The 72089-nt window shown below is 35.5% G+C and overlaps 1 long non-coding RNA gene across 1 annotated transcript; it reads right to left on the reverse strand.

Moving 5' to 3' along the window:
- Positions 1 to 8039: 8039 nt before the first annotated feature.
- On the reverse strand, positions 8040 to 58842 carry LOC129057595 (uncharacterized). The gene is made up of 7 exons (XR_008522234.1): positions 58646 to 58842; positions 57950 to 58012; positions 55796 to 55862; positions 51072 to 51128; positions 36407 to 36490; positions 8760 to 8851; positions 8040 to 8159 (listed from the first exon to the last, which is right to left on the reverse strand). It is a non-coding gene; the product is annotated as an uncharacterized LOC129057595 (long non-coding RNA).
- Positions 58843 to 72089: the final 13247 nt, after the last annotated feature.

A 72089-nucleotide genomic window follows, 5' to 3' on the forward strand; every position in this document is an offset into this window, starting at 1 on the left:
TACTAGTAGGTTAAGGTGGGGAGGTACAAGGGGAGGATGTGAAGGAGGCTTTGAACTGCGAGAAAAGGTGGCAATGAGGTGTGGCTGTAGCCCAGGAATAGTCAGGGAAGCAGATAATTTAGTTAAAGTGTCTCAGCCTAATAAGGGAACTGGGCAGGTGGGGATAACTAAAAAGGAGTACTTAAAAGAGTATTGTCTAAGTTGGCACCAGAGTTGGGAGTTTTAAGAGGTTTAGAAGGCTGGCTGTCCATACCCACAATAGTTTTGGAGGCAAGGAAAACAGGCCCTTGAAAAGAAGGTAATGTGGAGTGGTTAGCCTCCATACTGATTAAGAAGGGGACGGACTTACCTTCCACTGTGAGAGTTACCTGAAGCTTGGTGTCCGTGATGGTTTAGGGGGCTTCTGAGGCGATCGGGCAGCGTCAGTCTTCAGCCACTAAGCCGAGAAGATCTGGGGAGGAGTCAGAGAGCCTTGGGCCAGAGTTCCAGGGGCTCTGGGAGTGGCTGCCAGGTGAGTTGAAGCATCTGATTTTCAGTGGGGTCCTGTACAGATGGGACGCGGCTTAGGAGGAATCCTGGGCTGTGGGCATTCCTTGACCTGGTGGCCAGATTTCCAGCACTTGTAGCAAGCTCCTCGGGGAGGAGGTTCTGGAGGAATGCCTGGCCGCTGTGGTTCAGGTGTTTGGAAGTTCTTGTGTGCTGGAGATGTGGCTGGGGTTTGTCTCACAGTGGAGACAAGGAATTGCAACTTTTTTCTATTATACACCTCGAAGGTGATGTTAATTAAGTCCTGTTGTGGGGTTTGAGGGCCGGAATTTAATTTTTGGAGCTTTATTTAAAGTCGGGAGTGGATTGGGTAATGTATATTAAGAATAAGATGGCCTTTTGACATTTTAGGGTCTAGGGCTGTAAAGTGTCTCAGGGTTGCTGCCAAATGAGCCATGAACTGTGCTGGGTTTTTCATATTTGATGAAAAAAACCTAAACGCTAACTGATTTGGGAGAGTTCGGATAAAGAAAAAGGAGCATTAACCTTGCCTATGCCTTTAGCTCCAGCCACCTTTTCAAGACGAAATTGCTGGGCAGGTGAGGGAGGGCTAGTCACAGAAGGAAACTATAAGCCAGACCGGGTGTGAGGAGGGGAGGTGATTAAAAGATTATAGAGTGGAGGAGCAGAGGCTGAGGAAGAATTGGGACCTGGCTCTGCCTGGCGAGGAGCAGCCTGGGGAGAAGGGGAGAGGTCAGATGGGTCTGCAGAAAAGGAAGATTAGAAAGACTCAGCGACACTTGGGGTTGGGACTGAGGGGACAGGCGAGAGGGAAAGAAGGAGGATTTGGGACGAGTCACATTGGGAACAGAGCCTAGGGAGGGACCGATGTGTAAAAGAATGCCTGGACATCAGGCACCTCAGACTGTTTGCCTATTTTATGACAAGAATTATTTAGATCTTGTAGGATGGAAAATCGGAAGTGCCATTTGCTGACTATTTGGAACTGCTGTCAAGTTTGTACTGGGGTCAAGCAGCATTGCAGAAGAAAATAAGGCGTTTAGGTTTAGGTCAGGTGTGAGTTGAAGAGGTTTTAAGTTTTTGAGAACAGAGGCTAAGAGAGAAGAGGGAGAAATGGAGGGTGGAATGTTGCCCATAGTGAAGGAGGCAAGCCCAGAAAAAAGAGAGTAGAGACATGGAGAGAAGGGGTTGGGGGGTTCTTCCCCTCCAGAAAAGCAGAGAAGGGGTAGAGTAATGGAGAGAAGGTGCTGGGGGGTTATCTTATCACCCCCCAGAAAAGTGGTACTTGCCACTAAGGGTGAAGGACCAAGGCAGGTGTCCCTGCGTGGTCAAACACCTCTAAAACGTAGGTGAATAATTAGGCAGGTGTCCCTACATGATTAAACACCAAGGGAAGACTGTCTTCCCGAGTCTGTGACCAGCGTCGGAGTTTTGGGTCCACGGATAAAACGCGTCTCCTTCATCTCTACCAGAAAAGGTAAGGAATTGAAATTAAGAGAAGGGAGAGATTGAAGTGTGGCACCAAGATTGAAAGAAGAAAGAAGTTGAGGGATAGTGAGAGAGGTTGAAGAACAGAATAAAAAGAGGCCGCTTACCGGATTTAAAATTGGTGAGATGTTCCTTGGGCTGCTTGGTCTGAGGACCTGAGGTCGTAGGTGGATCTTTCTCATGGAACAAAGAGCAGAAGGACAGGGGATTGATCTTCTAAGGGAGGTTCCCCGATCCGAGTCATGGCACCAAATTTCACTCACGTCTGTGTGAAGAGACCACCAAACAGGCTTTGTGTGAGCAATAAAGCTTTTTAATCGCCTGGGTGCAGGCGGGCTGAGTCCCAAAAGAGAGTCAGCAAAGGGAGATAAGGATAGAGCTGTTTTATAAGATTTGGGTAGGTAAAGCAAAATTACAGTCAAAGGGGGGTTGTTCTTTTGGGGGCAGGAGCATGGGTCACAAGGTGCTCAGTAGGGGAGCTTTTAAGCCAGGGGATGAGCCAGGAGAAGGAATTTCACAAGATAATGTCATCACTTAAGGCAAGGAATGGCCATTTTCACTTCTTTTGTGGTGGAATGTCATCAGTTAAGGAACAGGCCATCTGGATGTATAGGAGCAGGTCACAGGGGATATAATGGCTTAGCTTGGGCTCAGAGGCCTGACAATTGCCATTTGGGGTTGTTGTTTTAAATTCAATCTCCACTAAAGTAGCTTACATGAATGCATTAGCCAAGGTTCTTCAGAGTAGGATATATACATATAGATTTAAATATTAATATAGATATATATGTATTTATTTATAAATAAGAATATTTTTATAAGGCATTGGCTCATGTGATTATGGAGGCCAAGAAGGAACAAGATCTGCAGTTGGCCAACTGCAAACCCAGGAGAGTTAATTGTATAATTCTCGTCTGCTTCCAAAGTCCTAAGAACGTGAAGAGCTGATGGTGTAAATTCTAGTCCATGTGTAAAAGACCAATGTCCCAGATCATTTGGTCAGGCAGACAAAGTTCCCTCTTAGTCAGCCTTTTTGTTCTATTCAGTTCTACAGTTGATTGGATGAGGGCTACACACATAGGGAAGACAATCTCTTTTACTGCTTTCATGGGTCCATCAATTCAAATGCTAATCTTATCCAAAAACACTCTCACAGAAACACCCAGAATAATGTTTGACCAAATATCTGGCCACTCCCTGGGTGGCCCAGTCAAGTTGACACATAAAATTAACTATTATAGAAGGCAAAATATTTCCAGAGGAACTAAAGTATATAAAGAAAGAAAAAAGTAATCTGAACTGTATTATCTTGAAAGCTTGGGGGTAATAATGTCACTATCAAAGGTATTTTTTATTTTGTTCTTGTTAAAGAAACTAGCAACTATTTAAAAAAATTTTCCAAGCATTTATTGTGTAAAGGGATAGTTACAGTAGAAACATGAATATAACACAGCTCTAGCTTTCAGGGAACTCAAAACCTAATATATGTGGTAAAATGTGGCCCTTGGGGCCATCTATGTCAAAGTTCCTGAAATCTGGTGAAAATGCAGATTTCTGGGTGTCAGTACAGGCCTATTGAACCAGAAAGTAGGAGATGTGCATCTGAAAGGAAAATGAGTACTTCATTTTCAGGAATCATCAGTTTTGTAGGGGTCCCATATAGATCAATGACCACCATACCACGTGATGAAATTTGTGAGGTGGCAACATAGAAGTGCAGGTAACTAGCTTTGCTTAAACTGGCAAATTATACAAAATGTGTGCAGAAACAGAAAGACATCTAATATCTAATTCATTGATGATCTCACCATGATTAAATCAATCATCAAGGCCTAAATGCCCCCTAGAGTATGTGGTCACAGAGTCATAAACAGTCAAAAAGAATCTCTCTTGTCTTTATCCATGTCAGTCCTGTTTTACTGTAATATCTGAACAGTTTCATTTTTTCATTTAAATCTCAAACCCATTTGGACTTGAAGTTTATTATTGCATATTGAATGGGGAAATAATATTTTTCTGCAGTACTATTTGTAATTACATAATATAACTACTTCCTAAATGTTCAAACTGGAAGATTTGTTGCATAAACTATAGTACATAGACACAATAAAGTAATAGGCAGCTATAAAAACTGAACCATCTATAAACTGATATGGAACAGTATCTAAAAGATACTGAGCAAAAAAACTAAGTTATATATATGTGTATATTTATATGTATACACAAACCACACATTTATGTATATACATGAATGAAATTCAGAATCAGAATGTTTGAACTTAGTGGTAAAATACAAGCATATGTTTCACCATTGAAGTAGCTGAGACTCAGCTCAAGTCAGAAAAATATCTGAAAAATATCTGTACAGAAAAAGATCTGTACAGATCAAGTCAGAAAAAATATCTCCCACAACCCAGTATTAAAGGAATGAACATAAAGAATGCTAGCATGTGTTGCCGGGCGCGGTGGCTCATGCCTGTAATCCCAGCACTTTGGGAGGCCGAGGCAGGTGGATCACGAGGTCAGGAGATTGAGACCATCTTGGCTAACATGGTGAAACCCCGTCTCTACTAAAAATACAAAAAATTAGCTGGGCGTGGTGGCAGTCGCCTGTAGTCCCAGCTACTCGGGAGGCTGAGGCAGGAGAATGGCATGAGCCCAGGAGGCAGAGCTTGCAGTGAGCTGAGATTGTGCCACTGCGCTCCAGCCTGGGCGACAGAGTGAGACTGTCTCCAAAAAAAAAAAAAAAAAAAGCTTCCATGTGTCCTACCGGAATGAATATTAACTACAGTGTTTTTATTGTGCTGAAACTCCAGAAGAAGGTGCTCTGTCATACAGTCCCCATTGCCTTTGCAATAAACTGACTTACTCCATAAGTTATCTCCTCCTTCCGCTGGTTTCAGAGAACAAACCAGGGAAGTGATTCTGAAAGGCAGGTGGGAACGAGTCCCACAGTCTTCCTCACCTGAAAACTATGAGAAGCAGGATCACCATCACAAAAAACATTCTTCTCTAGTAAGTCATTTATTATTCTACATGTTAGGTCCAGTTATAAGATTTTGCACCTTACTTGAATTTAGAGATAAAATTGGAAATCAGAGAACTGTTGGAGTTACTGAGCCCAGCTCTCAATTGTAAAGGAAGTTGTATTGATTACTCCCTTGGATACACACAGAAAATTATTTAGAGTACATCATAAATTAGTTTCTTAAAACTCTCAGAAACACTCAGTGTAATGAAATTCACAAAAGAAAGGTAGAATTTGTCTCATTTTTAGTATGTAGTAAAGGGAAGAAGAATAAATGAAGCCACACAAAACATTAAGAGATAATATTAATTCATTTGCCATAGGTGTGATTATAGTAATTTATTAGAACTTCATTCATCCCAGCATGTTAAAAATGCCTTTCTTATTGACTCTATAGTTCCAAATCCAGAATTAGTTTTCTATTAAGATATCCAGGTGGATAAAACATATTAAATGTATAGAAGATGAAGTTGAATTGTGAAGTCAATAACCATTACAATTGTGTGTGTGTGTATGAGAGAGAGAGAAACATGTTATCCATGTTATTTCCTCCATTTTTCCTCAGATAATTTCAAATGTAGTGATGAATGATGGATAATTAAAGCATTTGTTTCTCCATCAGTCCGCATACTTCCATAAGCAAACAGTTTCATTACTGGGATTCTAGCTCCTTCCCTACCCAACTAAGTTTATAGAATCCCTTTCTCCAGTCTCCAGAGCAGAGCCTTTTTCACAATTTCCCTTTCCTAATTCATGGTAGGTTACATGGTTTCTGCTCTCCTGCCCTGCAGGTTGTTCTCTTACCATCAACTGAAGATTTTGTAGCCTTTATACAAACCTACTCAAATGGTCTGATCTCCAAGTGAGTCCATTTATCATAGGATAAATAGAGGCAGTCTTTGCTTTTCAGTAAGATAGTGCAATACTATAAAAATGACTATAAAAACAAAACCTATGCCAAATGATCTCAACAATCAATGAGAAAAATTACAAATTTCCTGTTACCCTTGAAAACGTTTTCTTAATACATTAAAAACTCTCTTACTGTTGGATTATAAATCTATAGAGAAATGAAGAAAATAGAAAAATTAATATTTATTTAGCACACAGTACTTTTAGACAATAGAAACATTGAGAATTTAAGGATGTTCTTTTTTATTGTTTTTTAAGAGGATAAAACTAATCATTTATTTGTACTTACATACTACAGTATTTTTCTGTAAAATATGTACAGAAGAAACATTTGAAACTTTATAATAAGTTTAAAGACATTTTCGGTTACACTAGTGCTTTTGGTATATATTATCTTCTGTGCTTTAGTTTTCTTTCAGAAACTGTATACTACACACCAAAATACTGACAACCATGAATTAGATGTACAATAAATTATAATCAGAATGAATTTTTTGATGAGGGAGGTTACACAAATCTGCATGTAATAAAATTGTATAGAATTACACACACACACACACACACACACACAGGAGATGTGAGCATGTAAAACTGGTAAAATCTGAATAAGTTCTATGGATGTCACAGTTTACCAATGTCAGTTTCCTTGTTTGGACAGAGTACTATGGTTATATAAGGATATTCTTTTTAAAAATAAACTATCAAGGATAGTTTGAACAGTGTTTGCCTTCTTATAAAAACTACAAAACTAAACACACATCTTTTCTATGAAATAGTAAATTGCCTTGCTTCTTTCTAAGTTGGGATCAGCTTCTAACATTTTATTCATTGTGTATTCAACGTGATGAAGTATCTCTGAGAGTTCTTTTACTGCAAAGATTTCAGTTGCTGTTACTTCCTTTGGGATATCTACATTCTTATCACAACAATGTTTCTTACTTGTGTAGATAAGTCTACATTCACTAATTTCCTCTGGCTATATCTAGAACAATGGCAGTATTATTTCTATAGATAGCCTTTTTTTCTCTAAATTGGTTTATATTCTATGTAGATTTCACTTTCAGCATTACTTTTTATTTATTTGTTGCACTTTTATCTTTGTTGACCAATGCCCTCTTTTGCCCATTTTTGTAAAATGTCACGTGGGTTTATCACTGGGAGACAAGGAGACAACACAACTACACATTTTGCTGTCTGCGAGCAAACTGAGTTATAAAAATGTGCAATAAACAATAGCTGATAGGCTTTGAAAGAAGTGAATCCCTGGTCATGATGTGCTTCTGTCACTCACATGATGTCTGATGGACTAAAGAGCTAATAGAGATGTTTGCACTTCCTGTAACTACTAATAGTTAATATATGATGGTAAGTGAAATTTGGACCATATTGTTGAGAGACTGGTGTTATTTCACTATAACTGTGATAACTGATATACATGCCTATCAAAATGTGCACAGCAAGAACTGCCTGTATAGATTTATATATGAATATGTATGTATTTATGCATGAAAGATTTCTTTATATAAGACAAAACTAGTTCAAAAATAATTTAAGGCAGATGGTCCCAAAAATTAGTTTTGATCTTTAAGATTCCTTTTTCATTTCTCCTGAAAATTGCCATAACAGGCATGGTTCCAATTTGAAGTTCCAGGCAATCTGGAACTTCAGAGCATATGACAGGAACTGCCTTTGCTGGCCAACTGCTCCTTGGCCACCATTAGCATCAAATAAAGTTGTTTTGTGTAAACTAAGGTTAGGGCATCTCTTTTCTCCTGTAAATAATAGATGTCAGTGCCCCTTAAATGTGCAAAATTCCATTTGGCCTGTTAAATGTATTTAATCCGAAAATGGAGTTAGTGACTATCAATACACATTACACAGTTGTCCTTAAAATAATAAAATGCAATTATATGGCATTGAACTGTATGTTCTTATGACAGCAATCCAACATACAATGGCATAACACAACATACAACAGCAAAATACAACATAATAATTATAAATAATCATCATAATAATGATTACTTGCTTTTCAGTAGTGCTTTCATAACTCTTTGTAATGAATTGGAGCAGCTACAGAATATTGGAGAAAACTCCAAGATAGGCTGCCAAAAAGGTGAGAGGGCTCTGAGTTCATGAATACATAATTTTTAATAGTCCTGAAAGTGCTGCTGTTTGTTCATTTCATTTTTGTCCTCTTCGTTTTGACATCTCTGAAGCACATCTGGCACAAAGCAATTATCTGTTAGCTGAGTGTCAACAATATATTCCAATGAGCAGATCATCTGTGTCAGACAGTGGTAATATGGGCCACTCTGGGAAAGGTAAATCCAAGCCAGGAGTTTGGCAGTAAGTGAACTGTTGGAAATAAATCTAAGAGCTACCGAAATTCTGCTAAGGAATTGGCATTAGAGAGAATGATAGAATATTGCTGCCACAGGCCCAAGTCATACAAACATGTTATCCATGTTATTTCCTCCTTACTGTTGGATTATAAATGTATAGAGAAATGAAGAAGATAGAAAAATTAATATTTATTTAGCACATAGTACTTTTAGACAATAGAAACATTGAGAATTTAAGGATGTTCTTTTAAAAAATAAACTATCAAGGATAGTTTGAGGCTGAAAATATTAAGTGAAGAGCTTCTAACATCAACAAAAGTGGTCTAATGGAGAAGGCAAATGCAGGTTTTAAGAACAAGTTAATTGTGTGTGTGTGTGTGTTTAATCAATAGTGGATTAAAAATGGGAGATGACTAGCTCCAGTAATATCTAGCAATAGGATTCAGAGACAAACTCCCAAAAATGTAATTCAAAACTACCTAAGATCTTCAGTTGCCAGCCCCTCTTGGAGGTTTGGAGTAACACTTTTGGTCTTCATTTCTTCTGGAAATTGAAAGTGATATGGCATACCCTTAAAAAAACACAAAAGCTATCTTTGAAATGGACAGAAAAACAAAGTCACCTTACAACGGACACGAAAGTAGGTTTTACCTGAGAACAACTGACATGTAGTTTCCCATTCCCTAAAGTTGTGGATCCATCTTAGCTTTGAAGGCGGAAAGACACCTGCTAAAGAAAATAAGCTACATCTGGGGTGGGCATTATGAGAAAATGGTAATAGCTGTGTAGTTTGCCATAATAAAAATTGTGAGGCTGCACTCCACTTCAGTGAGAAATTGAACTGTTATAGATTCTGAAAGAAATTGCACTCTGATTGATTTGGAATATCCATCATAGGCATGACAAGCATGAGTTGTAGCACATGTAGAGTGTACTTCTCAATCCATGGCTAACCCTGTAGTGGGGGTTAGAAAGAAAGCCTATCTCCAAATGAGCTCATTTGGAGAGCTGGACGGGCAGAAGACAGACAGGCTTTCATAATTAATCTTGCTCAGGGGATCTCACCCTCTGCCTTTTGTTGCTTAGGTCCTTTCTCTTTTATTGTCTAGTGGAGCATTACAAGTACCTTAGCCATAAGTAGAGAACTTCAGAAATGCTTATGTCTGGGGTGAGTTAGAACCTTTTCATAGGCTATGCCAAGATTATAGAAAAATCAGCATTTAGGTATAATACGATCCCATTTTCTTTTCTCTGTAGATGTAGAAAAACAGGGTTCCATTGCCCTGGGTATATTTAATTATTTATACGAGTGTTATTAGCATATGGTTAGTGACTCCTTGTTGAAAATTATAGATGCCAGCAACCTGCAGTGAAACTATGTAAGTGTTTCTGCTAAATTATTAAGATATAAAATGAATAATGAAGTTTCCATCTTAGTGGAAACTTACCAAAAACAATTAGCTATTTAAGGTAGGGAAAGAAAAGTAAGAGAGTCGAGGTAATGAGTCATTCTGTTCCTTAAGGGAAAGCAAAACCATCTTTCTCATAAATTAGTGTATGATGGATATATATCCATAGCAGATGACATAAAAGGCAGTAATATTTAGACTTAATGTATCCTGAATTTTTTAAAATGGCATTGTGGAGAGCACTGATACTCTTCTTCAGAGTACTCCAGTGTGTTATTGAACTATAGTGTAATTTTGCCTGTCTTCTCTACTCATAAACCTTACCTCCATTCAGATGTATCTACTGATTTAGCCTTATCCTGTCCACAAAAAAGAAAAAATATAGGCAGTTCTTGCCACAAATATAAGGACAGGCCATTTTCTATTATTTTTTTGGACCTACTATACCAACCCTGTAACCTATATCACTATCTTCTTATTATGTCTATGGTACATGTATGATTTATTTTTTACTAGTTTTTTTATGTTATTGATATAGCATAGTTATACATATGTTGGGGACACACATGATATTTCGATACACGTATACTATGTGTAATGGTCAAATCAGGGTAATTGTTATATCTGTTACCTCAAAAATTGATATTTTCTTTGTGTTCAGAATATTACAATTCTTTTTTCTGGCTGTTTTGAAATATACAATTATTCTTAACCATAATTTTCCTATAGTACTATTGAATATTAGAACTTACTATTTTTATCTAACTGTATATTTTTACCCATTAACCAACTCCTCTTCACCTCTCACTGCCTTCCTATTCCAGCCTCTTCTAACCATAATTCTACTCTCTATTTCCATTAGATTCATTTTTTTAGCTTCCACATATGAGTAAGACATACAATATTTGCCTTTCTCTACCTGGCTTATTTCACTTAACATAATGTCAGTTCCATCCATGTTGCTGCAAAAGACAGGATTTCGTTCCTTTTTAATGGCTGAATAGTATTCCATTGTGTATATATACATTTTCTTTATTCATCCACGGGTGGATTCATATCTTGGCTATTTCATTCTTTTCATTCATTTCATATCTTGGCTATTTCAAACAGTACTGCAGTAAGCATCGTTGTGCAGATACCTTTTTGAAATATTAATTTCCTTTGGTTATATCTCCAGTAGTGAATATCTGGATCTTATGGTACTTTTATTATGAGTTTTTTGAGGAATCTTCATATTGTTTTTCATAATGGCTGCAGTGTTTTACATTCCCACTACCAGGGTATGTGAATTTTAACTTTTAAGTTACCTTTCCCTGCCTGTGTTTCTGATTTATGCTATTCCATTCCTATTGTATTTGTTCCTTATTCTTGCTATAGTAAATTACCACAAACTAAGCATGGTAAAGCAACATAAATTTGTGATCTTGCTGTTGTAAAGATCACACATTTAAAATAGTTTGGATATGGCTATGTTGCTTCTGGAAGTGCTAGGGAAAAAATTGTTTTCTTGTCTCTTCCGGTTTCTAGAGGCTTCTCATATTCCTCAACTGTGGCCCTGCATCATTGGGACCCCTGCTTCTGCCTTCATATATCCTTCTGTCTCTCTTCTTCCATAGTCACATCACTTTCTCTGACTCTGACGTGTATTCCTCTTTTTTATACGGACCCTAGTGGTTACATTGAACTCATCCAGATAAACCAGGATAATCTCCCCATCTCTTGAAATTTGATTTAGTCACATCTTTGAAGACCCATTGGCCATGTAAGGTAACATATTGACAGATTCTGGGTATTAGGACACAAACATTTTGCAGGGTCATTGTTCAACCTACTACACCTATATGAACCTATCTGTTTGATCTTGTCATTTAACATATTTTAGTCTGTGTCTTGGACCTTGTTACTTGAAGTGGCTCTTACACCTGAATTTCTTGGCTCTGTAATTTGATACCTCATGTTGCCCTCACTTGAGTTTGGTTTACCAGTTTGGATTCTCTCCACCTCCATTGTTTCACTTGGGATTCTTAAATCCAACCATTCTGTTGAAAACTGACATTTCCTTCTTTCTTGCATTAAAATTTGAGCCCTTGGATTCAGCCAGTCTAGTGGCTTGGTAGGAAAATCAAGCATCCTTCAAACAGTGAAATGTAGAAATTCTTCATCAACTTGGAGCTTCTAAGTCCATGTCCTCCCCCAACCTCCTCATTTACAGCCCTCCACATTCCTATGGAAAGAATATATTTTTGCCGCATAATCATTAACTTAGTCCAAGCCTAGTACCCCTGGGTCCAGCATTTGCAGTAATGACCTGTCCTAGGGCTGAAAGCCTGTCTGTGACACTTTGTGTTGGCATCTTAGACAAGCTGAATTTCTCAGATGCTTTTGTTGTCATGTAAACCAGACAACCAGGAAAAAGGAAAGGGGAAAAAAAACCCCCCCAAAAAAACAAGCAAAACTCTTCCTTGCTTGAGTTTATTGTTTATATGGCTTGGCTTTGTCCCCACCCAAATCTCAACTTGAATTATATCTCCCAGAATTCCCATGTGTTTTGGGAAGGACCCAGGGAGAGGTAATTGAATCATGAGAGCTGGTCTTTCCCATGCTATTCTCATGTTGGTGAATAAGTCTCACGAGATCTGATGTGTTTATCAGGGGTTTCTGCTTTTGCTTCTTCCTCATTTTCTCTTGCTGCCACCATGTAAGAAGTGCCTTTCACCTCCACCATGATTCTGAGACCTCCCCAGCCATGTGGAACTGTAAGTCCAATTAAACCTCTTTTTCTTCCCAGTTTCGGGTATTTCTTTATCAGTAGCCTGAAAATGGACTGATACAATTGTTTTGTTGAGTTTTTCCTCACATTTTAACCCTTACCTATTCCTTTTGCACCTGCAATGCAGCAGAGTCACAGGAACTACAGTGAGTTCTTAGTCAATAAAGTTCCTGGCCCATAAATTATTGTTTGCTATTTGTCCCTATAGATTTAATAGGATTCATACAGGCTTGTGATTACTAATCTATTTGGTTACAGATATGGCTTCGGTTTGCACAATTTAAAGAAATCCCCCTACAGATGTAATGTTTTCATTTACATTTGGATTTCCATCTCAAATATTTGTCCCATATTTTCACAAGGGGATTTCTAAACTGCAATGCAGGGACCTGAATATAGAAAAATAATTCTTTGTTCAATTGCTTGTAAAATTTGGTAAAGTGCTTGTCTAGTAGAGGAAAGCATCATGAATAACAAATCAAATGAGGAAAAATTTGAAGGAGGGTTTAGGTAATTAGAAAAAACCTATTCAATATAAAACTTTGTTTTACAGTATAATTTGTTTTGTTTAAACCACACAAAATGTACCTTGAAATTTTAAATAACACTAAAGAAAGTCTTATGATTTTTAAGGGCACATGATTTTTTTTGAGATGGGGTCTTGCTGTCACCTAGGCTGGAGTACAGTGGAACGACCTCAGCTCACCGCAGCCTCCACCTCCTGGCTTCAAGTGGTTCTCAGCCTCCTGAGTAGCTAGGACTACAGGCACCTCCCACCATGCCTGGCTAGTTTTTGTATTTTTAGTAGAAGACGGGTTTCACCATGTTGGTCAGGCTGGTCTTGAACTCCTAACCTCAAGCAATCCACCTGCCTCAGCCTCCCAAAGTGCTGGGATTACAGGCGAGAGGCACCGCGCCCGGCCTGGGCCCATGAATTAAAGAGGCTGAGACATACTGTTCTTTCTAAAATTTTGTATCTCTTCACATAAACTTAAATGCAATTTTTCCTTTTTTTGGTAAATGGATTTTTAAATTATTTTGTTTATCTGTATTGTCTCAGTCTTTCATGGTTTCCATGTTAGGGGATGTGGGCAGAGATAGAAAGCCATATAAAGGAAGATAGTAAAAATAATATTGTAGAAGACATATGGAAACAAAGTGAAAACTTGGGACTGAGAGATTTGAGAAAGATGTAACAGCCATTGGAAGGAAGAAGTAGATTTGGGAAATCTCAAAATAGAGAATAGCATACTTAGAGGGAAGATTTGTTCTTTTACATTTAAATGTAGAGACTTTCCCTATTTTAAAAGTGAGTAGTTCCCTGGGTGCTGAATCAAATATACCTTAAATTCTCACATTTCTGTTGTCCTCTGCTGCCAGACTTTCTGTACTTTGTATGATTCAAAATCATCGGGTAGCAATTAGGCAATAAAAGCATTAGCAAATATTGTTTACCTAAAATACATTCAAGGTGAAAACTCAATAATTTAATTTTGTTCTTTTTTAAAAGCGCTATATTCAAATTAGTTGGATTAATGACAAGAAAAATTTAGGGAAAGAAAATTGATTTACTGGTGTTTTATTTTATTCTATTTTCCTTTTGACCTAGATGTACAAAAATTTATATCTCTGGGGCTAATTCACTTTTCAGGAGTCTAGGTGTTGAGTATTATTTAGATAGGTAATGTTATTAAATAACAATTACAATTTTCATTTAAAAACATATTTCTGGCTGGGCACGGTGACTCACGCCTGTAATCCCAGCAATCTGGGAGGCCAAGTCAGGCAGATCGCTTGAGCTCAGGAGTTTGAGACCAGCCTGGCCAACATGGTGAAACCCTGTCTCTACTAAAAAGATACAAAAATTAGCTGGACGTGGTGACACAGCCTGTAATCTCAGCTACTTGGGAGGCTGAGGAAGGAGAATTGCATGAATTCATGAGGCAGAGGTTGCAGCAAGCCCAGGTCATACCACTGAATTCCAGCCTTGGCAACATAGCGAGACTCCATCTCAAAAAGAAAAAGAAAATTCCACGAGTACTCATTTCATTTCTGAATGGTCTCATATAGAATATTAAATGGAAAATCATGAAGAATGGCTATTTTGTCTAGAATTTTCATCAGATATATTAGAGATGAAATTGTTATGGTTTAGTCTATCTCAGCAACGAGGTTTCTCATCATTCTCTAGAACAGGCAGTCATCTAGAGCCAAATCATTTTCTCCATGGAAACCAACACTTTCCCGCTCACCCAGAGATCTTTTCAATTCTTTTCTGAAAGTTTCACAACTGACAAGAGGTTGCAGAGCTGTGACTTTACAGAGGAGCCATTTGAAATAATTAGCCTTTCCCTTAGATAAGCCCTCTTAGAAATTTTCCACAGATGGTACAGAAAGCACAGGCCGGGTGCGGTGGCTCATGCCTATAATCCCAGCACTTTGGGAGGCTGAGGCGGGCGGATCACCTGAGGTCAGGAGTTCGAGACCAGCTTGACCAACACGGAGAAACCCTGTCTCTATTAAAAATGCAAAAAATTAGCCGGGTGTGGTAGTGCATGCCTGTAATCCCAGCTACTCAGGAGGCTGAGGCAGGAGAATCACTTGAGCCCAGGAGGCAGAGGTTGCAGTGAGCCAAGATCGCGCCATTGCATGCCAGCCTGGGCAACAAGAGCAAAACTCCATCTCAAAAAATAGAAAAATAAAAAAAAGAAAGCACAGGCATTTTAGATTACTTCTCCATTGGCATTTGCCTCTTTTATCACTAAAATTAATTATCCAAATGTTGGTAGAATCTGATCTCTCATTAGTCAGAGACTGTCACTGCATATATAGTTCATATTTAAATATTTGCTGATTAAATTGCTTTCTACAATTAAGAAGAATCTTTGGTCATTTTTTAAAAAAGACACAATGAAACCACAATTGAAGATTATTCTGATGGGTTTGGTTTACTAAAGTATATTGAAAAAGCATAAGAATCCCATTAAGAAAGCTTCATTTACTATAACTGATCTTAGGCATCAACAAATACACATAGTGACTACTTTTAGTTCTAGCATATAATGTTCCTTTTCATTCTATTTTTGCTGTTGTCAATGTTGTCTGTTATCTTCATGCTTTAAAATGTATAAGCCTTTATTCAAACTTAGGTATTATCTCTAATCAATTCCCAATCTAATGAATACCATAGAAAAGACCAATTGTAATGATTCCAGTGTCTATGGAATTTATAATGATTGAGTTATTGCAGCATCAAGAGTAGTGCTATCACCTTGAAACAGAGTCAAAGCCACTATTTTGTAAAACAGTGAGCCTTAGATAATGACATCTCCCCGTCTAAGTTGACTTGAGTAGTCATACTGTATTCTTTCATTTGTTGATTAGCAAATATATAACAATTGCCAGACATGTGCCAGATATATTATACTCTGGGAGGTGTGTCTATGGAGGATTAGGATGAATTTGAGAATCTCCTTTCCAACCCATGAATCATTAATTTGGAATATGGAATTTAATTTGTACCAAACATCATTAATGAGTTAGTTACTTAAACCTACTTCTTCAAATTTAATAAAGTAAGGGGCTATATATTGTAATAGGTAAGAAAATGAGCTCTAAAAGGCTGTAGCTGAGATTCAAACACCATCCCTACCCTTTACTAATTGGGTGGCCTTAGCAAGTTATTCTATGCTTCAGTTTTCTCACTGATAAAATATTTTAAAATTCTGTTGTTATGAAAGAAGATAACATTTAAAAAGCATTGAGCACAACTCCTGGCATATGGCCAGGTTTTATATATGTAAAAAGAAAGATTATGATAAAAGAAGACAAATTTTTGGCTGAGGTATTTATTGACATAATTGTTTAATTGGTTTCTTCAAACAGATGATAAGCTTTTAGTGATCCTGCCTTTATATCTCAGAACTTACTGTTTATGCCTTCAGAAGTTTATGACTTTTGAAATTAGAATTTTTATAATAAAGTGCACATGCTGTAGATAGGGATCTATACGCTCACTTGGTTTGGAAAATCTTAGGGTACCAAAGTTTACTTAGCCCATGACTTGAAAGAGATCAGAACAATCTTCCCACAAGAATAAATACAGTATTGCATTTATGTAATTGAAATAAGATTATGTCTCTTCAACATAATGGATTCAATGTACCCCAGTCATCCATCATAGAGATTTTAGCATGAGAGGATATTAAGAAAATACATGTAATTCTGATTAAACATATATGGAATTAATGTCTTTCCATGAGAGTGTGTGCCTGTGTGTGTGTGTGCATGTGTGTGTGTGTGTATAATTCCAATATTAATAAAAATGTTATCTTCCTTGAAACCATCAGTGCTTTCTCTATCCAGCCTCTCTCCACAAAGTTTAAAATGTGGAAAATGTAAGTATAATGGTACGGAATTGACTCTTGCTCATATGTTGCACACCTAGATGCTATTTCTATTATGGAGAACTAGAATTATATAATTTAGTTTAATTGTGCCCCCTTTTCCCCAAAGTTCATGTGTATTTATGCCATCTGTTTGGCCTTGTTTATTTTGTTATCACAGATAAAATAGAAGTTAAAATCTGAATTAACGTGCTGATATGTTTCATGGTGATAAAATATAATTGCTTATATACATATGCAGGTATTTAGTCTATAGCGTGTGTGTGTGTGTGTATGTGTGCGTGATAACTTAAACTTATGACCCTGTGCACATTGTTCTGTGGTTATTTTTTGGAATATATAATTGAGTTGGACAGAGATACAGGCTCACAACTTATGATTCACTTAGCCCTTACATGTATTGTTCTTAGACATTAACAATTTTTTTAGTGATATGTCAATTTTTCTGTAAGTTCACACTCAACCTTCTTACCAGTGATGCTTTCCTTATGGCTCCTCATAAGCTTAATGTGCCCCTGAGTACATTTCTTTTTCCAGATGATGTATTGTGGAGTAAATAAGCAAAAAAAAGTGAAAAAGTTGTTTATGTCCATTGTGTTTGAGCTAGAGTGGATATTGATAGAAGTCATTTTCCCCTGGCCTAAAACAAGTTTATGTCTTCTTGAGGAGAAACAAATTTATGTTACCTCTAAATGTGATTTCCCCATGCTTTATTTAATTGAATGCAATATCAATATAGTCTTTCAAATGGCCAAAATAATGCCAAAATAGAAATCACTGTTTTCTATCCAACTATCATTTTCTTACTTTTTTTATGCTACTTTGATTTACCTATTTTTGGCTTGATATTTTAACATGCATCCATGAACATCAGAAAATTTGTAGGTAGCCACAATCATCAATATGAGATTGGACAGCCTAGAAATTAAATACAAATAGATGTTGAGATTTGATGAAGTCTACTGTAAAAGCATTGCTGAAGCTTCCCTTCATTAAATGACCTTCATTCTAGATGGCTTATATTATTTTCCATATAGTAGACAGGCGATCATCTCTATTCTAGTTTCATTTCCTTCAAGAGACGTTTTCTCCACCATTGTTCCTTCTTGGCTTTCCTCACCTTGTATCGATAGGGTAGTATATTTCCATTACCCTCACTGTCTTTTTTCATTCCCCTTAAAATTGAGTTAAACATAGTCTGTTGTTCCAGACATGAAGTATTGACCCAACTGAGTTATTTAAGCTAAAACGAAGTACAAGATTGTTATTATTCCAATTGAAGCTTTATATGTTACAAGTTTGTCAAAGATGGAAAGTTCTTAAAAAGGAAATAATATTCTTGTGACTTTGGAAAATGCACATAGTGGAACTGATAACCATTCTTACCCCTGGCCCCTGTATTTTCAGATCATCTTGCAGCTATTAATCAATTGATTTTGATATCAACTGTATAAGAAATTTAACATATATATTTTCTCTTGTCCTAACCTTGCATTAAATGTTTTCTGCAATTGTACATGTTGGAATTATTCAAAAAAACAGTATTAAAATTTTGATGATAACATAGGCAATTTTAGCACAGAAAGGATGGTTTTTACCTCTACACGTTACCAACGTGATTCTCCACTTCAACTTTGGCAGCCGAATTGGTTAGTAGTTTATAATTTGGTTGTAAGTGAGTTGTAACATTCTTATTAGGTTTACCTTTGCTCTCTAGGAAATTGAGAGCCAATTGGATCAGTGTTGATTGAAACTTTGATTTTCATTCTCTTTAAACTCACTAAAGCTGGGATAGAAGGAGGTGTATATTTGCCAAAAAAGGGATAAAGAAGTGACTATTAACATGTGATAAGCAATTTGGCCACAATATTACATAGTACTTATTTTAGAAGTTTCAGAACTTAAAAAAATAAATTATAATAAAATACTATCTGCAAAGTGAATCCTGTAAGTTCAAATTTCTGTGACCTTTGACTTACTGGCGTATTAGAAGACAGAACCAGCAATTGTCATTCTAGAAGTTAGAAAAAAATTGCTGTTAGATTTTATAGATATTAACTAAATTTCATTTATTTTTATGTAATTGTAAACATAAAGTTTATTTTTAGTATAGTTTTAATATGTATCCATAATTCTAAAAATATAAAATACTTAAAATTAGAATAAAAAGAGAATTGAAAGTTTGACAATTCTCAGATAAAAGGTACCTAAATGTTTAATTTATTTAATACTAACGCCCTTTTAATGCGTATTTTTGCTTAATTACAACAAACTTACACATTAAAGATGTTTCTGATTCCTGAATGCTTTACTTATCATAGCAAAAGCATTTCTTATGGCATAAACTTAGAGAAAACTTTATATTATTGGCTGCATTAGTGCCTGGTCATTGCCTAGCTATAGTATTATTTGCTTCCTGATTTTTTATTATGTTTGCCACCATAACACTAATTTGAAGATCACTTGTGTAAACCTATTTCTTATAATATACTCCAGGTATTTTCCTTAGGAAAGGCTCCAAAAGCGAAATTACTCTTTCAGTCGTTAGGGCCAGATCTTGTAACTCCTAATTATTCTGAGTTTAAAGTGTATTAATTTGCAGACAATATATTATAAAATATTTCATTACATTTATTTATTGTTAAAAGAAACTTCAGGTCACTTTAACAATATAATATTTTCCATTATAAACTGGCTATTTGTTATCTATGGTACTTAGTCTAAGGTAATCATTGAGGATTACAAATCAAAATGCTAGAACCTGTCTAATTGAGTGTTCATGAGTGAGTGAAATAAAAATTGAGTACAGGTGTTCCTAAGTGAACAGTATACCTAAAGACCAGATACTTGGACATTTAGCCTATTTTAGTCTGTGTTTGCATATCTTCCCTTCCTCTGCCCCACACACCTAAAAATGTCCAAATTCTTTAGTACAGAATTCATGCCTTACAACTTTGGTGCTTCGTCAAATTCTCTCTATAGATAGATAGACACACACATATGTGTATATGTGTATACATTACATATGTGTATGCATTACCTGTGTGTATGCATTACATATATACATATATGGAATGTATACATATGTGTATACATTCTGTGTGTGTATATATATATGCACACACGTGTATATGTATGTGTATATTTTTTCTTTTCATAAATTTGCAATCAGATTTGTAAATTAACAAAATTATGTTAGTGAATTAATATAATATGCACAAATGAACTTTACAGATTCCAGAGGGCGTTTGTAAAACTAATAATAATCATAACTCAGAAAGGACTACTGCCTCTCACCAAAAAGAAATTCTAAATGGTATTTAGAATAGCTATTTCCATAAGCTGCACAACGTAAAAGAAAAAAATAATAGAAAGAAGATGCTCGGAGCACCTCTTAGAAAAGTGATGGTAGCTTTCTATCCTCCTAATGAGGCTATATGCAACTCATTTCCTAATTCCCCTGTTGAAGAAGTAGGCAACGTATTATCTCCTAGAGATTGTAATCCCTGTGTGTGTTCTTAACTTTATTCCCCTGGGAACTTAGCTGTGTCCTGAGCTATTTAAATGAATGTCTCCTGAGAATGCATAATTCAGTACATGTTTTTCAAGAAATTATGTAATTGTAAATATCTAGCTATTCAGAGAATTAAAGACTAACTATCCTTCAAAAATATTATTATTTTTAGGGTTAGGTCTCATTTTATAAGAAAAATTGGAAATAGGTAACAGTAGAAATGGGAAGGGTATAATAAAAAGTAATCACCTCTCCCAAGAAAGATAAAATAGAAGTATTTTCTGTGTGTTTCTTGCAATTATATCTTTACTTAATGAATATTTGTTTAACAGTTTACTGGACTCAATAATAAATGCTAGGGATTTAAAATTAAATAAAGCAGGGCTCCTGCCCTCAAAGAGCTTAGGCCATAAAGAGGACAGACAAGTGAATGATTGAGCACATTGAAGTGTGAATACTTCTTACATACTCTTATGTAAGAAGAGTATGCAGAATCCTCTGAGAGCACAAAATAAGGGCTATGGACATTTGGCTGTGGCTTAAGAAATATTTTTTGAAGGCTATGTTCAAGTTAATTTTTTTTTTTTTTTTTTTTTGAGACGGAGTCTCGCTCTGTCGCCCAGGCTGGAGTTCAGTGGTGCGATCTCGGCTCACTGCAAGCTCCGCCTCCCGGGTTCACGCCATTCTCCTGCCTCAGCCTCCCGAGTAGCTGGGACTACAGGCGCCCGCCACCATGCCCGGCTAATTTTTTGTGTTTTTAGTAGAGACGGGGTTTCACCATGTTAGCCAGGATGGTCTCGATCTCCTGACCTCGTGATCCGCCGGCCTCAGCCTCCCAAAGTTCTGGGATTACCGGCGTAAGCCACTGTGCCCGGCCAGGTCAATTTTTAATAAAAGATGAAAGATGAAAAAGATGGGGAAGGGAGAATAACATTTCAAGCAAAAGAATTGCATGTTTAATGCACAGACATAAAACATGAGAAGGAAGCTGGAGCAGTGGGCAGGTTCCAGATCTTGAATGGATATCATGAAAATTCTATGCTGAATAAAATCCTGAAGGAGCTTTAAGATTATTTTAATGGAAATGATACGAGATTTGCAGCAATTTGGAGCCTTTTATGCCTGTTTGGCAAAGGATATAAGGATAAGATCACAGCCAAGCAAAATAAGAGATTCCTTATTTTGTTTGAAAAAATTTCAGGAGTGTGAACTAAGTGGGTGGCAAGAATTCTAGAAAACAGACCTGATAAGCTATCAAAGCTGTAGAATCAACAGAATTTGATGGCCAACAGATGGGGCAAGGTAGAGGACAGTGCTGTTAAAAAAACAAAAGTGAATTTGTCTTAGGTGACTTACTTGGTGACTAATGATGTCATTTAAAAACTGACAAATGTTAAAAGGCTAAGGTTGTTGCTTTGTTAGTTTGTTTTAATTATTTCTATTTTAGCATGAATTATTTCATTTTGACATGAAAGCAAAGGTGTCTGACAGACCACTGGAGATAGAGTTCTGGATTATGTGAGAGATAGGTCTATTGTTATTGATTAGCAAACACATAGTAGTTGAACACTGAATAAAGGTATTTTGAAGAAGTTATGAATTCAAAAGAGCAGAGGGCTGAGTACACGATTTTTTTTATTAAAAAAAGCAGATAAATTGAAAAAAATCTATAAATGTTAAATTAAAAAAAGGAAAGGTAAAGGACATAAGGTAAGGGACACAAAGGTAAGGGAAAAGTAAGGTCCCACAAAAACTAAAGAAAGAGAGAACTATAAAGCAAAATCTAGAGAAGAAAAACTGAAAAGATTAAAGAGTTAAGTAGTAACTTCTTTGTGATTAAGTTGATGGAATTGCCATGACCTAATCTGCAACAGTATCTTAATCTAAGGGAGTGAGGATGGAATGAGATCATTAAGAAGGGCCAGATGTTACTTTTGGCTATTTTAACCTACCTGGATAGTCTTTACGGTCTTTAGAAATGATAGCCAGAGGAAAGTAGTATGTATTATAACAAAAAAATTGAAAAATATTCTATGTTTATGGGTTGGAAGAAGCAATACAGTTAAAGTATCCACACTGTCCAAAGCAATCTAGAGATTCAAATCAATCTCTCTATTAAAATATGAATGATTATTCACAGAAATAGAAAAAATAATTCTAAAATTTACATGGGACCACAAAAAACACGGAATAGTAAAAACCATCCTGAGCAAGAAGAATAAAACTGGAAGAATTACATTATCTGACTTCAAATTATACTACAGAGCTACACTAAACCAAACAGCATGATACGGGAATAAAAACAAACTTACAGACCAATGGATCAGAATAGAGAACCCAGACATAAACCCATACATCTATAGTGAACTCATTTTTTACAAAGGTGCCAAGAGCACACATTGGAGAAAGGACAGTCTTCAGTAAATAGGGCTGAAATAATTGGATATCCGTATGCAAAATAATGACATTAGACCACTACCTCTCATCATAGACAAAAATCAAACCAAAATGGATTAAATACTCAAATCTGAGAGCTCAAGCTATGAAACCACTACAAAAAAATGTTGGGGAAGCTCTCCAGAACATTAGCCTGGGCAGAGGTTTTTTTTTTTGAGTAATACCCCACAAGCGTAAGCAACCAAAGCAAAACTGGACAAATGGGATCACCTCAAGTTAAAAAGCTTCTGCACAGCAAAGAAAGCAATCAACAAAGTGAAGACACAACCCACAGAATGGGAGAGAAATATTTGCAAACTATCCATCTGACAAGGGATTAACCAGAATGTATAAGGAGCTCAAACAACTCAATAAGAAAAAAACTAATATTCTCATTTAAAAATGGGCAAAAGTTCTGAATAGACATTTCTAAAAAGAAGATACACAAATGGCAAGCATGTGTATGAAAAGGTGCTCAACATCATTGATCATCAGAGAAATACAAACCAAAACTGATGAGGTACCAATTTATCCCAGTTAAAAGTTAAAATACCCCAGCTTATTTCCAAAAGACAGGCAATAACAAATGCTGGTGAGGATGTGGAGAAAAGGGTACCTTCTTGCACTGTTCATAGAAATGCAAATTAGTACAACCACTATTGAAAACAGTTTGGGGGTTCTTCAAGAATCTAAAATTAGAACTACCAGTATGATGCAGCAACCCCACTGCTAGTTATACAGAAAGGAAATCGGAAATCTGGAAATCAAAGAAATATTTGCACTCCCATATTTACTGCAGCACTATTAAGAATAGCCGAGATTTGGAAGCAACTTAATTGTTCATCAAAAGATTCATGGATAATAAAAATTTGGTACATATACACAATAGAGTACTATAGCCACAAGAAAGAATGAGACCCGATGGTTTGTAACAACATGGATGAAACTGGAGATGATTATGTTAAATGAAATAAGCCAGGCACAGAAAGACAAACTTTGCATGTTCTCACTTATTTGTGTGAGCTAAAAAATTTTAAACAATTGAAGTCATGGAGATAAAGAATAGAATGATGGTTGCCAGAGGCTGGGAAAGCTAGTGCAGATGGGAGAATAGAGATGGTTAATAGATACAAAAACATAATTAGATAGGATGAATAAAAACTAGTATCTGACAGCATAACAGGGTGACTACAGTTTATTGTACATTTTAATTAAAATAACAAAGTATAATCAGGTTGTTTGTAACACAAGAAAGGATAAATGCTTGAGGTGATGGATACCCCATTTACCCTGAGGTAATTATTATGCATTCTATGCCTGTATCAAAATATCTGATGTACCCCATGGATATATACACCTACTATGTACCCAGGAAAATAAAAATAAACTGTTTAATATTTTATATGTATATATATTTGTGTGTGTGTGAATTTTCTGCCTGCGTGTGTATGTGCATGCACATATATATGTGTGTGTGTATGTCTATATATCTGTATACATAGTAGGTATATATATATATGCATGTCTATATATGTGTATACATAGTAAGTGCATATATTTATGGGATACATTAGATATATATTATATATATGCATGCACATACATACACACGCAGGCAGAAAATTCACACTTTCTTTTTTTATTATTATACTTTAAGCTCTAGGGTACATGTGCACAATGTGCAGGTTTGATACATAGGTATACATGTGCCATGTTGGTCTGCCACACCCATCAACTCATCATTTACATTAGGTATTTGTCCTAATGCTATCCCTCCCCCAGCCCCCCACCCCCCGACAGGCCCCAGTGTGTGATGTTCCCCTCCCTGTGTCCATGTGCTCTCATTGTTTAACTCCCACTTATGAGTGAGAACATGCGGTATTTGGTTTTCTGTTCCTGTGTTAGTTTGCTGAGAATGATTGTTTCCAGCTTCATCCATGTCGCTGCAAAGGACATGAACTCATCCTTTTTCATGGCTGCATAGTATTCCATGGTGTACGTGTGCCACATTTTCTTAATCCAGTCTATCATTGATGGACATTTGGGTTGGTTCCAAGTCTTTGCTATTGAAAATTCACACTCTCTATGTAAGATAGGCTTATAGGTAGCAGTCCAATTGAAACACAAGGTTAAAGAACACTTTGGGGGTTGTATTTCTATTAATACAAGCACTTGATTTTTACTTGGAGATTGTGTTTATCAGAAGTGATGAATGGAGGCTTGGGAAATGGAGTTTTGAGATGTGATACTTATCCTACCTGATTGCTAGCTGTTGGTACTATATTAGATATGTGGAATCATATTACTTTATATGTTTTTCCTGAGTAAATTGTCATTGACTTTAATGAGGAACCCAAAACAGGTAATTGAATATTTCCATTTGTTACAGGTATAATTATCCATTAAATGAAGTCTTCCTTAGAAGGTGAATACTAGTGTGATACTCTTTTGAAATGTCTTACAATGTTGCTAGTTGTAGTTTCTGTAATCAAAGCTCCAGTGTGTGTGTGTGTGTGTATATATATATATATATTTAAAAGATGGACAAAGATAAAAAAATAGTAATCAATGTTTTAAAACAGTGTAGCTTAACCAGTCAGAGTGACTATTATTTTAAAAAAATCAAAAAACAACAGATGCTGGTGAGGCTACAGAGAAAAGAGAATGCTTACACCTTTAGTGGGAATGTAAATTAGTTTAGCGACTGTGGAAAAGAGTTTGGAGGTTTCTCAAACAACTTAAAACAGAACTACCATTTGGCCCAGCGATCCCATTACTGAGTGCATTAAAAAATTGTTCAACTAAAATAAATCATTCAACCAAAAACACACATGCACTCATATATTCATGACAGCACTATTCAAAATATCAAAGACATGGAATCAACCTAGGTTCCCATCAATAGTGGACTGAATAAAGAAAATGTGGCTTGTATATACCATGGAATACTACACAGCCATAAAAAATAACAGATCGGCCCGGCGTGGTGTCTCACACCTTTAATCCCAGTACTTTGGGAGGCCGAGGTGGGCAGATCACCAGGTCGGGAGTTCAAGACTAGCCTAGCCAACGTGATGAAACCCCGTCTCTACTAAAAATACAAAAATTAGCTGGATATGGTGGTGGGTGCCTGTAATCCCAGCTACTTGGGAGGCTGAGTCAGGAGAATCATTTGAACCCAGGAGGCGAAGGTTGCAGTGAGCCAAGATTGCACCATTGCACTCCAGCCTGGGTGACAGGGTGAGCCTGCATCTCAAAAAAATAAGTAAACAAAAATAACAAATCGTGTCCTTTGCAGCAACATGGATGCAGCTGAAGGCCATTATCTTAAGTGAATAAGCACAGAAGAGAAAACCAAATACTGCCTGTTATCACTTATAAGTGGGAGCTAAACATTGTGTATACTCATTAACATAAAGATAACAACAATAGACACTGGGGACTACCAGGGGATGGAAGAAGGTAGAGGGTCAAGGGTTGAGAACTAACTATTGGATACTATTCTTACTACCTGAGCAACGGGATCAACCTAACCCAAACTTCAGCGTCAGGCAATATAGCTGTATAACAAAACTGCATATATACCCCCTGAATCTAAAATAAAAATCAAAATTTCAGGACTCTTTCAATTAAACAATGTTATTTATTCTACACATTCCTCAGACCCTAACATAGTTGATGATGTTGGAGGTATTTCAGCGTTGACATAGCTGGTATAATTTCTGTGAAAGTTTCGGTGAGTGATTGAAACATGAGGATCCTTTGAAAAGCCATTCTCCCTTATCTTAAAAAAAAAAATGTTTATATCCTCTCAAAGGAAGACTTCTCAAACATTACCATTTTATGAGTAAAGATAAGTAAAATCACTTCATCCAAGTGTAAGTAACATGCATAAGAAAATTCTCATTATAAAAATTTTCTAGAGCCTTTTCATTTAGTTCAACAACACTCAAAAGGCAATAGTGATGAACTTTAAAGTTGGCAGTAGTAGGATATTCCTCCATATAACACCCAGCCAATACTGAAGAAAACTGCTGCCATATTTTCTACGTTATTAACCTTTACAATGAGATATATATTTTTATGCATAAATAAAAATGTTCTCCTTTAACGTGAACTTAAGTTGGAAATACTAATCAAATAAATGTAAATTAAGTTACATTGGTCAAAGCTGCTTAATTTTATCCTTTGCACATTTGCCTTTAAGTTACATCCTGGAAAAATAATCTTAAGAAATGTTTTAATCTCTTGTGTTGATTGTAACAATAGCATTCTATTATATAAAAACAGGTGAAGGTATTAGTTAAGGTAGACACCTTTTTCTTAGAAGCATGCTATAGAATCCGGATGCTCTTAAAACCCCTCAAAAATCTTAATCTATATCTAATTCCTTCATTGAATCTTCCCATTTTCACTGTGGTTCTAGAAAACTTCTTTATCCAAAGTAATTCCAAATGCTTTTTCTTTTCTTTTTTTTTTTTTTTAAACTTTAAGTTTTGGGATACATGTGCTGAACGTGCAGATTTGTTACACAAGTATACATGTGCCATGGTGGTTTGCTGCACCTATCAACCCATCATAGGTTTTAGGCTCAGCTTGCATTAGGTATTTGTCCTGATGCTCTCCCTCCTCTTTCCCCTCACCCACCAATAGGCCCTGGTGTGTGATGTTCCCCTCCCTGTGTCCATGTGTTCTCACGGTTCAGCTCCCACTTATGAGTGAGAACATGTGGCATTTGGTTTTCTGTTCCTGTGTTAGTTTGCTGAGGATGATGGTTTCCAGCTTCATCCATGTCCCTGCAAAGGACATGAACTCATTCTTTTTTATGGTGCATAGTATTACATGGTGTATATGTGCCATATTTTATTTATCCAGTTTATCATTGATGGGCATTTGGGTTGGTTCCAAGTCTTTGCTATTGTAAATAGTGCTGTAATAAACATTTATGTGCATATGTCCTTTTAGTGGAATGACGTATAATCTTTTGCGTATATACCCAGTAATGGGATTGCTGGGTCAAATGGTATTTCTGGTTCTAGATCCTTGAAGAATCGCCACACTGTCTTCCACAATGGTTGAACTAATTTACACTCCCAGCAACAGTGTAAAAGTGATCCTATTTCTCAGCATCCTTGCCAGCATCTGTTGTTTCCAGAATTTTTAATGATTGCCATTTTAACTGGCGTGAGATGGTATCTCACTGTGGTTTTGATTTGCATTTCTCTAATGACCAGTGATGATGAGGTTTTTTTCATATGTACATTGGCCATGTAAATGTCTTCTTATGAGAAGGGTCTGTTTACTTCCTTCACCCACTTTTTAATGGGGTTGTTTTTTTCTTGTAAATTTGTTTAAGTTCCTTGTAGATTCTGCAACCATCTGATCTTCAACAAACCTGACAAAAACAAGCAGTGGGAAAATGATTCCCTATTTAATAAATGGTGCTGGGAAACCTGGAGAGCCTTATGCAGAAAACTGAAATTGGACCCCTTCCTTATGCCTTATACAAAAATTAACTCAAGATGAGTTAAAGACTTAAACATAAAACGTAAAACCATAAAAACCCTGGAAGAAAACCTAGGCAGTACCATTCAGGGCTTAGGCATGAGCAAAGACTTCATGGCGAAAACACCAAAAGCAATTGCAACAAAAGCCAAAACTGACAAACTGGATCTAATTAAACTAAAAAGCTTCTGTACAGCAAAATAAACTATCATCAGAGTGGACAGCCAACCTACAGAATGGGAGCATATTTTTGCAATTTATCCATCTGACAAAGGTCTAATATTACAAATGCTTTTATCCATTCATTTATCTTCTATGTTAAAGCATTTACATAGAACTGGTTATGTAAGTTGACCCAATTCCCTCCGAAGAGCTGGATTTTCATAAATGATTTCAAAATGTAACCTCCCCTAAAGAAAACCTCTGTCAGGATTATCAAGGTAGGATGGAGTACTTCTCATCATATATAGATATAGCACATTTGTAGCTAAACTCTATGAACTCTCTCAGTTTATGTACTTACCTTGATTAAAATCTTCCCTTGTAAACAATTCATCTCCAATCTTATTTTGATAGATAGTCTTTTGTCCCATTCATGTTTACCCTTATGGTTAAACTTGTGAATTTGAGATAAGGCAGCCAGGGGATAAAATTTAGTTTTGCCATTAACGTTTTCGGCATATGACTTGATTCTCTGAGGCTTAACTTATGATGTGTATTAAAGGAACAATAATAATATTTATTACAGGGTATTCTTGTAAATATTGCATAACATAAATAATGTAAAACCGATACATTAGAATAGCACATTGAAAGAATTTAATGTGTTAACTATTCTCATTCTCAATAATTTTATTATTCTACTGTTTTTGCATCTCTTTAAGCAATGTAAAATGAAATGAGATAGAGCAAAATAAGCATAGGGTTTTAAGTTAAACAGTCCTGAATTAGTGACCTGATTCATATCTTATTTGCTGTGTGACTTTAGGTTTGTGTCCTAACCTCTTTAAGTCACATAGTAGTGATTCAATGACACGATGTGTATATAGCAGCTGACATGAATTGTGTCCTTATCAAATGCCTGTTGAATAAATATATGAGTTATATGAATGATGTACATTTCAGTGTTGGTCTTAACAGTTTCAAAACAGCCTTTATTAAATCATTCAGCATAGGTTTATTTCTTACATATGAACAGTATACTGTGGAAGGCACTAGGATAAGTTCAAATAGGCCTGGCAAGGACCATTATCTACCTGTATGGTATGTAATATAACACTGCATGCTATTGAATTGGTTAATAATTCTCTGGAAACAGTAACATCTGTCTTTGCTCAGGCCTAAATTATAATTGATGTACATCTGAGTGTGTCTAGAAAACTGATGGGGCAGGCCTTCTCAAAATCGATTCCCATAACCCCTTATCTTTTCCTTTAGAAGCCTAACAAGACAACTGAAGCAGCGATGGGTGTGGCCACAAGAGCAAAAAGTCTAGAGTAAGATACTGAGAGAAAACATTCAAGGTCAGCAGTGAGAATACTTGCAAGGTGGACTCTGAAATAAGCACTGGGGAAACAGAGATTTTGGAGCTAAGTGGCATTGCTAAAAAGGATCCATGGGTCCAGGTTGAGGACCAGGATATAGTCACTGGGAAAATATTTTCAGTGTCAGCTGAGAAGCAACAAATCTGAATTACCTAAGAGATAATGGGTGAGGCCATCTCAGTTATGTAATCTAGACATATTTATTTCCCTACATACATATAAATAGGGAAATAAATCTAGACATATTTATTTCCCTACATCAGGGTTCAATCTTGGTAAAAAGAAAACTTAATTTAGTGTTTACATATAAGTCATTCAACCACAATAGTCAAAACAATAATAGTTAATTCTAATGTTTACCAGATGAAATATGCCTTTCTACAATCAAGTTCTTATTACTTATTGGCTTCTCAGGGGTTGGTCTTTAAATTAATTTTATAAAGTCATTAGAATATGCATTATGACCAAATACACACGAAATGCGTTAATAAATTATTTCTTTTTTTAGACATATGGTTTCTCCAGTGGTTTCTATTATTTTCCAAAATCATGTAGTAATAAAATTACCCATAAATAAGAAGTAAAACAACACTTTTGATTGTACATGTGCTATTTTAAAACTCGATTATAAAAGTTAATGGTCCACAGATCTTTTTTTTAAGTTCATAAAAGGTGCTTATTTAACCCAGTCTTGGAATCCCTGACAATTACAAGCATGATATTATTATATTGGATTAAAATTCAATTAAACTACAAAGGTACATCTCTTCCTCCAGAAACTCTCAGAGAAACAAGAAACAACCTTGAATATAGGTTATTTCCAGATTTGATTTTAAACAATATATTTGCAATAGAATTATGTAGACAATATGATGGAAAATAGTTAATTGAAAAACAAAATTGAAATATTGTAGTGTTATTTCCAGAAACAGATAAGATGACTCACACATGCCCAAGAACTTTTCAAATGAAAGTAGATGGAAATCTCTTGCCACTTGACATTAAACTTTCAATAGCAAATGTATCTGGCTGTATTCCAAGATGAGTAATTATATTTGGTCCAGGGCATAGACATGTGATGCCTCAGAATACATCAATCTAACTTTGGGGGGGGACAAAAAACCTAGGTCCAGGACGTTCTAGCATAGTTTTGGTTCTTGGAATTGGATATCAGGCATGAAGCTTAACTCCAGAGGTTCCTTTAGATATCTTGCTGATTCAGAATCAAGAGAAAGTATGGCTGAATTGTTTTCAATCAATCAATTTTGGCATGTTCACTTGTTTTAATGTACAGTGTTGAAAAATAATTAATAGAATTGGGGGCTATGATTAAGAAATGGGATTTAGAAAAAAATAAACCTCTAAGAGGATGTGCCAGAGAAAGTGAAGAAGTAATTCACCCACATCAAGCCTTGGTCATATACTCAATTAAGAGAAAATGGCCAACAGTTTCTATTATACATAAAGCAGCTATCATTGTTACAGCTTGCCCTATTGCAAGGTAGACAGAGGGAGGCTAAAGAGCAAATTCTGCCTGAGTTGTTCTTCACAGAGTGGCAGCCCATTAACAAACTCTTTTTTTTTTTTTTTTTTTTACATTAAATGTATTTATTTAAAGTTTTCGTTTAAATTGTTTTATCCTTTTACTCATTCATCATAACATATAATTCCCAGATCCTTTATCGTATTTCTTTTTTTTTTATTTTCTTTTTTTGTTTTTATTATACTTTAAGTTTTAGGGTACATGTGCACAATGTGCAGGTTAGTTACATATGTATACATGTGCCATGCTGGTGTGCTGCACCCATTAACTCGTCATTCAGCATTAGGTATATCTCCCAATGCTATCCCTCCCCACTCGCCCCACCCCACAACAGTCCCCAGAGTGTGATGTTCCCCCTCCTGTGTCCATGTGTTCTCATTGTTCAATTCCCATCTATGAGTGAGAACATGTGGTGTTTGGTTTTTTGTCCTTGCGATAGTTTACTGAGAATGATGATTTCCAATTTCATCCATGTCCCTACAAAGGACATGAACTCATCATTTTTTATGGCTGCATAGTATTCCATGGTGTATATGTGCCACATTTTCTTAATCCAGTCTATCATTGTTGGACATTTGGGTTGGTTCCAAGTCTTTGCTATTGTGAATAGTGCCGCAATAAACATACGTGTGCATGTGTCTTTATAGCAGCATGATTTATAGTCCTTTGGGTATATACCCAGTAATGGGATGGCTGGGTCCAATGGTATTTCTAGTTCTAGATCCCTGAGGAATCGCCACACTGACTTCCACAAAGGTTGAACTAGTTTACAGTCCCACCAACAGTGTAAAAGTGTTCCTATTTCTCCACATCCTCTCCAGCACCTGTTGTTTCCTGACTTTTTAATGATTGCCATTCTAACTGGTGTGAGATGGTATCTCATTGTGGTTTTGATTTGCATTTCTCTGATGGCCAGTGATGATGAGCATTTTTTCCTGTGTCTTTTGGCTGCATAAATGTCTTCTTTTGAGAAGTGTCTGTTCATATCCTTTGCCCACTTTTTGATGGGGTTGTTTGTTTTTTTTCTTGTAAATTTGTTTGAGTTCATTGTAGATTCTGGATATTAGCCCTTTGTCAGATGAGTAGGTTGCAAAAATTTTCTCCCATTCTGTAGGTTGCCTGTTCACTCTGATGGTAGTTTCTTTCGCTGTGCAGAAGCTCTTTAGTTGAATTAGATCCCATTTGTCAATTTTGGCTTTTGTTGCCATTGCTTTTGGTGTTTTAGACATGAAGTCCTTGCCCATGCCTATGTCCTGAATGGTAATGCCTAGGTTTTCTTCTAGGGTTTTTATGGTTTTAGGTCTAACGTTTAAGTCTTTAATCCATCTTGAATTAATTTTTGTATAAGGTGTAAAGAAGGAATCCAGTTTCAGCTTTCTGCATGTGGGTAGCCAGTTTTCCCAGCATCATTTATGAAATAGGGAATCCTTTCCCCATTTCTTGTTTTTCTCAGTTTTGTCAAAGATCAGATAGTTGTATATATGCGGCGTTATTTTTGAGGGCTCTGTTCTGTTCCATTGATCTATATCTCTGTTTTGGTACCAGTACCATGCTGTTTTGGTTACTGTAGCCTTGTAGTATAGTTTGAAGTCAAGTAGCATGATGCCTCCAGCTCTGTTCTTTTGGCTTAGGATTGACTTGGCGATGCGGGCTCTTTTTTGGTTCCACATGAACTTTAAAGTAGTTTTTTCCAATTCTGTGAAGAAAGTCATTGGTAGCTTGATGGGGATGGCATTGAATCTATAAACTACCTTGGGCAGTATGGCCATTTTCACAATATTGATCCTTCCTACCCATAAGCATGGAATGTTCTTCCATTTGTTTGTATCCTCTTTTATTTCATTGAGCAGTGGTTTGTGGCTTTTTTGGAATATTCAGTGAGCAAAGAAAAGGCAGGCTCCTGGGTCTTATTGTATTATTCTAAGTTCATTTCACATTCTGGAAGTATGAGAGAACAACGTAATTTGTGAGGTGATGCCCTTTGCCCTCATATATGTGGGTTCTTGCACTAAGCCTCCACTGCAGAAGATAATGTATGTAACCCTAGAAACACTGATGTGCTTGATCTCTTATAAGAGACAAGCACAGTAATATAAGCATCCAGAATCAGAAACTGTTGTATTATGAAAGGCCATTGTAAAATCAGGCTGAATTTAAAGCAGAGCTTTTAAAATTAAGGACTGTTTCAATAAAAATGTAGTTTAGTTTTGAAGAGAGGTTTACACTTTATGGAACACTATATATAGATGTTATCTTATTTAACTTTCAAAATAGCCCTAATAAAAAGTAGATATTTAATTTAAAGATAAAGAAATTTAACCCCATAAAGACTGAGAGATTTTTTTTTTTTCTATTTATTAGAATGGAAGGGCAGAGTTAGGAGTGACACACAGGTGTACTGAATTTCATTCCAGTTGTATGCACATGGGCATACTATATATTACTCTTTGAAACAGTCCTCATTATGCGGTGTTATTCAATTGGATGTCTATTACTCATAAATGATTCACCAATGCAATAAACATTGTCATGTAATTGACAAGAGTTAGAAGCCCAGGTAAAGTTATTCTAGCTTAAAGCAATTTTCTATTTTAATTTTTTGATCAAATCTGCAAGGCTATTATGGGAAGATTGAAATTCCATTTGATTTGCAGAATTCCATTTAAAACAAGAAATGGACTATTGTCATGCGAAGTGAACAGTAATAAAAAGACATATTTGATGCAATCAAACCACGTCTATATATGAGGTGATTTTAATCTCATGGCTCTCTTTTTTTTTTTTTTAAGTATTTATTGTTACATGTTTAGAGGGCACAAGTGCAGGTTTCTTATATGCATATATAGCATAGAAGTGAAGTCTAGAATTTTAGGGTACCCATCACCTGAATAGTGAACACTGTAACCAATAGGACTCTCTTTCTGAAGTAAGAATAAAGTTAAGAATAATAGCAGTGAGTAACACTGAAGGCATGCTTTTATAGCAGGCATTATCGTAAGTGACTTATGTATATTAATTTTTTGAAACCTTACAATAACCATATGAAGCAAAAACAATTATTTTCGCCTTTTACCATAAAACTGAGGCACAGGGCCTAGACTAGAATCACTTCTTAAGGATTGCATAGCAGGCCAGGCTGCCTCCAGGCAGGCTAGTTCCAGGATACATGCATTTAAGGAAGATACTATACTACCTCCTACAAGAGTAGGATTATACAGTGGAGAGAAACTGGAGTCACACAGAATCAAGTGGATTCCTGGCTCCGTTGCTGCCCAGCTGTGTTACCCTAAACCAGATGTTCACCTCATTTCTGCCATGGTTTATTCTCTGTAAAATGGAGATGCTGGAAAAGCCTTTTCCCTAGGATCATTAGAAGGCTCAAACCTGCACATGTACCCCCTGAATCTAAAATAAAAGTTGAAATTAAAAAAAAAAAAGAGACGGTATGAGTTAAGTCTACTTTCTTGCATATTAAGTAATGAACAAATGGTAATTGTAGAGGAACAGCATAAATTGTACTTTAAAAATAATCTACCCTAAGCTCTTCATTTTAAAAGGAAGTGAGAAAACTGAATTCCAAAGGGCCAAATGGCTGATTTTATATCGTGTCAGTGTCAGAATGAAGAGTAGAAGCCAGGCCTCTCAATCCTTTTAGGGTTCTTTGAACCACAAAGTAGTAAAGAATTTTATCTCATGTGTCATTTCTCCCATTAAAAAGAAATTATTCAATCTTCTGACCTCGTGATCCGACCGCCTCAGCCTCCCAAAGTGCTGGGATTACAGGCGTGAGCCACCGCGCCTGGTCAACACGGTGAAACCCCGACACTACTAAAAATACAAAAAATTAGCCGGGCGTGGTGGCGGGCACCTGTAGTCCCAGCTACTTGGGAGGCTGAGGCAGGATAATGGCATGAACCTGGGAGGCAGAGCTTGCAGTGAGCCGAGATCGGGTCACTGCACTCCAGCCTGGGTGACAGAGCAAGACTCAGTGCCAAAAAAAAAAAAAAAAAAAAGAAATTATTATTGAAATATTTTAATCATTTTTCTCTGTTTAATTGGAATATCTTTTCAGTCTTGTCTATATGTCATAACTATTTGCAAGTAAACTGTAAAATGTTTCTTCTATCAAATGTCGATAATAAATTGCCTTGAAAAAAATAAGAAATAGCAAGCATAATCCCAAATTTTGTGTTTTTGAGGCAATAAATTCACAGAGGAATCATTTTTCTTGCTTCACAGAGTCAGGATGTCTGCTTGCTTATGTATTTGACAGCAGCCGTGGTTTGAAGTAAATTCAAGAACTAAGAGGTCAGGAGATCCACAAAAATATTATAAAAAATAAAAACAAGCCCAAGCAAATACAAAACAAACTCTGAAAGCAAGAAAACCTTCAACTTTGGCTTACTTGTCCATCAGAAAAATTCCTAAGCCAATCACATGGAACATTTTACCAAGACAATGAGCGTACAAGCTGTCAAACTGATCGTGTTGTCTTAACTTAAGGCTTTCGAATAAAGCAGTCCCTGATGCCAGAACTGCTACTAGTAAGGCAAGGATTGAAATGAACTGTGTCATATTTGATAGTTTTACATGAGTACCGTAAGTAATCAAAGAGAATTCAAGTTATCTAAAGGCAGGAGCCTTAAAAATCTTAAAAATATTCTCAGAGTTGCATAGAATTAACTAGAGAGATTTTTTTAAAGAAGAAAAGAAAAATAACATAGTTATTAATTGAATTGAAATATGGTTCCTAAGACTATTAACAGCAAACAAGTGTAAATGTATTTGTTCATTTGATATTGTATGGTCACTGCCTTCCAGCAGTAAAATCTACAGATAGACTAAAGAAAGGTACAAAGATAAATGAAGATTAAATGCAGTGATGATCCAGCTTTATGCAAAATGACAGCTGAATTCTCCCTGCACTCAGCCTATGATGGAGGTGCTTTAAGTTATCATTCTTTCATTTTTTTTAATCTGAATAATAGATGCTACTTACAAAACGAGCCTTGGCCATATACTTAATCTTTTTCAAGCTGATTCAGTTGTAAAGTTGCAGCAGCAGAAACTCTGAACTTATAGCCTGGAAAGAAAGAAAGCACAGTTTAGCAGTCTAAGATATCAACACTGTTTTGATGAGGTTTTCCTTAATAGCATATTATTTGACACTCATGGTAGTATAACAAATTGACAAGTGGAAGAAATTTAGAAAACAGCCAAAGGAGATACTTTAGATTTTACTTGGGCAAATACAAAATAGGCAAAATTCTAACAGTGAGCAGACTAAAGATGCTCCATTTATTTTCCTGATTATTAAGTATCTGTACATTCGGCTGAATAACAGATAGAAGTACTTAATGAGACATACAAAAAAAAGACAGAAGCCGGTGGAAAAATGCAAATCATATACAAAAACCAGTAATAACTGTGCTCAATATGGTTCTATTTTCTATCTCAACTTTTCTTTGTTTTCATCTGTCTTGCTATACTTTTGTTTATCCACTGAAATGCACCAATCTCTTCTAGAAAACAGCATATTATACATTTAAAATAAGAAAACAAAAACACATATAATCAAATGAAAAAACACACTGTTAATATGTGTGGGTGTTTCTTAAGCTTAATGTGATTCAGAAAACTTACAAAACATCTATTAGCATCTACTGGTAATACTTTCACTGATGTAAGTATATATGCAGACACATGTACCTAAGTGTACAGCTCAATGACTTTTTATGAAATAGACATCTCTGTAACAGCACCAATATCAAGAAAAAAGACATTACCAGCACCATGAGCAGCACTTCTGTGATGGCTTCCAGTTTCTATCCTACCAAGAGTACCGGCTGTCCTGACTTCTGTCACAGTACATCAAGTTGGCCTGTTTTTGTAAATTACATAGTATAATCATAACATATGTATTCTTGTGACTTCTTTGATTCAAATATTTATTTACATCATCATATTTATACCATTCAGTATGTAAACTCATAATAATAGTCATAAATTCCTTGAAAAAATACTATATAGGTAATTTGTCTATTTTAAAATCGGGTTATTTGTCTTTTTGTTTTTGGAGTCTTTTAACTTCTTTGTATATTCTAGATATAATTTTCTAAAAAGCAGTAAAGAATTTTCTCATGTGTCATTTTTTCCATTAAAAATATTTACAAATATTGTCTCCCATTATGTAAGTTGTCTTTTAACCCTTTCGATGGTATCCTTTGGACAAAAATTTTAAATTCTGATGGTGTTCATTTTATGTATTTTTATTTTATGTCTTTTTTGTTCTTGCTCAAGTTTTTGGAGTCATAGTTCATAGCCTTTTGCTAAATCGAAGGACACAAAGATTTACTCTTATATTTTATTCTTAAAGTTTTATAATTTTATTTCCTACATTTATGTCTTTGACTTATTTTGAGTTAACATGTGTATATGGTGTGAGATAAGGTCCAACTTCATTCCTTTGCATACAGCTACCCAGTTGTATCAGTACTATTTGTTGAAAATACTATTTTTTTCTTTATTGAATTGTCTTGGCACAACTATCAAAAATTATTTGAATAGCTGTATGTATATGCTTATATCTGGACTCAATTTTATCCCATTAATCTATATGTCTGTTCTTCATCAAGTATTACACTGTCTTGATTACCATTGCTTTGTAGTGAAATCAATAAATTTAAGTACTTATAATTTATTCTTCTTTTTCAAGATTTTTTTTTACAATTCTGGATTTTTTGTAATTCCGTATGAAATTTAGAATCATCTTATCAATTTGTACAAAGAAGTCATTTAGAATTCTGACAGGGATTATGCTGATTTTGTAGATCAATTTGGTGAGTATTGTCTCAACAATGTTAAATTTTCAAATATATACATATAGATTATTTTCCATTTAGATCTTCTTTAATGTATTTCAACAATGGCTTGTAAACTTCAGGGTATACATTTTGCACTTATTTTGTTATATTTATTTCAATGTTATTTTTAAATTGCTATAGTAAATAGAATTGTTTTCTCAATTTTATGTTTAGTTTCTTGTAAGTATGAAAATACAATTGATTTTTGTATAATAATTTTGTATTCTGATGCCATGCTGAACCTACTTATTCGTTTAATAGCTATTTACTGGATCTTTCAGGATTTTCTATATACCAAGTTATGTTATCCGCAAATAGAACTTTTTTCTTTCTTTCCAATCCAGATACTTTTTATTTACTTCTCTTGTCTATTTGCTCAAGCTAAAACCTCCTGCACAAATGAAAACATCGAGAGTGCACATTCTTGTCTTGTTCTTGACCTTAGGAGGAAAGTATCCAATCTCTCACCATTAAATATAATGTTAGCTGTGGAATGTTAGCTGTAGGCACCTTTTACGAGATTGAGGATGTTTCCCTCTGTTCCTAATTTATTCAGTGTGTATTATCATGAAAGGGTTGTGGATTTGTTAAATTCTCTATTTAGATGATCATGTGAATGTTGTCTTTTATTCTATAGAGATAATGTGTTAATTGATTTTCAAATGTTAAACCAATATTACATTCCTGGAATAAATAATAATTGGTCATGATGTGTAATTATTATATGTTGCTGGTTTGGGTTTGTAGTATTTTGCTGAGTATTTTTACATCTATATTCATAAAATGTATCAGTCTATAGTATTCTTAAATTGTGATATCTTTGTCTGGTTTTCATATCAAGGTAACACTGGCCCCATAAAATGAGTTAGGAAGTGCCTCCACTCATATATTTTGCAGGAGTTTGTGAAGAATCATTATTAATTTATAATTAATTGAGAATCAATAATTTATGAAATAGAGTTTGGGAACTATTGTTTTTGACAAGCTTCTCTCTAGACAGAATAAAAATACCAACATTTTTTTTTTTATCTTGGGTTCCCTTTTGATTTTTTTTAAACAGTTTTAGAAAGTAGTTTTGAAGACTACAACTACAATTACTTTTTGTTTTCAAGTTCAATTTTCTGGTGTCTGAAGATATAGAATGCTGAAGTATGCTAGAAATAATTTACTGATTGAGACTCAAGATAATAACTAGGTATGAACTCTGAAGTTATTATATATCTTGATAGATTTTATTAGGTTATTTTGCTCTGTGTGTGTGTGTGTGTGTGTATGTATGTGTTTTAAGGACACAAACCAAAGTTCTAATGAATGGGTCAGAATGTCCTCTAGAAAGAGATAAGCAGAAACACACCAGTAAAACAAGTTGCACTTATTGGGCATTACAGGGAAGGGGAATATACATCATAGGGGATTATGGGCTCTGTCGGTAAGAGGGTATGAGAAAGGACTTATTACAAGGTCCTTTCAGATTCTGCCTTTTGTTAGGTGATTTGGGGGAGGGTTCAAACAAGTAAGGCTTTTGTCTGCATTGAATGTTATCAGGAACTGTACATAATTTTAAGAGCCATAATTTTTAAATCTTATTGGAAGAAGAGAAGATTAGAGCAACTTTAAAGCTGTAATTTGTAAATAGATACCAGTCACTCATTTTAGTTGGAAAGGAAGGATGTTTGATATTTTAGGGTTTGTACAGTAATGTGGTTTTTCTCTTTACTTAGTCAACATCATGAATTGTTGTTGGTTTTTGTCCCACTGCATCATGTCACAGAGTGACCTTGTCTGAAATAGAGCTTCTGTGAAATTTTTCATGTTTAACAGAGGTACACCACGGACTACTGAAGGTGCTGGCACAGCTATTAAAAATACCAAGAAAGGCCTAACTGTAAAGGTCAAGCAAGTGGATTTTATCAGATGATTTTCTCTTTCTCGTGGATGAACTATATAAAAAATGGCACATTTGATATAAAATCTATAGATAGAGGGTAATTAAAATGGAGAAAAGGACCATGATACTGTAATTAAACTTCAAATGTTACATTCTGTACATCAAAACAAAGAAATTCTGTGTGACTGTTTTTCCCTTGCAATTGTCAAAAATAAAAGATATTTAAAGCACCATAGAATCTAGCAGGAGAGGTTGGGAAAAAAATGTATAATAAAACTCTGACTAAATCTCATGTTTGCACAAACAATCAATACTATAAAAAATGTGGTCTAATGATTACAACCCCACATGCCAAATAATTTGTCATTGAAAAAGCAATAGCTTTCTAATAATGTGACAAATATTATTTCCAAACCTCAAAGTCAGCAGTAAAGTTTGAGGACCTCTATTTATATTCAAATCTTTCACTAGGTTCTACACTATCAATTTACCAAGTTTCCTGTTAACCTCAGAGATTTAAAGGACACTCTTTGGAGTAAATCAGCTGTGTGTCCTTCAGAGCAGTGAATTCAACTTAAAAGCACACTCATGGGAAGATCCACTTTTATAACAGGGCCAGTGTTTTAAAATTTGCATGTTCCTTTACTCACAAAAATCACTTTTTTAAAGGTATTTTATGATTTCTATTCATATTATACTATTAAAATAACCTGGCATCGGCATCACTGATTAATTGGAAATATAATAAATTCATTGAGGCTGCTTGTACTGTTTCCGAATTTTATTATATTTGTAAAAATTGTCAGTAAATTTTTAAATTTGTTTTATCTATTATTTTGACTTATTAATGTAAACCAGTGTTATTAAGGCTTTTAGATTTATTTGGCATACAAAAAAAATATCTAATGCAACCTTAACCAGAGCAAAAAGGACCAGATTATTCTGACATCATTTCAAAAACATGGGTCTGCCTCATAAAACACATTGATCAATAACCTGTGTGTAGAATTCCTCCATCCAGTGGACCTGAACAGCCAAGCCTAAAATGAGGATAACTGGGGCAAAACATATTGTGAAGTTCTTGGTGAGCAGGATTCACATGAAAAAGGATGAAGCTCAGAGGGAAGCAAATTACTCATTCTCTTCTCCATGTTAAATTTGATTTCTGAAATGAAAAAAAAACAAGTATCTAAGACCCACCTCAGAATCCTAAAACAGAGATGATCCTAAAACTGAGTCTGGATAGAGGATTTTTTTTTTTTTTTTTTTTTGACGGAGTCTCTCTGTCGCCCAGGCTGGAGTACAGTGGGGGGTGATCTCGGCTCACTGCAAGCTCCGCCTCCCGGGTTCATGCCATTCTCCTGCCTCAGCCTCCCGAGTAGCTGGAACTACAGGCGCCGGCCACCATGCCTAGCTAATTTTTTTTGTGTGTGTATATTTTTAGTAAAGACAGGATTTCACTGTGTTAGCCAGGATGGTCTCAGTGTCCTGACCTCGTGATCCGCCCGCCTTGGCCTCCCAAAGTCCTGGGATTACAGGCATGAGCCACCGAGCCCAGCCTGGGTAGATTTTTTGCACCAATTAAAGCTCCCATCATTTCAGATTTAGACCTAAAATTACAATCTTATTCACACACACGAGCTTGGGTAGGTAAGGTAAATGAGTGGCTTTATATAAAGATGATATGAAGTGGTAGGGATGTTGTGAACATTCTCTAATGAAATTCACCTTCACAAGTTTCTTAAATTCTGGACTAGACTAATTATATGGATATAATTCAACTCATGGAAGATTAGTTTGCCACCCATGTTTAGACAAACCACTGGATGCTGAAATGCACTATGAAAAACTATGATTACAAATTTATAAAGTTTAGCATAGGCACAGCAATTTGAAGGTTAACTATGCTTACTTCAATTGTGTTTACACTGATTTATAGGCTTCCCTTTGTCAGTCCCTGAACACTTTCCAAGATACTTTTCTACCTAGTTTAAGCTATTAAACCTTGAGCCTACCTTTTCAACACTGGACTAGGGGAACACTCCAAAAAGAAATCCAAGAGCACTTGTGTTAAATTTTGCTTTTAAATGTAATCTGGGAAAAATTTGAATGTTTTAGATAAAACTTATGATTTAATGTTTTACAGGGACACTGAACTTCAATTTTTAGGATGAGATTATATCTCTGAGTATTCTATTCTACTCCATAGAATATATAATATGTATTATATCATATATATAATATATATGGCAACATATTTGAACTAATGTTATTGAGCCAATATCACACAGTTTGTATAACTATATTTTGTTATATTTTGTAATTCTATTTTAGCAAATACCTCTGCTTTACTCCTAATTATTTAAGATCAGTTTAACTATTCATGAATTGTTCTTCCATAGAAGTTGTAGATAGACATTTTTAAGCTTATCTAAATATAAAATTTGAAATTTCATTGGATTGCATCAAAGTTACAGATTAAGAACAACTGATTCATTTATAATAGTAAATCATCCCTTCTAAAAACATGAAACGTCTCTTAAAAATTAAGATCTTCTTTTATACCCTTAATTTTATAGCTTTTCCCTCATAGTATATGCATGATAAGCCAAGTTATTACATGAGTTAAAGTTTTAGTTGCTAGTGTAATGGTGTCCTGCTTTCTAGGTGGTGTCAAGAACTGTGCAGGGTATGAGATTCTTACCTGACATGCAAGCTAATAAGTTAGCCTATCACAGTTTCATGGATGCTGGCAGAAGACACATGACTCTTGGTTCAGAGACAAAGGACAATTCATTACACACAGTGATAACATTAGCCAGAATATCCGTTTTTTACACTCATTCTTTGAAGTCCAGTTTCTATGAGGAAATGTGAAGGAGGCTAGATGCTGCCTGCACATGCAGTGGGGGAGGAGGGGGGCCTTTAGGAGCTAAAACCTCGGCTTACAGAGCTCAAACTTTTTACAATGGAAAACTGACAAAGCTTTTCTTACTCTGGACACCAACATCATCAATAAGTGTATGAAAGTGCTGTAGGCAATCATATCCCTTCAGTTGGTAATTGTTTAGAAAAAGTATAGAGAAATGCTATTGCCTTTTACAGGCATATCTTGTGTCCAGGCAACTCACAGGGCTCTCATTTAATCTTTTCTGTTTGTATGTTTATTCTATTGTTTTGTTTTCCTTCGGTAGATAATATCTGCATATAATGAGATCTATATATTTTCATTTCTAATCTTTGCACTTCTTAATTATTATTCTTTCTGTTACCATTAGGCAGGACTTCCAATACTATGCTAAATATGTCTTTGTTCCCAATAGTAAAAGAAGTATGTCTAAAATTTCCTTGTGAAGTATACTGTTTACTGTTCGTTTTAGTGTACAATTTTTATCAAGTTAAGGAAGTTTTCTTCTAGTCTTCATTTATTAAGAGTGTTTTTTTTAGAGATAACTAAAAAATATTTTTATAGAGATAACAAAAAATATTGTTCTCTTTTAACGGGTTGACTGTCATCGATAAATTTTTCTTATACTGAATCATTCTTATATTTACATCCAATCTTATGATTATAAGACAAAACTTGAAATTCGGTAAGCTTATGTATTATTTTAAGATTTAATGCCGGCCGGGTGCGGTGGCTCACACCTGTAATCCCAGCACTTTGGGAAGCTGAGGCAAGCAGATCACCTGAGGTTGGGAGTTTGATACCAGCTTTACCAATAGGGAGAAACCCTGTCTCTACTAAAAATACAAAAATTAGCAGGACGTGGTAACACATGCCTGTAATCCCAGCTACTCGGAAGGCTGAGGCAGGAGAATCGCTTGAACCCGCGAGGCAGAGGTTGCGGTGAGCCGAGATCGTGCCACTGCACTCCAGCCTGGGCAACAAGAGCAAAACTTCATCTCAAAAAAAAAAAAGAAAAAAGATTTAATGCTACATGTGTATATTTTAATATCTAATCATATATATATTCAAATATTTAATGCTACACATACATTCCTAAGTGTGTGTGTGTGTATTCCTATGTAAAATAAGCCTATACGTTTCTTATATTGTCATTATCTTTATGGTAATCAAAAACACACTAGCTTCATAAAATGAACTAGGCATCTTTGTCTTTTACTGCATTTTGTCAGACAACTTGTATAAAATAGGAATTTATTTATTTTTTATTATTATACTTTAAGTTTTAAGGTACATGTGCACAATGTGCAGGTTTGTTACATATGTATACATGTGCCATGTTGGTGTGCTGCACCCATTAATTTGTCATTTAGCATTAGGTATATCTCCTAATGCTATCCTTCCCCCCTACCCCCACCCCACAACAGTCCCCGGTGTGTGATGTTCCCCTTCCTGTGTCCATGTATTCTCATTGTTCAATTCCCACCCATGAGTGAGAACAGGTGGTGTTTGTGTTTTTGTCCTTGCAATAGTTTGCTGAGAATGATGGTTTCCAGTTTCACCCATGTCCCTACAAAGGACATGAACTCATCATTTTTTATGGCTGCATAGTATTCCATGGTGTATATGTGCCACATTTTCTTAATCCAGTCTATCATTGATGGGCATTTGGGTTGGTTCCAAGTCTTTGCTATTGTGAATAGTGCTGCAATAAACATATGTGTGCATGTGTTTTTATAGCAGCATGATTTATAATCCTTAGGGTATATACCCAGTAATGGGATGGCTGGGTCAAATGGTATTTCTAGTTCTAGATCCCTGAGGAATCGCCACATCAACTTCTACAATGGTTGAACTAGTTTCAGTCCCACCAACAGTGTAAAAGTGTTCCTATTTCTCCACATCCTCTCCAGCACCTGTTGTTTCCTGACTTTTTAATGATTGCCATTCTAACTGGTGTGAGATGGTATCTCATTGTGATTTTGATTTGTATTTCTCTGATGGCCAGTGATGATGAGCATTTTTTTATGTGTTTTTTTGGCTGCATAAATGTCTTCTTTTGAGAAGTGTCTGTTCATATCCTTCACCCACTTGTTGATGGGGTTGTTTTTTTATTGTAAATTTGTTTGAGTTCATTGTAGATTCTGGATATTAGCCCTTTGTCAGATGAGTAGGTTGCGAAAATTTTCCCCCATTCAGTAGGTTGCCTGTTCATTCTGATGGTAGTTTCTTTTGCTGTGCAGAAGCTCTTTAGTTGAATTAGATCCCATTTGTCAATTTTGGCTTTTGTTGCCATTGCTTTTGGTGTTTTAGACATGAAGTCCTTGCCCATGCCTATGTCCTGAATGGTATTGCCTAGGTTTTCTTCTAGGGTTTTTATGGTTTTAGGTCTAACATGTCTTTAATCTATCTTGAATTAATTTTTGTATAAGGTGTAAGGAAGGGATCCAGTTTCAGCTTTCTACATATGGCTAGCCAGTTTTCCCAGCACCATTTATGAAATAGGGAATCCATTCCCCATTTCTTCTTTTTGTCAGGTTTGTCAAGGATGTGGTGGCTTATTCTTGTAATAGCAGCATTTTGTGAGGCCAAGGCAGAAGGATAATTTGAGGCCAGGAGTTACCAGCCTGCACAGCATAGCAAGACTTGTTACTACGATTTAGTAACAAAGCAAAACCCAGGGAGAAAAGATTTTGAAGTTAGTTGACACAAATTTTCAAATAATATTAAATTCCTATTTTATAGGAATTTATTAAATAATATTAAATTCCTATTTTGTAGGAATTTATTAAATAATATTAAATTCCTATTTTGTAGGAATTTATTAAATAATATTAAATTCCTATTTTGTAGGAATTTATTAAATAATATTAAATTCCTATTTTGTAGGAATTTATTAAATATTAAATTCCTATTTTGTAGGAATTTATTAAATAATATTAAATTCCTATTTTATAGGAATTTATTAAATAATATTAAATTCCTATTTTGTAGGAATTTATTAAATAATATTAAATTCCTATTTTGTAGGAATTTAATATTATTTGAAAATTGTGTCAACTAACTTCAAAATCTTTTCTCCCTGGCTTTTGCTTTGTTACTAAATTGTAGTAACAAGTCTTGCTATGCTGCCCAGGCTGGTAACTCCTGGCCTCAAATTATCCTTCTGCCTTGGTCTCGCAAAATGCTGCTATTACAGGAATAAGCCACCACATCCAGCCTAAACAAACATACAAAAACAATACTTACAGATTCAAGAGATGAGACTGATTATCTCAAAAGTTCCACCATGCCAAAAGCCCCATGGGGACTGAATTTCAGTCTATTGGTTTCTATGTTGTATGCCTATTGTCCCAAACAGAACCTTGGGGCATCATTTCTTATCTCTCATTTTAAAAAGAGGATGCTTCTAAATTTTATTTTAATTTTGTTTAAAACTTACAGTTACTGAGGAAACATTGGCATTATCTATTTTTAGGAAATTACAATTTTTCTCTAGATTTTCAAATTTGTTAGTTTGTATGGAAACCCATATATAACAATGGGAGAGTCGAAAATAATGGGAAAAGAACGAATTAGTTTATAGGCATAAACTCTTCCAGGAAGAGAATAAAAGTGGATGCCTAATTAACAGCACATTCAAAAGTAGTTTGATGAATTAAAGATCTAAATGTGAAAGATAAACTATAAGAAAATAGGAGAAAAAGAAATCAAATATCTTATATATAGGCAGAAAAGTGCTTGAAAAACAAAACTTCAAAATCAAAGACAAAAATTTAATGAATGCAGTTACACTGAAAATACAGACTGCTTGTCAATAAAAGACACAGAAAACAATGTAGATATGGGTGGCTGACAGAGTGGGAGAAGGTATATAAAGCAGATAAAGGTTTAATATGTAAAAAACAAGACACGCATTCCAATATAAAGATAAAGGGAAGCTTCCAAAAACCTACAGCAAACATAAAGTGTGCTGTGAAAATTTAGAAGCATCCTCTTTTTTAAATGAGAGATAAGAAATGATGCCCCAAGGTTCTGTTTAGGACAATAGGCATACAACATAGAAACCAATAGACTAAATTCCAGTCCCCATGGGGCTTTTGCCACGGTGGAACTTTTGAGATTAATCAATCTCATCTCTTGAATCTGTAAGTATTGTTTTTGTATGTTTGTTTAGGCTGGATGTGGTGGCTCATTCCTGTTATAGCAGCATTTTGCGAGGCGAAGGCAGAAGGATAATTTGAGGCCAGGAGTTACCAGCCTGGGCAGCATAGTGAGACTCTGAATCTACAAATAATAGTAACAATAATAATAATTAGCCAGATGTGGTGGTGCACTCCTTTGGTCCCAGCTACTTGGGAGGCTGAAGTGGGAAGAATGCTTGAGCCTAGGAATTTGAGGCTGCAGTGAGCAATGATCCACCACTGCATTCCAGCCTGGATGACAGCAAGACCCTGTGTCTAAATAAATAAAAAGTTTGTTTAGATTAAATACTGCTTAAAACAGTAAAATATTATTCTTTTTTCTACAAAGCTTCAGGGAGTTTTTTATTCAAAAATTAATCATGCTTCTTATAAACTGTCATACAAGAAAATAAACAAGCACACATGATGGAACCAATAGGTAAAGAATCCACTTAACTCATATTTAATACCTAGAGACTTGAAAGTAAAGTAATATTATGGAATTTATTGTAACTATTTTCTTTTTCTTTACTATTATTTTAGGTTCAGGGGTACATGTGCATGTCCTTATATAGGTAAATTGCATGTTGCAGTGGTTTTGTGTACAGATCATTTGTCACCCCAGTAATCAGTATCTGATACATAGTTTTTGATCCTCACCCTCATCCCACCCTTCACCCTCAAGTAGGCCTTGATGTGTGTTGTTCTCTTCTTTGTGTTCATATGTACTCATTATTTAGCTCCCACTTATAAGTAAGAACATATAGTATTTGTGTTTCTGTCCCTGCGTTAGTTGGTGTACAATAACAGCCTCCAGCTTTATCCATGTTCCCACAAAGTACATGATCTCATTTTTTATGGCTGCATAGTATTCCATGGTGTATAAGTACCACATTATTTTATTTGTCCAGTGTACTATTGATAGGCATTTAGGTTAATTCCATGGTTTTGTTATTGTGAATAGTGCCGTGATGAATGTACACATACATGTGACTTTATGGTAGAATGATTTATATTTCTCTATAATGGGATTGCTGGGTCATATGGTAATTCTTAGTTTTTTGAGAAATCCTTAAACTGCTTTCCAAAGTGACTGAACTAATTTACATTTCAATCAGAAGTGTATAAGCATTCCCTTTTTTTCACAACCTCTCCAGCATCTGTTATTTTTTTACTTTTTAGTAATAGCCATTGTGACTAGTGTGAGATGGTATCTCCTTGCATTTCTCTAACGATTGGTGATGTTGAGATTTTCTTTTCATATGCTTGTTTGCCACTTGTATGTCTTCTTTCAAAAAGTGTCTGTTCATGTCCTTGCTCACTTTTTAAGCGGGTTGTTTTTGCTTGTAGATTTAAGTTCCTTATAGATCCTGTATATTAGACATTTGTTAGATGCATAGCTTGAAAATATTTTTTCCCATTCTGTAGGTCGTCTGTTTACTCTCTTAATGGTTATTTTTATGGTGCAGAAGCTCTTTAATTAGGTCCCATTTGTCAATTTTTTTGTTTTTGTTGCAGTCGCTTTTGGCATCTTCATCATGAAATGTTTGCCAGGTCCTATGTCCAGAATTTCCTAGGTTATCATCCAGGGTTTTTATAGTTTAGGCTTTACATTTAGGTCTTAAATCCATCTTGAGTTGATTTTTGTATATGATGTAAGAAACAATTACAATTTTGGTATTTTTATCATTGATTTACCACTCTCTTATTAATTTTGAGTTTTAGACTTGTAAGAATAAAGATGAGGCCAAAGTAAAAAAAAATTAAAAAGGAATGAGTCATCAAAAATTGTGACATCATAGACTAATTAATATGGCATATTACTTTTAGTATGTTTATAACAAGTTAAGGTACAAATATTCTGTTATTGTGGGGAAAACATTATTTTGAGCGTTGTTTGGTTTTGGCTTAGTTTTGATCCTCAAAGCAAGACTGACTCTATTGATTGAATTAATTGAATCATTGTTAACAGGTGGTTATGTTGTCTATTTATGGAAAGAAATAATGTATTCTACTTAAGAGAAAATAATCCAATAGGTTTCTGATTCAATTGCTTAGATATTTTTGACAAGTCTTCCTGGAAATCTGATTTTTATTCTATACTAAATTTTGAAGGAATTTCAAGTCTCATTAGTGGTAAGTCCCAAGAACTTAAACTAAGTAAAGAGCTTTTGATTTAGGATTCCCAATGTGCATGCTAGTTTTGTACCACAATCTTGTACAGATTCATCTGCCTGTTTTTTAGTGGAAGATTTCTGGTATATTTTTTCCTTAACTTTTTCTGTACATCTATTTCTTTGTAGTTCATTGAAATGGTTGACAATTTCTCCTACCACGGTTACAAAATACTAGGAAGTAATATGAACGTAGGTTATATGAAGAGCTACTATGTGTCAAATTGTCACTTAAAGATCAATTGTAAAATGGGATCTAGAGAAACAGGGTGCAATTTTAAACCTAGAATCAATACCAGAAATTCCCTGGATCAGGATTTGAAAACTAGTTGATATGTTTTGTAAGTTCTGCAATTTAATACACAGCGGAGAAATTTGAATGATTAAGGACTCAGATACCACCACTTTCTAGACTCAGTAAGGGGACATTAACAAACAAGGTCAAGCTGAGGTGCGGTAATAGTTTTCTGGTAGCCCAAAATAGATTATTTTACCATTCTATGCAGAAATTGACAATTCTAATTGGGAAGAGAGGGTGTGGAAGTGAGACACTGTACAAAACATGACAAACTGCCAAAAGACTTCTCCTCTCCCCCTTACATTCATCTGGTTCCTATTGGAGGTATTATGATTTTATATAATCATATTACTTTAGCCAAAATTGATAGACCCAAGGGACTAGACCTAATTTTTCCCTAGAATAATATTTTTTTTTCTTTAGGGTTGTGGACTCAGAAGTTTAAAAGATCCAGAGTTGTCTCAGGTGATAGAACCTGGCTATCAGATCAGTAAGTTCAGGGCTATTAGAGGCTATGTGGAGAAAGTAGGTCTGTACTGACAAAGCAATAATGCCAACAGGCATGGTAGAAAAGACTTTCCTCCCGGGGAGCTGTTCTCTTGGCAAAAGGAGCATAAATCAACTTCCGCTCTCAGAGAATAGAAGTTATACTGTTCCTCTGCTGGTACCCAAAATTACCAATAAAAAAAGCTACTAATGAGTCATATCCTTTTCCATTAAGCCAACAGGAGTGCCTCTGAATATACCTTTAGTTTAATAAAAATAAAATATTATTCCTTTCCTCCACTATCTCCTCCACCAAAGGTTTTTGAACACTTCAGGATAAGCTAATGTATGAGAATAAATGTAGAAGGTCTCAGATGGTCCTTCTTTTTTTGTTGAAGCAATATTGCTATTACTGGAATTAGAGTCATCAGGGAGCTAGTGCTGATTTGGAGTTAAAAATCATCATCCTGTACTCGGTAATCAGTGAGTATCGGATGAAGTCATGGTCCTGAACTGTTTCGCTGGCTGGAAGTGCTGTCAGCAAAAGAAATACAGGACAGCTTAGTTACAAATTGCACTTTATATAATAAACAGATAAAGAAAATTCTTATAAGGAGACTTCAGAAATGGCTGGCTTTTCCCAATCCAGTTCTCAAAGACACTTAGAAGCCATGTTGACAATCAAAAAGATGGCATAGAAATGAACCCAATGCTTGATTAAGGTTTCAAATTAAACTGTATCAAATCTAGTGAGTACTTTGATTGAAAGAGTATGATAATAAAAAGAAGGGACAGTTGGGATGACTTTCATAGATTAAAATCCAGGAAGCAAATGATTGGTAGGAAGAAAAATAACTTCTTACCAGGCAATTTTATCCCAATATACGGAACTGCATTTGGCACTTCTATCTAAATTCCCACTGTATTTAAGGAAGGAAAAGTAAAAAAAGGGACAAAAATGTTTCCTGGGATTAAACTTCTTTCTCAATTTAGGTTTTCAAGATTTATCTGTATCAAATCTGTTCCAAATACAACCAAACTATAAAAATGCTAACCTAAAACTCTGTCATAGTTATCCAGTGATAAAAAAATTTATTTTCTAATGTATATCAAAATAATTGACAAATTTGTATATAAATAAAATAATAGTAAATGATATAAATTCCTGACAGGCCTGATGTTTAAAGCAGTAATAGTTCTCTCTGTACAAAAAAAATCTTGTCATGCAGTTGAATATTTTTAATACAAATAATAAAAGCTACTATTGATTGAGGACTTACCATATGTCAGGTACATTCTCTATCCAGTGTTTAGTGCACATTATTTAATTCCCACAAATTTATAAAGAATTTTTATTCCCATTTTAAATAGGAAAGAGAACATGAAGTTAAAAAATACCATTTGCTTTTTCAATATGCATTTCTTGTGTGATTGTTTCATACACACTGTGTGGTGGGTGCTATTGATTAAATAACAAATAAGGAACAGGCCTTAACATTAAAGAATATGTGCCCAGAGTCACATAGCATATGTCACTTGTAGGAATTAAACCTGTTTGTCTATAACATGTATTCTTGATCTTTGTGAATGTTACAGCATCCTTCTCCCACTCCCCCTACTAAAAACAAAATTAAAACACAATATGCTATATATAATATGCTATATAAAATCAGATCTAACTGTAAATGAAGTTTTCTCATTTTGCAATACCAACATGTGGGATTCTTTAGTTTCAAGGGAATGAAAGGTCAGGAGTAAGGCCGATAAATTGAAAATCTTCTTTCCGATTAATAAGCAATGTGAACTAGGACCTCTGATCATATAGGAACAAATAGAAGCATTAGATCACCTGTTGTCTGCATACTCCAAAACATCTTTCCCATAAGTTATTAACCTGGTGTTTGCAATTCAAAAGACATAATGATCTTGTAGACCTTTTCCAATTACAGATTTCATTTTTAGTCCCTGAATCATGTTTTATTTTTTTTCCCAGCTGACTCTTTTTTTTTTCCCAGCTGACGTTTTATTTCCCAGCTGACTCTTCTCCATCTCCAAACTCCCTGTAAGGAGCTATGTCATCTGAAAGTCTATATCCTTTATGAAGTGAATTTTCTTTGAGGTCTCTTGTTAATTTTCTTTCCTTAAGCAAAACCCCATTTATTAAAAGTGCTCCAACAGTGGAAAAGCTTTCCTGAAAGACCTTGAAGAGGATAATTTTCGTATAGCTAAAACTGCTAAAGAAAAGAAAAACAGAAGCCTAGTTCGGTTGCCTCTTTGATTAGATTAGCATAGTCTACTTAGTTGTAATCTATTTAACTGCTTGCAAAGCTGTTATAAACGCAAACACCATAAAATGAAACAAAATTTACATAATTGTGTTCTGCATCTAAAAACGTCTTTAAGGGGGGCTATACCAGAAACGTCAAAGCACAGCTAACATTTTAAAACATACTAGTTTTCATTTATTGAAAGCTTTGGTCTGTGCCAATGTTCTATCGTATGTATTATTTGATTCAATTTTTTAAAAAATCATAGGAGATGAGTATTATTATTATCTTTATTTCATAAGTGAGGAAAATGAGATGAAAGAAAGGTATAATAGATAACTTGCCTAATTCTCAAGAAGTTATGCTATTAATATTTAGTCTGCACAAATATTCATCATGTGATAATAATGTTTTGAATAAAGATAATATGGTAAGCTCTGTGACTCAGTATATGACCATAAAAATAAAGTATTTTGGGGTCATTTCTGAATGCCCATCTGCTTTGATTACTTTAGCTGAAATCACTGCCAGACTCTGATAGATTAGCTCACCAAGGTATTTCTTTTTCCAGTTCAGAAAATGCACTAATTTTAATTAACCTACTCTTTCAGTCACTTATTTCCTAATTTATTCATGCTATAAATATGATTTATTCTACAAGTTTGGTATTTCAGAAAGCATTGCCTTGATTATTAAATGTAATACTACTAAGTCTGTCTCCTGCATATTATGATTTTTAATTGATTGCACATTATTTTTTAAATTTTATTTCATCAAAAATAAAATCATTCCTTTTGAATATATAAAATTAGCTCACAACTTGTTATCTCTGCCTGCAAGTGCTTTTGATCTATGGCATTAGCTAGTTACCTAAGTGGATCTGGATCACTTGATAAATTTCATTTTAAAACTTTAATCATGTTTTTATACAATATCCTCAAATATGGATATTTCTAACAAATTTTATTTTCTGGATTTAGAAAATGCTGTGACAGCGTTCTTTAAAATACTACCCATATTAAGAGAGATAAGATATGCATGGCTTTTCTTTTCTACAGACAATAGCTTTTTAAATAATAATGTGAAAATTTACTCTCGTGACTGCCTTAGTCATAAGGTGTATTATTGGCATAATATATTTTTCAGAAGAGGCATTCAATTAGTTTTTAGATTAAAAAAATATTAAGGGAAATAATAAATGACCATGCGAATCCTTCCTATTTTCAAATAGCTGTATTGTGATTTGGGACAGTTCTGTGGACTCATAGTTAAAAGTTCCACACCTACATGCACACACACATACACACACACAAACACACATATGCAAATACACACAAAAACACACACAAATACAACAATATATATTCAGAGATAGCTCTTTCCCACTTCATGTATGCATGTGTGTATACAAGCATATACGCATACATGTGAAAAACTAAAACTAAATTTGATAGAAGCATGGATATACATTATTGAACAAAGGAGACAGGCTGGTGGAATTAAAAAGGTTTCATCTCAGTGCTTTCCTAAGTATAAAATGCATATAAGTTTTACTTATCGCAATGTAAATATAAAACTGATTCATTAAAACATGATATTTTTTAAGAATTCAAAGGACATAGAATGTTGTGAAATCTAGTATTTTTACTTAAGTGCCTTTTTTCTTTCTAATTCCACCTCCCAATCTCTTATTTTATAAACCAGTTGATACCTAAGTGGTTACTTGGGAGATCATACATCACTTACACATTTTCTATGTAGTAAACATTTATATATATATATATATATAAATATATATATATAAAAATATATATATATAAAAATATATATATAAATATATATATATAAAAATATATATATAAATATATATATATAAATATATATATATATAAATTCATCCAACTACTTTGTTGGAATGATTCCTATGGATTGAAACTGCCAGGGCAAAGAATATGCAAAATCTATATTTTGAGTAAATTTTTCATGACAGGAGTAAGTTTTCCCAGTATTTGAGAATTCCTCATTTTCTACAGCTGTACAAACATTAGGTATCAATATTTGTAAGCATTGATAATATAATTTATAATGAAATTGCCTTTTACCTATTAATGTTAGGCTATATCATCTTTACGTAGACTTATAAGTCATTTGTGCTATTTCATTTTCCTCTTTTCTTTTTCTTTTCATTTCCCTTGTAATATTAATCTCTTTGTTACTGATTTCTAAGAGTTCATTTATGATTAAGGATGTTAACATTTAGTCAAGCATTTTAAATATTATGTTTTTCCCATTTATTTTACTGTGGTGTTTTACTTTTTGGCTGTACAGAAATTATATATTGAAATATAATCTTGTTCTGTTTTTAAAAAACATGAATATACTTCAAATGGTAATCAATGGATTAAAAAAGTCTTGCATTTTAAATATTATAAGCCACATTCAATCATTTGTTTGATTAATCAGACAATGTTCTTTGGCTTTATCACTTCTCTTTCTCTAGCTCTGCCCAGCATATTTGTTCTGCATTTGCACTGCCTCTTAAGGTATCAGTTGTAAAGTTACATTCCAACTCTACAGGCACACAGAATGAGAGAAGTAGAGCCTACACAGCTGCAATGACTGTAATTTTATAATTTTGGCTGTCATGATCCTGTCTTGAAACCATAATTAATGCAATACATTTGTTAGCTTCTCTCAGGGGTAAAAAGAAAGATCTAATTGAAACCTTGTAAAGCAACTTCATAAAGTGAAATGGAAAGGGTATTTGCCTTTTATCTCCCAGACCCATCTTGACATAGTCACAGCTTATTGTTTCACAAAAATGTTGTAAATCTTTATGCTAATATCACTACAACTGGTGAATTTAGGTCAGTAACAACAACTGCATCTTTAATTGCTAATGTTTAATAGCATTTCGTTTCTGGAATCAGAAGCTATAGATTCTGAAAATGACTCTACAACTGGTCATAGTCATTTTATAATTCTCAAGAAGTTTTGCACCAGCATATATAAATTTAAGACAAAAGAAATATTTCATATTCTAATAAAGTAGCAAGTTGATTCATTAAAAATAGCAGTGACATCTAGATAAAATAATAAGCACACTCCTCCTTCTCCCACACTGACTGTGTTTGGTATCACCCTTTGAACACTGTGAATACGGCATGTTGAAATCTTAGTCTTAGATACGAAAAATACTATCTTCTCCTTTACCTCTTCCTCCTCATTTCCTTGTTCCTCCTCTTCTCCTGATGCTGCTGCAAAATAGGACAACCTGAATTCTGAGCTATGCTTATATTGTCTAATTGAAAAAGTATTACCTGTTATCGGCTGACTTATGGCACTGATTTAAATCTCTCATCATCAAAGGAATTCCATGAAGTTACTCTAGAATACAAAGGAATTCCGTAAGTACAACAAATACTTACGGAAAACCTACTATGTGCCTAACTTTAATATTCATGATGACTAGGCTTAGTATATGAGACAGACTTAGCTTTTCTCTTTATGGACCTTATCTTCATAATCACAGTTTAAAAAAAAGTTGACTGATAAGTATTTGGTTATTAACTCATAGCTTAACCTCAAAGGGACTAAGTGTCCAGTGCCAGTATATCAAGTGACTATTAAGGATACTATTGGTGCTACTAATCATAAATTGGGAATTACCAACCTATCAAATAATGAAGTTGTATAGGCACAATATAAATGCACCATATGATAGCAATGACAAGAGATTAGGCCTACAGCCTAATCAGAATTCAGAGACATAAATTCAGAGATGACAAGTAAGTTACAAAAAGAGGTGACCAAGACTCCAAGTACCAAATTCTGTTGTTCCAATATCTCACCCTCAGCTCACAGCTATGACTTCATATGGAATTCCTTATGTCCAGCCTGTGGATGTAAATCTGGCCCAGATTTATGAAGAGGCTAGTTACTATAAACCAATGTATTGATACCAGCCAAAAATAGAAATGGCTTCAGAAAACAGCATTGAGGGAAAATCTTACTAATGGACAGAATTTCGAACAAAGCTTTAGGTTGTCACTTTGATGTAGAAGAAGACGCTTGCACTGAGGGTATTAATAAATTTTGGGGTAGAGATGAATGACCTAGTTTTTTTGTCAAGAACCAGCTGGGTGCAGCGGCTCATGCCTGTAATCCCAGCACTTTGGGATCTGGCCGAGGCGGGCAGATCACAAGGTCAGGAGATCAGGACCATCCTGGCCAACATGGTGAAACCTCATCTCTACTGAAAATACAAAAAAATTAGCTGGGTGTGGTGGCACATGCCTGTAGTCCCAGCTACTTGGGAGGCTGAGGTAGGAGAACCACTTGAACCCAGGAGGCAGAGGTTGCTGTGAACTGAGATTTTACCACTGCACTCCAGCCTGATGACAGAGTTAGACTCAGTCAAAAAAAAAAAAAACAAAAAAAAAAACCGTACAGAGTAAGACTGGAAGCGCAGATATTTGAAGAAAAGTACGCAGATTTTTCTATGAGAAAGTAAATAAAATGTGAGGATTTTTGTGTCTCATGGTGGTGCCCACCAACATTCATCATAGAGAAAGCATAGACAACTAGGTTAGAAAGACTCATCTAACAGTGGCTAGCCACCCTATGACTTCAGCCACTCCAGTGCTCGCATATAATCTCACAATTGTAGTTGCCAGCACTGGAGAAAGTCAGGCCACATGTGGGACTTTCACTATGGGCTCCTTCTCACTAAGCAGCCAGTGCTGTTACTGAATGTGTGACCAGTCAGAAATTTAGACCAACACTGACCCCTTGATATGACACTGGTTATTAATTCATTGTCTATAAACTCCTAGTTCATCTTTCTTTGACCTGATCTGTGATACTGGCCCTTAATCCCGTGAACATTTCTCCTTTGCCAGCTGGTGCAATGTTAAGCTTTGTCAACAGGGGGCAGTGGAAGGACATTGAAAGGTTATAGTAAGAGGAAGGGGCTTCTCTCCTTGGTACTGGTGTACTTTTGTTTTCCTGTGATGTAGCTACTAGGAAATTAGTGTGCCAGAGACCTAGTGGCAAACACTCTGTAGTAATTTTTTGATCACCCCACATGACTTTCCTACCCAACAATCCAAGCCCACATGTTCCAGCAAACTTCTTCCCCACTGATTTTTTGCATATTTTTGGGGTAGCCACACTCTTTCTAATAAGATCTGATTCTCAGGCTGGGAGATGGTGTCTCTTCTAAGTTCTTATTCCTTCCTTGTTCTTTCTCTCTCAGTCTTACAAATGCAACACTCCTGTTAGTAGTTAATAATACCTTACATTAACTTTTCTTGTTTAAATTGTTGCTATGGTTTCTACGTCCTGACTGGATCTGGATTAATACATATGCCATCCCCTCAAGGAAACCAACCAGGTACTTTTTGGCTAATTGACTACAACTAGCTGCCTTCCATGGTGGCAGAACAATGATTCATCTTTACTGAGATTCTTACATTTTCTAGGTGATGGTTGTCTTTCTATTTTTCAGTGTCTTGGACAATAACACTCTCTGAAGGCTGTCAGAGAAAAAATACACAGGACAAGTTAGGCAAGGAAGACTTTATTCAACACTATTGCAATAGATGAAAGAGATTGGACTCAACTCTACTAAAACAAAAGACCAGAGAGTTTTTAAGCACTGCGGTGAGCTGGTGGAAAGTACTAGACATTTTAGTGGGAAAGTGGGTCAATATGATCAGGCCTTCTGTGTTTGCTAATTGGTACTTAGTTTACTGAAGTTAGGTTCCCACCCTCCCACAGAGACTAGGAGATTGGAGCACTATCTTCTTTGATGATTGCATTTCAAAAGGATGACTCCCAGGACCTCAAAGAACTGGACTGTAAACCTTGCAAGAGGCTGGAGAAAATTTACATCTGTTTTCTAATGTAAATTTTCTACGAAAAGAAAGGTGAGGAGTCTGTGGTCAGGAAAAAACCTGTCAAAAGTTTAGTCAAGTTTTGATCAGGGTTCACAGAATAACTGATTTATTGTCATTGGATCCCATACCATGTCGCCTTGGATCAAAGAGCTCCTTTTGCAGAAAAGGAAGTGAGCACGGGATCCTCCAGTCCCCCCATATCCCTCATCACTTAGAAGCTGCTAGACTAATAGAATATTAAAATGGCCTATTAAATGTATAGCAGAATACCAGCTTGTAGTTGATGCCATTCATTGAGTTCTGTGATTCAAGATGTAGAGTCTAGTTGAAGCCATGGTCATTACATGATTTTATAGGCCTGATAAATAGAATAAATAGATCTTGGAAACAGTGGTTCCTCTCATCACACTTCCAGGGATCCACATATGGAATTTGTACTTCCTGTCACTATAACTTTAAGCTCTGCTGGAGGGGGTCCTGGTATCCAGGGGGAATTCCAATAAATAGATGACATAGTAAAAGTTCCACAAAACCTAATTGTTGGACTGCTGCCTAATTATCTGATGCTCCTCCTGCCAAAAGACCAGCAAGCAAAACAAACAAAGTTACTATATTAGCAAGAATAATAGAACTTGATTATCATGAAGAGCTAGGAATGCTACTACCTGATGGGGTTAAGAAGAATTATGTCTAAACTTTAAGATAGTCCTTGGGGAATCTCCTGGTGTTACTGTCATGCGTGTCCGTGTGAAGAGTGTCCACCAAACAGGCTTGGTGTGAGCAACAAGGCTGTTTATTTCACCTGGGCGCAGGCGGGCTGAGTCCAAAAAAGGAGTCAGCAAAGGGTGGTGGGATTATCATTAGTTCTTATAGATTTGGAATAGGCGTACAAAGTACATTCTCAAGGGTGGGGAGAATATTACAAAGTACCTTCTTAAGGGTGAGGGAGAATATATCGTATCAGTTAGGGTGGGGCAGGAACAAATCACAATGTTGGAATGTCATCAGTTAAGGCTATTTTCACTTCTTTTGTGGATCTTCAGTTGCTTCAGGCCATCTGGATGTATATGTGCAGGTCACAGGGGATATGATGGCTTAGCTTGGACTCAGAGGCCTGACAGTTACCATGTTGAGTGATATCTGTTAATGGGTAATTATAGCAAGCATGGCCTTACAAGGACATGCTATTCATTCTTTCTTAAGTTACCATGTTGAGTGATATCTGTTAATGGGTAATTATAGCAAGCATGGCCTTATAAGGATATGCTATCCAGTGGCACAGACTTCTGAATGTTTAAATTCTATATTTATCTATTGGACAGGCAACCCATAACAGTGAGAGGGCTGGTTGAGAGTGAAGGGAATGTAAAATTGGAGAAGGAGGTGGAGAAATACTAAATATAAATTTCAGCTTCAGAATCAATGAAGCAGTGCTGACTATTGTCCCACCTCTTGTATTGTTTTTTTTTTCAGTGAAACACTGACCGACTGCCACATGAAGAAACAATGATAGATTAAACTTAATACCAGACAAGGGGGGATCTGGTTAGGGCAAGGAGTAAACTGTAGCAGAAGCTCTTGGTGCCCCATCCATATCTCTACAGCCCTTACCATTTAAGTGCATAATAATTAGTAATTACTTTGGAGGGCAGGTACAGATAAAAGGGCATAATGAGGGCTTTTGGTGGGTTGACCATGTTCTCTTTTTAGATCCGGGTATTGGTTGCACAGGGGTGTTCAGTTTGTGAAAATTTAATAAACTTTACACTTATGTGCATGTGTGTGTGTGTACAAAATTAAGGAAAGCAGAATGGAGTGAAAATCAGAAATATTGTTCTAGAAGTTATCAGGTATAACCAGATTTTACAAACAGCCAATTTTGTTATTTAAATAATCAAAACATTTCCTTTAACATTTATCATGATTTCAACTGAAATACTTTATTACAGCCAGGAAACTGATTTCTATTGTATCATTATTTCTTAGGTAGTTCTGTTGTATTTAAAACTCTAATGTCCATACAATAGCATCAGAATGCTTTTTTTTTTTTAAACTCAGTTAAAATGCATGCCAGGCTTGACAGGTTATGATTCAAAACATTAAATGTATCCTTCAAATTAATTTCTGTGATATTACTTTGAAATGCTTTAAAACTGTCTTTTGAATTTTTAATTTCATTACATAAATCAAAACAGTCAACATTTCTTGGATACTTACATTCTCATTATATCCCCTTTCTTCTTCCTTCTTCTTTTGACTAGTTTTTTAATTAAGAAAAAAATCTTATTTTTATACCTTAACATCAGATGGTAAACCATTTTATTTAATATTCAGCCTGGTTAGAGATTTGAATGGCTATAATTGTTGGGGAGAGGTGGTAATAGTACAGATTGGAAGATACCTTTTTTCAGTTTAATATCAAGGTCATGTTGTTATTATCAAACTTGGTGGCATAAGGCAATTTTTTATGTTCATAAACTCTATTTTGATAAATCGATCCACTCATTCAACACTTATAGAAAAAAAACTACTTTATTACAACCAAATAGGTGGATCCTGCTCTCAGAGAACTCATTGTCTAGCTACATTTTGGGATAGTTTGTCCTGAACCCCATTAGGCTGTAGCATAAGCTTGACAAAGGTAATCTAACAAGCCTTATTTTTCTATTCTCAGTCAGTATTCTGTCTCTACACACAGACTAAAGATAAGTATGGAATGAGAGTTCCTACATATAGGTTATATGGTAAAATTTGTGGACTATGCAAAGAGATAAATGAGATGTATTTGCTTCACAGCATTCACCAGGGCTTAGAAGACCCTGTGGCACCTGAAAGTGAATGTGCAATTGGATTAGAGTTATGCTGCAACAATTAACTGCTCAATTGTGTGTTTATTACATATACCAAGATCACTTAAATAACACTACAGTAAGACTTGAAGATTTAACCTAAACTATATTCTCTCACAACAATTTGTGAACTGAATAGTTAAGGAAGAATAGAAGTGAAAGCTGCTGAGAATTGGAAACAATGATTTCATTCTTCCCTTTCAATCTTCTTGTTAAGTGTTTCTCAATTGCTGGTGAATACCCCAGTGTGAATGCTTCCAGGAGAATTACTTTCTGACTGCCAAACTGAGTCATTATTTTGAATAGCTTTACCTTGCTAAAATGTTTTAATTTACATCTAGAATGTTCCTACTACTGAAGTTGCCCCAAGGCCAGTCAGAAGAGGGCTGTAACAGTTTCAGAATTCAAGTATTTCTCAAAAACATCACAAACCCAAACCTGAGAACTATAGAAAATATATAATGCCTTTTTAGGCAAAATTCATCCCAAAGAATTTTTACAGGATTGAAATTCACCAGATAATTGTTTCTTTTTCTACAATGAATAAAACAGATGAAATAGCTAAAGAATAATCTTAAAATTAAACTCTAACTAAGCTATATGACTCTTGTTTCTTATTTAGTGTGTTTTCCCTCAGTTTAATGTCAAAAAAATTATTGTAGAATTATTGACCCAATTTGTCCTATCAAGATAATTTGTTGACTCTTTAGTAACTAAATTGGCTCAACCATACCAAAAACATGTTAGTTTCTCTGTCATTATGAAACCTAAAACCATTGAATTAGCCCACAGAGTCTTATTCAGCATAGACTTGCCTAAAGCCCATATTGATTAACAGCTACATAACATGTAAACAATTTTGTCCTGTGGATAGTGAGTTACTCTAAGGAGGACTGCGATATTTTATCAAAAGTTAAGAGCATACAAAAGACTATTTGCAATATATGTCCAGTGGTTCTCAACTGATACAACTTTGCACCTCCTATGCTCTCACTCATGGACATTTGACAATATCTGGAGACATTTTAGGTTGTTCCAACTGGTTAGCATCTAGTGGATAGAAGCCAGGAATCTTGCTAAATATCCTACAGTATAAGGACAGTCCCCCACAACAAAGAATTATCAAGTTCAAAAAGCAATAATGCCAAGGTTTAAAAAACCCTGTTATATACCTCTTGTTAAAGATGTTTTATTCAGATTATAAACATACAAGTAATAATTTATATATTTGCTCCTATGCTTTCAATTTTTAGGTGACATATTTTATTTAAGCAAATGTAGAATATTTAATGAGTTTGAATATAATTGTTTCTTAAAATAGAGAATATTTATTAAACCACTTAAGTTCAAAAAGGCAATTAAAAAACACAAGGTTTAGGCAAATAGAAATGAGTGATATTTATATCTGAAGCTTTCTTGGAAAAGCAACCAGGCATAAGCTAACTAGAAGGATATTGAGAAGATTAATTTGATATGCTTTGTGAAATAGTGTCTTAACTCCTCTTGGAAAAGCTGCCCCCATGTAAGGAGGTATAAAGGTGATGGTCTCCAGCACTATTCCCTAGAAGCAGAGAGTCTAGCTTAGGTGAAAGCAAGTGCTTGGCTTCCACTTTCTTCATTTCAGCAAATAAATTAAGGATCTACTGGAAAAACAATCAAAAGACTTAATAGAATTAAAAGGAAAAAAAAAACAAAAAACAGAAGGGGGATGAAAGGAAGGAAGAGAAGGAGGAAGGAAGGGAAGGAGGGAGGCAGGGAGGGAAGGAAAGAAGAGAAATTTTTTTTAAAAAAAAAAAGGAAAGGAAAGGAAAAGAGTGAGAGAAACAAGGAAGACCCAACTGTTAATGTTAAGTCTCTGTTAGTGAGAGACAGGACTAGCTGGATTTCCTAGGCCGACTAAGAATCCCTCAACCTAGCTGGGAAGGTGATCGCATCCACCTTTAAACAGGGGGCTTGCAACTGAGCTCACACCTGACCAGTCAGAGAGCTCACCAAATGCTAATTAGGCAAAAACAGGAGGGAAAGAAATAGCCAAACATCTATTGCCTGAGAGCACAGCGGGATGGACAATGATCAGGATATAAACCCAGGCATTCGAGCCAGCAATGGCAACCCCCTTTGGGTCCCCTCCTTGTATGGGAGCTCTGTTTTCACTCTATTTCACTCTATTAAATCTTGCAACTGCACTGTACTGGTCCGTGTTTGTTATGGCTCTAGCTGAGCTTTCACTCGCCATCCACCACTGCTGTTTTGCCGCCTTGCAGACACACCGCTAACTTCCATCCCTCCAGATCCAGCAGGATGCCTGCTGTGCTCCTAATCCAGCGAGGCGCCCACTGCTGCTCCAGATTGGGTTAAAGGCTTGCCATTGTTCCTGCATGGCTAAGTGCCTGGGTTCCTCCTAATCGAGCTGAACACTAGTCACTGGTTTCTACGGTTCCCTTCCATGACCCACGACTTCTAATAGAGCTATAACACTCACTGCATGGCCCAAGATTCCATTCCTTGGAATCCGTGAAGCCAAGAACCCCAGGCCAGAGAACGCGAGGCTTGCCACCATCTTGGAAGTGGCCTGCCACCATTTTGGAAGTGGCCCGCCACCATCTTGGGAGCTCTGGGAGCAAGGACCCCCGGTAACATTAGGGACAGTATTTGAGAAATCTGCCTTATGGTTGTGGTTCTGTATTGTATTCTGTACTTGCTTCTCTCTACCTTATGACTTAAATGAACTAACCTTGAAAGCAGATGAGTCTTTGTATAAAAGACTAGAAAATGGATGGGAAGAGAAAGTTGTAAATAAATTCCTAATTGTAAAAAGGCAGTTAGTCACCTTTTTACAATAATCCAAAAATGACTGTTTGAATTCCAAGCATTTTGAATTTGGAGAAAGCTCATTTTATAATTTAAGGTAAACAATGTAGCTCTATATTTTAAATGTAATTTTAATAGTATTGATACATCCTATATAATTATTCCATTAACCTCTGTAAATATTTTGACTTTATCCTGCAACTCAGTAGCGGAATAAAAGCATACCCTCAGGACCTCATTTACTTGCTATACCTGTCTCATTTACAAGCCAATTAATTTACATTTTCAGCATTTCAATTACAGGCCTCCATTAATGCCCCCACATAATCTACAGTAATAGCTTTCTAAATTCAAATTATTCTGAAACTCTAAAATTCTGTAATTTGATATAAACCAGTAAGTACATGTTAATAAGACATATGACATGAGCCCAAATAGGTAGTATTATATATTTTTATAATCCAAATGAAACAACTTATTGTTATCAAAAAACTATACAATTAGTGTTCTATATTTGGTTTCTCAAAAAAAAAAAAAAAAAAAAAAAACCATGATACACAAATGTGTATGTTCTACTTTCTGGATCACTGCCTTGCCCATAGTAAAAGTTCAGTGAGCATGTTCTATTCTAATGGGGCAAATTGCTATCTGTTCTCAAAATCAGATTGCCTTCTTCCTGGGCACATGGCTATATTACATGTAGCCACATAATGGAGATCTACTTACTGGAATGTGAGGAAAAGAGAAATGTGCATTTCCAGTCCTGGCCCATGAAAACCTCCCCAGGCGTGCTCCTCCTTGTTTGTTTCCCTTTCAGTTGGAAGGAATGGAGACGATCCCTGGGTAACTAGTTCCTTTAATCTCTTCCTGCAGGACAGCTGGCTGACTGTGAGCACCTACTTGGGTCTAATACATTGAGTGAGAAATGAACTTGCTAGAGTACAAGTCATGAAGAGTGAGGGCTTTTCTGCTTTTATCTGTAAAAGCAGCCAGTATTATCCTAGCACCTTCTGACAATACAGAGAAATCATGAAAATAAGCTTTTTGGGAAATATATGTGTGTATGCTCACACATACATATATATACACGCACATATAATGAAACACACTCATATGCATACACATATGTTTTGATAACTTTCTTCAACAGATATTTCCCCTTTTTTTTTTTTTTTTTGAGACAGATTCTCACTCCGTCGCCCAGGCTGGAGTGCAGTGGCACAATCTCAGCTCACTGCAAGCTCCGCCTCCCAGGTTCACACCATTCTCCTGCCTCAGCCTCCCGAGTAGCTGGGACTACAGGCGCCTGCCACCACACCCAGCTAATTTTTTTGTATTTTTAGTAGAGGCAGGGTTTCACCCTGTTAGCCAGGATGGTCTCGATCTCCTGATCTTGTGATCCGCCTGCCTCTGCCTCCCAAAGTGCTGGGATTATAGGCGTGAGCCACAGCACCTGGCCAACAGATATTCTTTTTATGGAATTTTTTATTACTCACTGTGAGAAGTTTAACAAATCTCAAATCTAAAGTCAATGAACTAAGGCTTAAAATCCTTTTCCACCTTTTTCTCCTTTCCATCATGAGTTCTCAAAAACTCTTGTTCACATAAATCTTGGACTGACACAGGAAGCAAAGATTCCTATTAAATCATTATGCTGTTTAGTTCTTTCCACTCTGATTTTCCTTCATTCCTAATGACTCAAGTTCTAGCAATTCCACTTGGTTTCACATTTTATTTCGACTTTATCATTGCAGCCCTTGACTTTTCTGCCATTAGTATTCAAGAATCATAAAACTTTTACCACAAAAGTACTAAGCATTTGACTTGTTCTAAATATTACATAAACCTGGACTACATTCATTTTGAATGTTCTCTTTTGATTAGATCAATAGGCAATATTTCAGAGATTACTAACCTGATATTCACTTTTATAGAGCGTTTTTTTTTTTTTTTTTTTTTTTTTACATTTCAAGCAACTGAACTGAACACAATGATTGTGTCTTTCTTTTATTGTCCCAGAACTGTTAACCCAAGTAGTATGTATAAAAATACAGGTAAGAATTTAAAAATTATATGCATCTGGTGACATTTCTCTTCATGATGTGAACATTGCTGCATGTTCTTTTCCACTATGATAGCTTTTACAAGGTACACCATGTCATTGGCCTTTTCTTTCAGTGAGAAGCTTGCTTCGTTCACAAAAGGCTGACAGCTCCACTCCAACTAGTGAGATTTTAAAGAAGCTTGTGACAGCGTGGCTAAGCCAGGCTTCACAATGGGTCGTCTTTGCAGTGTTAACATGAAAAGTCAGAGAGTGAAAGGAAGATTGAATAGAGTCCTAGATAAAAGGAAAATAAAGACCTAAGGACCTGTCACATAACACTTATTTTCTGAGTAAAAGTAACTAAGATATAATAAAGAATAATAGCTTTGAAGTCAGAAAGACCTAGATTCACATATTTTACCCTCTCTCAGTTTCAGTATCTTCACCTTAAAAAGGGGGGGATACAAATATCAGCATAATAGAGCTATTAGGAAGATAAAGTGAAAAAATATGTGTAAACAGTTCAATTCTGCATCTGTTTCCCAGAAGGACTAACATTTATAGAACCTTCTTATGTGCCAAGCACTGCTCTAGACACATAGGCAAAAATCCCTGCCCTATAGGACATTCATTCTAGTGGGAGAAATTGAGATCAATTCAAAAGACAAATAATTAAAATGTATAGTATATTAGATGATGAGAGTGCGAAGGGGAGAAAAAATGCAAGGAAGAGGGAGAGGAAGGATCCTATGTAGAATAATAGATAGGATGGCTCAAAGAATCAGCACAATTTCATGAAAAGGTGACATTCCAGTAAAGTGAATGAGTGAGCCAGGTAGACTCTTGAGGACAAGCATTCTAAAGAAAAAGCAAATGCGTAAAAACTAAGGCAGAAGCAAATGGCTCATCCCTGGAACAATGAGGAAGCACTAGCTCATGCACAGTGAGGGAAGGTAAAATTAGTGTTAAATGAATGTCAGAAATATCATATATGACCCAGTAGGTTTTCCTCAGTGGTGATTTTTATTCTGATGGAGAAGACATGCCTGAAGTGTATTGAGCAGAAGAGTGACAAGATCTGACTAACCTGTTAAGATTACTCTGGCTGTTGTTTTGAGAATACTTGGAGCGGAGATAAGTATCGAAGCTGGTATATCAGCTTATAAGCTTTTTACTAATCCAGGTAAGAGATGAAGGTAGCTTGACCTGCAGTGGTGGCAGTACAGATGAGAAGTGGTTAAATTTTGTATATAACTTGAAGACAAAGTGGGCAAGATGGTCTGAGTGATTGGACTGGGAGTGTGAGAGGCAGAAAGGGATCAATGATGACTCCAAGGTTTTATATGAACAAATGGAAAAATATTATGTTCTTTTTGTCTTTTTCTCCTTTTCCTTTTTTCTTTCTTATAGTTTGAGGCTTATTGTTTGACAGCAACAAATGATCAGTTTATCTTCTAGAAAGTAGATTGTCAACAATTTATAAATGAAGAGTCTGCTAGTCAGTGATAAGCAAAGGACTCTGTGTGGGAACTGGAGGGAAGAAAGGCCCTCAATCATGTTCTAAGGCCAGTATTTAAGATATATTCATAAATATCTTTTAAAAAATTTTCCAGGAGCCAAATGATATAATGTTAATGAAAGGAATTCATTCTTTGTCTGCTCAAAAATCCATTTGACAGTACTTGTCTATATTCAGGCTCCATTTTTTGTAGGTTAAATTGTAACATCATTTGTTGACATACTCATTCTCCAAACACCATTCTTAGTACTCTATTAGGCGTATTAGATCACCCAGGGTCTCCAGCTTGCAGGCAGACCACTGTGGAACTTCTTAGCCTCCAGAATTGGTATAAGCCAGTTTCCCTAATTCTTCTTCTCTCAAATATCTATCCATCTCTCTGTATATATCCTGTTTCTGTCTTTCTGAAGAACCCTAATGCTTGTTCCTTGTGTATTAATATGTATTAGTATGTATTATGACTAACACATGCCCCAGATTTAGTATTTTTTTTATTTAAAATTCATAAGATTGAAGGCTGCATTATTGATTTGCCATCTTTCTTCTTTTTAAAAATAGGCCTTTAAAATCTCCTTCTGAGCACTGCTTCAGATGCATTGTATAAATTTTTGTATAATTTGTTTTCATTTTCATTTATAATTTCATTGAAAACAAAAACAAAACACATCATATAGTATAACCATTCCAACTCTCTTTTGGGCATTTTATGAATGGTACATCTTTTTTAACCCTTTTATTGCAACTTATTTGTGTCTTTGAAAGTAAATTTTGTTTCATATATCCGACATCTAGTTGGATCATATGTTTTTTAAACTAATCTTCCAATCTCTGCCTTTTGATTGAAATGTTTAGTTCATTCATTTTAAGTCTCATTACTGGTTAGGTAGGATTTATTTATGCCAGATTGGTACTTGTATATTTTATTTCTTTTTTTCTGTTTTCTTCCATTACTTATTTCTTTTGTTTTAAATAGACATATTCTAGTATATCATTTTTATTTCCGTGTTGTTTTCTTTACTTTCTATTTTTGGATTATTTCATAGTGATTGCCCTGGGAATTACATTTGCAACTTAACTTAATCTACTTCATATTAACATCAACTTAGTTTCAATAGTATACAATTTTTTCCTCATTAACTCTATAACTTTCTTCTTTCCATGTGTTATTATTACAATACAAATTATATCTTTATACATTATAAATGCATTCCCTAAATAAAATCTAAATAAGTACTTATTTATAGTAAATCGAACTTCAGGGGATGTTTTGACCTCCAAAGCCATGGGAAATGTAATGAACTCTCCGAAACTAATTTGGTCTAGTATGTCCCAAAGAAGACAACAGATTTTTAGTTTGACTCAAAGTACATTAAAAATCACTACATAACCTAAAAGTTATCATCAAGGTCCAGAAAATTCCACAGGACGTTAGGAAAAGGGAATGTTAAATTGAAACCATGCAAGAAAATTTCCACCGTTTGACCCACTCACAAGTGGGCAGTTCTTTCTCTGAAACTAAACAGACTTGTAGTAAACCCCATAAGCCATCCATACAATAAATGTTTACTGTGTGTCTACTTATTGGCTACTGGGAAGTAAGAATGCAGTTTCTCTTCTCAAAGAAGTCACAAGCAAGTGTAGAAAATGTTGAGAAAAAAAAAATCAAGTTCTTAAGTATAACAAATGTAGGTGATGTGAAAAGGATAGCACAGGACACAATGTGTACAAAGAATAGTCCCCTAACTCCCTGAGCTTGGTGAGGGCAGGCAGGGATCACTGCTAATAAGAAGTAACACAGAAGCCAAATCTTTAAGGATAAACAAGAAAAGGAGAAAAGCAGAAAAATACATTATTGTCATAAAGCAGTCCTATGTTCAAGGAGTCATGAGATAAAATGAAGTGCTTGGGGGAAACTTTGAGAAGCTTAGTTTGAATGAACAGAGGAGAACTGGGACTTTTTAAAGAGCGATGACACTGGAAATGTGTGGAAGAGTCCAAACCACACAATATCCAAGGACAATCCACTGTCTGACATACTCAACTTTTTAACTGTGTTTTTCTCTCACAATCCACAAGTGGAAATACAAACAATAAAAACAAGGTTGAAACTGAATAATAATAGAACATTTTAAAGCACAGTCTTTTTACTTTGTTTCTTAATTTAGTTCATGATTTTATTCTTGAGTATCGCATTTTCCTTTTGCCTACATTTAAGCAAACAAATGTAAAAAAGCTCCAGTAAGTATTAGTGAAATTTATGTAAATTAGTGATCAAAGCCCAATGAAATACAGAAAGTTGAGGCTCAGGGGACTAAAATAGGGGCCAGTGAAGTCATATCGAAGCTATTTTGTTTGAGTCTGTGAAAGACAAACTCAACAGAGACTCTCACTTCATAGCCCCTCTGCTCTTCCAATGTTACACTCCATATTATACATTGGATAAATTTTTTTGTAGCGTTTTGCAGTTTCTGTATCCGATAGGTACAGAATTTCATAAATAATTGAAGTCCACTCAAATATTCCTACTTGTGAATGCATTTTCATTTTAGAAATGGACAAATATTCCTCCTGGTGGCAAACTGCAGGTGCATTTCAATTGTAGCTTCCACTTTACAGACATGACAAGGTTAAAGCCAATTTCAAAATTGTCCCTGAAGCATCAACTCTTCAATAACTTTCCCATAATAATGTGAACAGAAGGTGAGAACTCAAGGAAGATACTACGCTCGACATGAGGAAAATCAGACGCCACAACCATGAAGCTATGATCATTTTTGCAAACCAACTAGAGAAACATTATAAAGCATCTACCAATAAAAAGCCTGAAAATTGGCCGGGTGCGGTGGCTCACGCCTGTAATCCCAGCACTTTGGAAGGCCGAGGCGGGCAGATTACGAGGTCAGGAGATCAACACCATCCTGGCTAACACGGTGAAACCCCGTCTCTACTAAAAAAAAAAAAAAAAAAAAAAAAAAAAAAAATGCCGGGCATGGCGGTGTGCACCTGTAGTCCCAGCTACTCGGGAGGCTGAGGCAGGAGAATGGCGTGAACCCGGGAGGTGGAGCTTGTAGTGAGCCGAGATCGTGCCACTGCACTCCAGTCTGGGCGACAGAGCAAGACTCTGTCTCAAAAAAAAGCATGAAAATTGTTAGGATTCCTAAGAAGGCTTTGGAGATATTCAGTAGTTACTTACAAAATTTGGGATAGAGTGGCTTTGGTTTAAGATCCTTGTTTTTCTTTTAAGAGACTCAAAATTGCACTATAAAGTGGATTCTTCTAAATCTGCACACTAATTTGAGAAATACAACATTCTTGGTATGACTAAAAAGTGACAGAGTAAGGAAATCATTTTACTTGGCTAATAGAACTGGAATAAAAAGAATAAGCTCCTACAATTATTCCTCCACTATATGTTCTTAAATTATGTTTGTTTTTTGAAACCTGCTTCCTTATTTCTGTCTTTAATTTATGTAGTTGATCCCATTATACTCAAAATTGCAATATAAACACAAGATACATGAAGGGACGTCTCTGAACCTGGTCATACCAAAGGATGAAGAGTTTGAAAATGTATTTTCTTAGCAAAAAGTTAGATAATGTCTATTGCAAGATTATGGTCTTTCTGAAATGAAACTTAAATGACTGTCAGAATGTATTTTGGAAATATGCTGGTACTAGTCTCTTCTCACACTGCTATGAAGAAATATCCAAGACTGGGTAATTTATACAGAAAAGACGTTTATTGACTCACAGTTCCACATAGCTAGGAAGCCTCAGGAAACTTAAAATCATGGCAAAGTCACCTCTCCAGAGGGCATCAGGAGAGAGAATGAGTAACGGCAGCGGAAATGACAGACGCTTATAAAACCATCATATGTTGTGAGAACTCACTATCACGAGAACAGCATGAGGGAAACTGTTCCCATGATTCAGTTACCTCCACCTGGTCTCACCCTTGACACATGGGGATTATGGGAACTATGATTCAAGATGAGATTTGGTTGAGGACACAGCCAAACCATATCAGTGCTCAGTGCCTCTACTTTAGATAACAATTAGAATAAGTTAATCCATTCTGTATACTCCAATCCAACTCCTGCCATAACTCTGGAAAGACTTAAACATAATGAAGAATACATTTTAACTAATATAGGTAATTCTGCTTATTAGTCTTTAAATGAATATGTGCTGTCAGCTGGATTCAGTGGCTGTTTGCTGTTTGTGAAAGCCAGAGATTAATAATTGCCTGCTTGAAAGAATAGATTTATTCTCTGGCCTTACTGGCAGAATAAAAATGTTAAAGGCTGAATGTTGAATTCATCGCTAATGATTAATTCCCCTGGATAATGCATGTGTTGTGGGCATGTTGCGAGTGCAAATGGTCAGCATTCATATGAGTCTGAAATATCAGCAGTGTAAGTAATGTTAGCACTTGGCTCAAAATATCCCCAATGTATACAAGGAATGGAGTAGGAGACAGAAGTACGTGAT

Source organism: Pongo abelii, chromosome 12 (assembly GCF_028885655.2).
Source record: "Pongo abelii isolate AG06213 chromosome 12, NHGRI_mPonAbe1-v2.0_pri, whole genome shotgun sequence".
In the NCBI taxonomy this organism is placed as follows: domain Eukaryota; kingdom Metazoa; phylum Chordata; class Mammalia; order Primates; family Hominidae; genus Pongo; species Pongo abelii.